The following is a 72089-nucleotide window of genomic DNA, read 5'->3' as shown; positions in this document are numbered from 1 at the left end:
CCCAATTCTCCCAGGGTCAGGCTGGTTGTTGTGGGAGGCATGGCCCCCCCTTTTTTTTTGGTGCCATTGCAACCTTGAGTGGTCCTTAAATGAATTTGAGGAGTGCCTGTAAGCAGTTTTCAGTCAGGAATTGTCGTGTCCCACTCCTCCGCTGACGGCCGGGTCAGGGAAATCCGAATCAGGTGTGCCTCTGCAGCTCTGCCCAAAGTCCTAGCAAAGTCCTCAGGGCAGGCAGGAGACCAGAAAGTGACTTCAGCAAGATATGTTTAGACTTTGCCTGACTCAGAGAATGCCAGAAAGCAGGTCCTTTATATAGGCCATGGGGTGTGGCTCCATGACTCAGCACTTATCCAGGCCTGCCCCTCCCTTCTTTCTGTTGCCTCCGCCTATCAAGTCTTCTGATGCGAGGGTCACTCCAGTCTGCAGCTGTTGGTAATTGACCTCCCTCAGGCTCACATGCTGTGGAGGAGGGGGAGGGGTCTAGTTGCTTCGTTTGCCTAGGCATGGAGCCAGAGCTGGGGGCTGGAGGTATTTCCTCCTCTTCAGCCTGTCTGGGCATGGAGCCAGGGCTGGGGCCGGGAGGCATACTAGGACATTCCTCCATGTTCGGAAGCAGATAAGAAGACCCCAGCTGTGGTGAGATCGGACGAGACACAACAGGAATGAGGCCTTCCTAACATTAGGAATACAATAGAACAGGTTAAGAGCCATGGTGGCGCAGTGGTTAGAGTGCAGAATTGCAAGCTAATTCTGCCGACTGTCAGCAGTTCGATGCTTACCGGCTGAAGGTTGTCTCAGCCTTCTCCACCTTGTAAGGTCGGTAAAATGAGGAGCCAGATTGTTGGGGGCAACATGCTGACTTTGTAAAGCGCTTAGAGGGTCTGTAAAGTACTGTGAAGTGGTATATAAGTCTAAGAGCTATTGCTATTTTCCTTCCTTCCTTCCTTCCTTCCTTCCTTCCTTCCTTGCTTGCTTGCTTGCTTGCTTGCTTGCTTGCTTGCTTGCTTGCTTGCTTGCTTGCCATGGTGGCATAGTGGTTAGAATGCAGTATTGCAGGCTGCTTCTGCTGACTGCCAAGAGTTCAATCCTGACCGGCTCAAGGTTGACTCGACCTTCCATCCTTCTGAGGTCAGTAAAATGAGGACCCAGATTATTGGGGGCAATATGCTGACTCTGTAAACTGCTTAGAGAGGGCTGCAAAGCATTTTGAAGTGGTATATAAGTCTAAGTGCTATTGTTATTGGTTCAAAAGGGATGAAGGCCCCTTAATTAGGGAATGTCCAGCTATTTAGGGTTTCTATAAGAGTAGATCTCCTCCCTCAATTGGGGTTTGGTGCAGATCAGTGTGGGACATGGTGACTCAGTGGCTAAGATGCTGAGCTTGTTGATCGAAAGGTCGGCAGTTCAGCGGTTCGAATCCTAGTGCTGTGTAATGGGGTGAGCTCCCGTTACTTGTCCCAGCTTCTGCCCACCTAGCAGTTCGAAAACACATAAATAATGCAAGTGGAAAAATAGGGGCCACCTTTGGTGGGAAGGATAACAGTGTTCCGTGTGCCTTTGGCATTGAGTCATGCCGGCCACATGGCCACGGAGACGTCTTCGGACAGCGCTGGCTCTTCGGCTTTGAAACAGAGATGAGCACCGCCCCCTATAGTAGGGAACGACTAGCACATATGTGCGGGGGGAACCTTTACCTTTACAGATCAGTGATGGCGAAACTTTTCAGTGCCGAGTGGTGAAAAGGGAACGTGTGCGTGTCTGGGCTGCAACCCAGAAGAGGAGCTGCCCAGGGTGCATGTGTGCCCCCGAAAATAAACTTCCGGTTTTAGCTACTGAATTCAGTTTCAGCCAGCTACTCTTCTGAGTTTCTGGCGTGCATGCGCACCCAATGATCAGCTGGCTGGCGCATATACTCACGCAGGAAAATGGAAGACCAGCTTCTAGTTTCTGGCACGGCTGCATGCAAAAACACCAGCTGATCGTCACGTGCACATGCACACCAGAAACCCTGAAAAGGAACAGGTGATGCCACGCGTGTCAGGCAACATGGCTCCGTGTGCCACTTCAGGGTATAGATCAGGGGTCTCCAACCTTGGCAACTTTAAGACTTGTGGACTTCAACTCCCAGAGTTCCTGAATTCGGGGAGTTGAAGTCCACAAGTCTTAAAGTTGCCAAGGTTGAAGACCCCTGGTATAGATGATCTTTGAGATCACTTTGAGTCTTGCAACTGTTTTTCATCACCTTATTTTTTTTCCAGGTATTTCATCTTCCCTGAAGTATGAAAGCGATATAAAGAAAACGGATGGATCCCCTATGGGCATCACCGCAAAACATAGACCATGAAAAATAAAGAAAAGAAAAAAAAACCACCGAGCGAATGTTCACACCGTTTGATAAAAATAGAACATTTTCCTACAATTCCCTATAGAGGCAGAATGGGATCATTAGCACGGTGAAAATCAGAGAGCGTTTGCCTTGAAGATTAAACTGGGGGAAAGTTCCAACTGAAAACTGGTGTATAATATGATGGGGTAGCACAGGCTTCTCCTGGCTGTGTGTTATGGGAGCTGTAGTGCCAGCCTGGTTGGGGAAAGGTGAGCTCATTTCTGTTCCCGTGTTGAAAGCAAACATGTCATTGAATGCTGAGTTTGAAATAAGAAAAAGTAAAATATCAGGAATTGAACTCCTGGTCCCAACTCTGAACTTAGTAGGAAAGCAACCCAGAGACCTCTGATCAGGTGGCTCATATAAGTAAGTCAAACTGCATTCTAACGAAGACATAAATTTGCAATGCAAATTAAGCAGCTCAATGCCTTCGTAAGCCCTATTCGTAAGGCCACTTCTGGAATACTGCATCCAGTTTTGGTCACCGCGTTACAAAAAAAAAGATGTTAAGACTTTGGAAAAAGTGCAGAGAAGAGCAACTAACATGATCAAAGGCCCGGAGACTAAAACATGTGAAGAACGGTTGCAGGATTTGGGTTTGGCTAGTCTAGAGAAAAGAAAGACTAGGTGGGGACATGATAGTCTGGTGGCTCAACAGACTAAGCAGTCTGTTATTAACATAGCTGCTTGCAATTACTGCAAGTTCAAGTCCCACCAGGCCCAAGGTTGACTCAGCCTTCCATCCTTTATAAGGTAGGTAAAATGTGGACCCAGATTGTTTGGGGCAATAAAAGTTGACTTTGTATATAATATACAAATGGATGAAGACTATTGCTTAACACAATGTAAGCCGACCTGAGTCTTCGGAGAAGGGCGGGATATAAATTCAAATTAAAAAAAAATAATGGTATTCCAGTATTTCAGAGGTTGCCATAAAGAGGACGGGGAGGGGGGGGGTGTCAACTTGTTTAAGAAAGCACCAGAGGGCAGGACAAGAAATAATGGATGGAAATTAATCAAGGAGAGAAACAACCTGAACTTAAGGAGAAATTGCCTAACCGTGAGGCCAATTAACCAGTGGAGTGACTTGCCTTCAGAAGTTCTGGATGTTTCATCACTGGTCTTTTTAAAGAAAAGACTGGACAATCATTTGTCTGAAATGGTATAGGGCCAAGATGGCGAACCTGTCGTGTCCCACTCCTCCGCTGACGGCCGGGTCAGGGAAATCCCAATCAGGTGTGCCTCTGCAGCTCTGCCAAAGTCCTAGCAAAGTCCTCAGGGCAGGCAGGAGACCAGAAAGTGACTTCAGCAAGATATGTTTAGACTTTGCCTGACTCAGAGAATGCCAGAAAGCAGGTCCTTTATATAGGCCATGGGGTGTGGCTCCATGACTCAGCACTTATCCAGGCCTGCCCCTCCCTTCCTTCTGTTGCCTCCGCCTATCAAGTCTTCTGACGCGAGGGTCACTCCAGTCTGCAGCTGTTGGCAATTGTCCTCCCTCAGGCTCACATGCTGTGGAGGAGGGGGAGGGGTCTAGTTGCTCTGTTTGCCTGGGCATGGAGCCGGAGCTGGGGGCTGGATATACTTCCTCCTCTTCAGCCTGTCTGGGCATGGAGCCAGGGCTGCGGCCGGGAGGCATACTAGGACATTCCTCTGTGTTCGGAAGCAGATAAGAAGGCCCCGGCTGTGGTGAGATTGGACGAGACACAACAGAACCTATGACACGTTTGCCACAGGTAGCACACAGAGCCCTCTCTGCGAGCATGCTAGCCGTTGCCCCAGCCTAGCTTCATCACGCATGCAAGCACGCCTCCCGCCAGCCAGCTGGTCTTTGGGTCTCTGCTGTACATGAGCAAGGGGCGGGGCACAGGCGGGGGACACACATGTGCATGCGTGGGAGCGGGGCACATCCACGGGGGGAGCAGGTTGTGCAGGAGGCTTTCCAGGCCTAAAATGGGGCATGGGGAGGCAGAGTACATGCACACGGGGGTGGGGCGCATACATGGGGCACTCGCATTTCATTTGGGGAGTGTCGTGTCCCACTCCCCCTCTGACGACCAGGTCTTGGAAGTCCATATCAAGTGTGGCAACGAAGCCTCTGCAGCTTGTCAAATTCCTTCGAGGCTTCTCAGGGCAGGCAGGAGTCCAAGTTGTGACTTCAGCGATAGCAGCAAACTAGATGAGACTTTGCTTGACTCAAGGTTGGAATGCCAAAAGCAGGTCCTTTATATAGGCTGTGGGGTGTGGCTCCATGACTCAGCATTTATCCAGGCCTGCCCCACCCTTCCTTCTGCTGGCGTCACCTCTCAGATCTCCGGAAGCAAGGATCCTCCCACTTTCAATTCTCTTCAGCTGGATCTGCTGTCAGTAATTCTAGCACGTGGCTGGCTTCCTGCTCACACGCTGTAGGAGTGAGGTTTATCAGGTTTGTTTGTTCATTCCTGGAATCCTCTCTGGGCATGGGGCCAGGGCTGGGGGCTGGAGGCACGACAGGCCATTCATCTTCATTATCAGACTCAGACTCTGATAATAGGCCCGGGTGTAGACGGGAGGGGCCGGCTGAGGAGAGGAGGGAGGTTTGGGCACTCGGTTTGGGCACTCGGCACCAAAAAGGTTAACCATCATTGGTTTAGGGTCTCCTGCTTGAGTAGCGGGTTGGACTAGAAGACCTCCAAGATCCCTTCCTGCTCTGATTTGATTGATTGATTGCCCAATCGATTGATTGATTGATCAATCGATGCTTCCAAATGGAAATAATGGCGAGTGACACAACATCAAAAAATAAACCCAAACAAACCAAGTCACAATTTGGTTCAAGGGTATTGTCCAGGGATACCTACATCCCTCAAGAAGATCCTGCTAGAATTTTTCACCAAATTAGTTAATATCCAAAGGCACATAATTGCAGTGGAAGAGGAAAAAAGACAAGCTGGCTTATTTAGAAATCAAAATATGTTACCATGATTTTAAAGCATGCCCATTCCTTTCGTTAGATGCCAGCTCCTTGAGCAGAATTCTGCAGAAGCCATAGGCCTTCAACGTCAGTGTATTTTATCTTCATTTTAATATTTTATCTCTCTCCCAAGTAGCAGATGTCTCTTTATTTCGTGGACATTTCTCACTACTGAACAGTATTTTCAACATCTCTCCTCTAAGCCCATTTATAAAAAATCCAAATTAATTCCACTACTTCAAACCATGACAGAGAATTTGAAAGTTTAACATGGACGACATCAAGCATGAAAAGGTATTTGTTTCTGTCAGTCCTGAATTAGTTTCCATGCCTGGTCAACCGTAGAACATGAGCAATTAACAAACCCTAGGATATCCACAATGGTTTCTTTGAATCTGTAATTAATTAAAAAAAAATCATTGAAAAATGTAAAAAAAAAGAAATCCCGAACTCTCGCAAGGTCACTAAATAGCATGAGTGTTCAAGAGCAAGACTGAAAAATGTTTGCAAGATTTGATGGTCTTGCGCATATTTATCCATTTTTTTTTTTAAAAAAATTATTTCTTTTAGTAGCTGAAGAATCACCATTTAGATTACAGATTAACAGAGCTGGAAGGGACCTTGTAAGTCATCTAGTCCAACCCGCCACCCAAGCAGGAGACCCTATACCATTTCTGACAGATGGCAGTCCAGTCTCTTCTTGAAAGGTTCCAGTGATGAAGCTCCCACAACTTCTGAAGGCAACTTCTGTTCCATTGATTGTTCTCACTGTCAGAAAATGTCTCCTTATTTCCAGGTTGAATCTCTCCTGGATCAGTTTCCATCCATTATTCCTTGTCTGGCCTTCAGATACTTTGGAAAATAGTTTGACACCCCCCCTCCTCTCTGGGGCAGCCCCTCAAATATTGGAAGACTGCTATCATGATCCTTCTCTTCACTAGACTAGCCATGATGCCCAGTTCCTGCAACTGTTCATCATTTGTTTTAGCCTCCAGTCCCCTCATCATCTTGGCTGCTCTTCTCTGCACTCTTTCTAGAGTCTCAACATCTTTTTAATAGTGTGGCGACCAAAACTAGATACAGCATTCTATGTGTGGTCTTACTAAGGCTTCGTAGAGTGGTATTAGTGCCTTTCTATAAGAGTCAACCCAAAGTTACACAGCAATGTTGCAGAACTGTTTCAAAAAGGAATAGAGTGAACTCTTGTTTTAAGCTAAAACAGCAGATGCTGGAAATGGGACATTCATTTGTTCTGATTTGAACTACGCAAGGCGTCCAATTCTGTTCCAAAAAGATGCTTAAGAAGTTGTAGGGGAAGTCACTGGTGCAAATGTAGTATTTTCCCATGATTCCTCAAAGCAGCCGTTCCTTTTTGAAGGAACATATAAGAGCTGAACACGGCAGCTCCATGAAGTCAGAAAAAGACACAGCTGCTTTAAAGAGTTCTAGTTCAATGGTCTGTTCAAAGCCTGTCTGCTTTCAGATAACATTTTTGAAGTATTTCTCTTGCACAGCCAGAGTAGATACTGTATGGAAAGAAAAGAACACAACGGAACGGAACGGAACGGAACGGAACGGAACGGAACGGAACGGAACGGAGTGGAGTGGAGTGGAGTGGAGTGGAGTGGAGTGGAGTGGAGTGGAATGGAATAGAACGGAACGGAACAGAATAGAAAATGGAATAGAATAGAATAGAATAGAATAGAATAGAATAGAATAGAATAGAATAGAATAGAATAGAATAGAATAGAATAGAATAGAATAGAAAATATGGAATGGAATGGAATAGAATAGAATAGAATAGAATAGAATAGAATAGAATAGAATAGAATAGAATAGAATAGAATAGAAAATATGGAATGGAATGGAATGGAATGGAATAGAATAGAATAGAATAGAATAGAATAGAATAGAATAGAATAGAATAGAATAGAAAATATGTAATGGAACAGAATGGAATAGCATGGAATGGCATGGCATGGCATAGAAAATACGGAATGGAATGGAAAAGAGAAGGGAAGGGAATGAATGGAGTGACAACTCATTCATATTTATAATGTTTGCAGTGTCCCAGAGTCACATGATCCCCTTTTGTTTTTTTTGTTTGTTTTTTTATTTACATTTATATCCCGCCCTTCTCCGAAGACTCAGGGCGGCTTACAGTGTATAAGGCAATAGTCTCATTCTATTTGTATATTTACAAAGTCAACTTATTGCCCCCCCCCCAACAATCTGGGTCCTCATTTTACCTACCTTATAAAGGATGGAAGGCTGAGTCAACCGTGGGCCGGCCTTGAACCTGCAGTAATTGCAGGCTGCTGTGTTTTAATAACAGGCTTCTTACAGCCTGAGCTACCATGGCCTTGTGACCTTCTGACAAGCCAAGTCAATGGGGAAGCTGAATTCATTTAAAAACAGGATTACTAACTTAACACCTTTGGCAAAAAAGGCATCAAATGGGGGAGAAAACTCACTTAACAAACATTTCATTCTGCTGTTCCAAAGGTGCTTTTTCAGGAGGCAACTAGACTTCCTTGGGGTTGTTGTTGTTTTCTTTTGAAGACATTTCGCTTCTCATCCAAGAAGCTTCTTCAGCTCGGACAGGATAATGGCTGACTATCCTGTCAGAACTGAAGAAGCTTCTTGGATGAGAACCGAAACCAGTGGTGGGATTCAGCCAGTTCGCACCACTTCGGGAGAACCGGTTGTTAACTTTCTGAGCAATTTGGTGAACTGTTTGTTGGAAGAAATAATTAGGGCAGAGAACCGGTTGTTATATTACATGAATCCCACCACTGAGAGAAACGTCTTCAAAAGAAAAAAAAAAAACCAAGGAAGTCCAGTTGCCTCCTGAAAAATGGATGACTGAGAATCTCTACTTTTAGTTTCCCTTTGCCACATACATTCTGGGCTCCGTTAGCGTCGTAAGTCAAGGGTTGCCTGTATTCACCGAGTAGAAACCTCAAAAGAGAATCACAGGAGATAAAAAAAAAACATTGTGACAGTCTACAGAGCGCTTTGCCTAAATGCAGAATGTTGCATATCCACGCATTGGTTAGGTTTTTTAAAAAAAATAGCTTTAAAAACACTAAGCACATCGTATATTTTCAGTGCGGGCCATTTGATGCCCGGGGTCTGTCATTTCGGCCCAGTCAAACATTCAGATGTGAGGAAACTGCAGATTAAACTCAGCCCATAAATAAGAGCTGAGGCCGTTCTGTTTAAAAAGTAAAGAACGCCATGTTTAATTTACAGCTGAAAAGTGAGATGCAATTAATCAAGATAAGGTGGGGGAAGAATACTGCAATCTCTCCCCCCACACACACACACAGCCCCGAAATAAATTTCAAAGCTTCTCCTTCATCCTTAATAATGGATGTTGCACTATTATGGTTATTAATACCCCGTAGGTTAATATTTATTTCTCTCCTAGTGTTTGATCAATGAAATCTCAGCCCACAGTTTTACATGAATTAGGTGGTTTTCTGGCAGGGAAATTCATCTTTATTTTTATGGTGTCAAGCAAACAGGGAGAATTACAACCCGAGCTGTCATTTCTGGGGGGGTGGGATGTCATCTGAAGCTAAAGAAAAGGTTCCTGATCCTTGGCAGAACTTGGTTTCAGGATCCTGAAGGGTCACCAGGGATGTTTTATGGTGAGGAAGCCAAGATTTAGCCTGTCTGAGGGCCACAAAACGGTCTCTGAATGACATTCCAGGAGCAGGGGTGAAATGCTACAGGTTTGGGCCATGTTCGCCCAGACTGGTAGTAGAAAATGCTACCAGTTCCCTGAACCGGTAGTAAAAAAAATGCTTTAAAAAGTAAAAAAAAAAAAGTTCCAATGATCACAGCTGGGCCATGCGATAGTAGTGTTCTGTCCCCCCTCACCTCCGTCCGAGCGATGGCTTAATTAGCCGGCACTATCAGCTCTGGCAGCAAACTAGCGAGAGTCTGCCAAGTGTCTCTGTTATCTCGCTTGATGCCGATGAGTCACCCAGGAACAAACAGTACTTCGGCTCTAGTTAAGCAGTTGATTTGCCTGCTACGAAGAGGCATAGCAGCCCTCGCTGGTTTTATATCCTGTGGGGTGTGGCTCCATGACTCAGCACTCTCTAGGCCTGCCCCACCCCTGCTTCTGTTGTTCCCTCCTCTCCTGCCTATGAAACCTAGGGTCCAGCCAGGCCTGATTGCCATCAGCCGGGTCTGGAGGCGTGGCCTGGGGGGGAAAGAGTCAGGGGACGGAGGCCTCGTTATCTCCACCTCTGCCTCTGGCTCCTGAAGCTGAGCCAGGGAAGCCGGTGCTCCCGAGGTAAATCCTGATGGTCCTTCCCCCTCACTTTCCAAGTCACTTTCTGGCAGGGGGCACAGACACAACAGATAGTCGGAACCTCTTTTTTTACTTTTTTAAAGCATTTTTTTACTACCAGTTCAGGCAAATAGGTAGTAAAAAATGCTTTAAAAAGAAAAAAAAGGTTGGCCACGCCCACCCAGTCACATGACCCCACCACCAAGCCAAGCCACACCCACCAAGCCACGCCCACAGAACCGGGAGGAAAAACATGTGCATTTCACCACTGCCAGGAGTTATACTTCACCAAATTTGAGTTAACACAAAGTAGCAGGCTAGGCCAAACTGAAGTCAGCTTTGATTTAATAAAAGCATATTGCCATGCAGTTAAAACGGTATTTTTTTTCCCCATCAGTCACCAACATCAGGTAGTCCTCAATTTACGGCCATCCTTGAGTTTAAAATTTCTGCTGCTAAGTGAGACGTTTGTTAAGTGAGCTTTGCCTCACTACAGCCGTCCTGCCACCGTTGATAAGTGAATCACTGCATTTGTTACGTTAATAATCCTGTTATTAAGTGAATCCGGCTTCTCCATTGACTTTGCTTGTCAGAAGGTCGTAAAAGGGGATCATGTGACCTCGGGACACTGCAACCGTCATAAATATGAGTCGGCTACCAAGTGTCTGAATTCTGATCACACAACCATGGGGATACTGTTAGTGTTGTAAGTGTGAGAAACGTCGTAAGTCACTCTTCCATCCAGTGCTGTTGTAACTTGGAACAGTCACTAAATGAATTGTTGTAAATCGAGGACTACCTGTATCAAGCTAAAGTGAAGTGTTAGTACCGTTGTACCGGTATAATGACTTGGTAAGGTCACACTTGAAAAAGCCAATGCAATCCTAAATTGCATTAACAGAAGGATACAATCAAGATCAAGCGAGGTACTAATACCGGGGGTGAAATGCTCCCAGTTTGGAGCGATGGGGGCGGGTAGTTTGGAGAACCGGTAGCAAAAATCCCTGCCCCCCCCCCCTTCCGACCACCCATGCCTCGCTTTTCCTCTTCTCTGTCCCTGAAGCTCTGGGTGGTGATATAGCTGCAAGCGGCCTTAAATGACTGCCGTGGCGCTTCAAAGGGCCGCACTCACAGCTGATCAGTGCTGTAGGCGGCTAGTAGACCGGTGCCTCTATTTTTAAAGAAGGTAGACCGGTGCCTCCAGAAAAAAGGCAATTAGTAGACCGGTGCCTCTATTTTTAAAGAAGGTAGGCCGGTGCATCCCAAAAAAAGGCAATTAGTAGACCGGTGCCTCTATTTTTAAAGAAGGTAGACCGGTGCATCCCAAAAAAAGGCAATTAGTAGACCGGTGCCTTTATTTTTAAAGAAGGTAGACCAGTGGCCTCGCACAAAAGGCAAGTGGACCAATATGGCTCTGCTAGACTAAAGCAAGCCTGATAGACCGGTATGTTTCCTGATTAGAAAAAAGAATTTTTTTGGTAAAAAAACTCACAGTGACTCTGAAAGAATTGAACAGAAATGGGCTGGAAGCTAGATTGGATGAGGTGCAGCTGCTTTTACATTGTGTGTGAGTCAGTTGTGTTGTGTTGTGTGTGCGTGTGTGTGTGTGTGTGTGTGTAAAGTGTGAAAGTTGGTTTTTGGTACCTCTTATTGTTTTGTATACTTTGTTTATTATTTTTATTATTTATAGTTATTGGCCACGCCCACCCAGTCACACCCACCAATTAAGCCACTCCCACAGAACCAGTAGGGAAAATTTTTAGATTTCACCCCTGACTAATACCACTCTACAAAAGCCTTAGTAAGACCACACCTAGAATCCTGCATCCAGTTTTGGTCGCCACAATGTAAAAATGATGTTGTGACTCGACTCCAGAGATGTGCAACGAAGATGATTGAAGGGCTGCAGGCTAAAACGTGTGAAGAATGCTTGCAGGAATTGGGTATGTCTAGTCTAGTGAAGAGAAGGACTAGTGGCGACCTGATAGCAGTCTTCCAATATTTGAGGGGCTACCACAAAAAAAGAGGGGGACAAGCTATTCTATAAAAGGCAGGATAAGAAGTAACAGATGGGAATGTATCAGAGAGCCACCTTAGAAATAAGGAGAAATTTCCTGACAGTGAGAACAAAATTAACCAGTGGAACATCCTGCCTTCAAAAGTTGTGGATGCTCCATCACTGGAGCCTTTTAAGAAGAGATTGGACAACGATTTGTCTGAAATGGTGTAAGGTTTTCTGCTTCAGCAGGGGGTTGGATTAGAACAGGGGTCTCCAACCTTGGTCCCTTTAAGACTTGTGGACTTCAATTCCCAAAGTCCCTCAGCCAGCAAAGCTGGCTGAGAAACTCTAGGACTTGAAGTCCACAAGTCTTAAAGGGACCAAGGTTGGAGACCCCTGGACTAGAAGACCTCTAAAGTCTCTTTCAACTCTGTGATTCTGTTCTGTTAATGTACTAGAGGGATATATATGTTCAGGGACAAACCCTTTCCTCTCCCAAATGCGTGACTTTGCCTTACACAACAATACAAAACGGTCAGTTAACAGTAAACATAGATCTTTGTTATTCTGAGTTGAACACATTTGAGTTCAGAAGGTGTCATCATTCTGTTTTCCCCAAGGAGCTGTTTTAGCCCTTAATCACTGGTATTGGCTTAGGTAGCACCATATTATCTAAAGATCTCTTCAGCTGAGTGGGAGGGAGGCGTTTCTCTCCTCTTGTTTCTCCCACTTTTGGATTACCACCTCCGAACTACATAAATAAGGGTTTAGATTAGCCAATTGATGATATCTGGCAGACCTGCCCCAGGTAGGGCAGAGACTCCCAAGAGGGAGTCAAGCTATTCTCCAAAGCACCTGAGGGCAGGAAAAAGGCTATCGATGGAAACTGATCAAGGAGAGACGCAACCTAGAAGGAAGGAGAAATTTCCAGACAGTTAGAACAATTAGTCAGTGGAACATTTGACGGCCGTCTCCAGGAGAGCTTTCCACCAGGTTCGCCTGGTGCGCCAGCTGCGCCCCTTTCTAGACCGGGATGCCTTATGCACGGTCACTCATGCCCTCGTGACGTCTCGTCTGGATTACTGCAATGCTCTCTACATGGGGCTCCCCTTGAGGGGCATCCGGAGGCTCCAGTTAGTCCAGAATGCGGCTGTGCGGGTGATAGAGGGAGCCCCTCGTGGCTCCCGCGTGACACCTATCCTGCGCAGACTGCACTGGCTACCTGTGGCCTTCCGGATGCGCTTCAAGGTGTTGGTGACAATCTTTAAAGCGCTCCATGGCATAGGGCCGGGCTATTTACGGGACCGCCTACTGCTACCGAACACCTCTCACCGACCCGTGCGCGCTCACAGAGAGGGACTCCTCAGGGTGCCGTCAGCTAGGCAGTGTCGTCTGGCGACACCCAGGGGAAGGGCCTTCTCTGTGGGGGCTCCCACCCTCTGGAACGAACTCCCCCCAGGACTTCGTCAACTTCCGGACCTCCGAACCTTTCGTCGCGAGCTTAAAACACACTTATTCATCTGCGCGGGACTGGATTAGGTTTTAAATTTACTGGTTTTAAATGGGTTTTTATTATTTATACTGTTTTTAATAATTCGGCTATAGAATAAGTTTTTTAATTGTCATTTTAGTTTGTATTTATATGTATTTTTAATTGCCTGTGAACCGCCCTGAGTCCCTAGGGAGATAGGGCGGTATATAAATATGAAAAAATAAATAAATAAATAAATAAATAAAATAATGATTTGTCTCCAGCAGTTGTAAATGCTCCAACACTGGAAGTTTTTAAGAAGAGGTCAGACAACCGTTTGTCTGAAATGGTTTAGGGCAGGGGTGTCCAAACTTGGTCCCTTTAAGACTTTTGGACTTCAACTCCCAGAGTTCCTCAGCCAGCTTTGCTGGCTGAGGGACTCTGGGAGTTGAAGTCCAAAAGTCTTAAAGGGACCAAGTTTGGACACCCCTGGTTTAGGGTTTCCTGCCTGAGCAGGGAGTCGGATTAGAAGATCTCCAAGGTCCCTTCCAACTCAGGGAGCTGCTGATCCAATTCTACAGAGGAATTATTGAGTCTGTCATCTGCACCTCCATAACTGTCTGGTTTGGTTCTGCAACCCAACAAGACAGACACGGACTTGAGAGGATCATTAGAACTGCAGAAAAAACAACGGCTACCAACAATGCCTGTACACCGCCCTGAGTCCTTCGGGAGAAGGGCGGTATAGAAATCAAATAAATAAATAAATAAATAAATAAACCTGCCTTCCACTGAGGACCTCTATACTGCACAAGTCAAAAAGAGGTCTGTGAAAATATCTGCATCCTGGACATAAACTGTTTCAACTCCTACCCTCAAAACAACGCTATAGAGCATTGCACACCAGAACAACTAGACACAAAAAGTTTTTTTCCCGAATGCCATCACTCTGCTAAACAAATAATTCCATCAACACTGTCAAACTATTGACTAAATCTGCACTACTATTAAACTTCTCGTCATTCCCATCACCCATCTCCTCCCACTTATGACTGTATGGCTGTAACTTTGTTGCTTGTATCCTTACGATTGATATTGATATTGATTGTTTCCTGATTTGTACCCTATGACTATAAGGTGCTGTAGCTTATGATTCTTGGTGAATGTATCTTTTTTATGTACACTGAGAGCATATGCACCAAGACAAATTCCTTGTGTGTTAAATCACACTTGGCCAATAAAAAAAATCTATTCTATTCTATTCTATTCTATTCTATTCTATTCTATTCTATTCTATTCTATTCTATTCTATTCTATTCTATTCTATTCCCTATCTCCTTGTCTTCTTATGACTATAACTTTGTTGTTTATGTCTTTATGATTTATATTTGTTGTGACAGTGAGGAGTTTGGGGAGGAACATGGGCCAGTCCTGAAGTCTGGGGAAGGCTCTGATGAGGGCTCTGCGTCGGAGGATGAGAGGGGACCAGAGCTGTATGCCAGTTATCAGCTGCCTTCGGAGTCAGACCTCAGTGAGGCAGACGAACAACTGGAACCTGTTCCCAATGTGTGCACGTGCAGAGTTGCCAGACGAAGGGGAACAACTAAAGAACAGAGGTCTACTTGGGAGTAAGGCAGACGTTGAATGGCCCCTCCCATAGGAAATAAAAGAGGAGCGAAAGGGATAGTAGAGTTTGCAGGAGACAATTAGTTCACTAATTGGTTCCCGACTCTCCGAGACTCCTGGCCAAGTTCTGCAGATATCAGCTTGTCAGCTCTCCAAGCCAGATAAGGTCTGTGAACTTAAATCCTCCCCTTTGCCGGTTGTGAATTAGCAGAATTCACAGGAAATTAGTAAAAGGGGGTTTTCTCGAGACAAGGCGTTTGTTTCATGCTCTTGGGACGCCTTGGTCAGAAAAAGCTTGTCTCTTGCTCAAACAAACCTCTGTTACGATGGAGCAGCTTCGTGCGGAGAATGCTCAGCTCACTCAACAGGTAGCTTTGCTTACAGCCCAGGTGGCTCAGCTCCAAGCTCACGCTGTTCCATCTCCCCAGAGGAAATGCCCAATGGCTATGCCTGATAAATTCAATGGCAACCGAGACATGTTTCCAGCTTTCTTGGTACAATGCAAGCTGTTTATCAGCATGAGAGCTGAAGACTTCCCCACTGACCGGGATAAAGTGGGGTTTATGATTAGCCTTCTCTCCGGCTCTGCGGCTCGCTGGGCCACGCCCCTGCTGCTCCAGGATAGTCCTTTGCTGGATGATTTCAGGGGGTTTTGCGACCAACTCAGGCTGATGTATGAGGACCCCTTCAAGACGCAGACTGCTGGCCAACGTCTGCTGACCCTGAAGCAGGGCCGGCGACCGCTGCAAGAATACATCAACGAGTTTCAGCTGCTTAGTCAGGATTCGGACTGGAACGAAGCTGCCCTTAGGTTCGCGTTCCAGAATGGGTTGTCAGAAGACGTGCAGGACGAACTGGTCCGGGTCAATATTCCTCCGACCCTCAATGCACGGTTGCAGAGACAAGGAAGTTGCCATACCTCCCAGGAGACCCAGGTGGTCCCGGTCGTGCGCAAGACCCCAGCTCGGCGGGAGGAGCCCATTGAATTAGGCGTAGGCAGACCCCATCTGTCGGTGGCCGAGAAAAACAGACGACACTCAAGAGGTCTGTGTTTCTATTGCGGTGAACCTGGGCATATGGCCGCCTCTTGCCCCAAGAAGCGACAAAGGGCATCGGCAACTGGGCCTGCCCCACAGCCACAGAAAACCCTGTTGGGAAACGCCCTGAGCCTGACCTAGGAAACACCCTGGGTCGGGCATGTACCAACACCAAGTCACACCCAGCAGACATGGATCCTGGACCCCCCCCAACCAGACTTGATCCTGGCGGCACAAGTATTCCTGTCTGGTGGTTCACAGGGGATTCCAGCACATGCCCTGGTTGACTCCGGAAGCACAACAAACTGTATGGACATTGCATTTGCAGCCAAATACGCAGTCCCTCATTGTCCGGTGGATTCTCCTATGCTCATAGAGACCATTGATAGCCGGGTGCTTCTGTCTTGGCCTATTAAGGCTGCCATGCAATCTTTGTACCTGACCACTGACTCTCATGAGGAAGCCATCCAGCCTGTATTTCTCTATGGTCTTGGGCATGGCTTGGCTCCAGACGCACGATCTGCAAACCTACTGGTCCCAGAACCTCATCACTTTCCCGAGCTTGGAATGCATTGACCACACCTGCCAAGTCTATTGAGGCCAGTTTCTGAGTCCACTCAGGGTGTCCTTGCCTTCCAACCTAGCGGACTTTGCTGATGTCTGTCAGCCCCGACTCGATGATACTCGAGGCTGTCATTCAGGCAGGGCCAGGTGACTCACATATAGGTCCAAAGCCGATTGTGGATTCGTCCAGGCCATGCCATCACTGGGGCTGCTGCTGAACACTCAACAGAGCCAAACCACGGAGGATTTGCCGAGTCTCGGCTTGTATAAGGAACTAAGCTGGCCAGCATGAATTAGAGTCGGCGTATTGGCTGTGTTATAGGCTGAAAGAGTATTGGGGTTATGGCTGAGAGGTGGAGTCACGGGTGGAACCAACCAGCCTGGATTAGGTGTCGGCGTATTGGCTGTGTTATAGGCTGAAAGCATGTTGGGGGTGCAGTTGGGGGGCGGAGTCACGGGTGGAGCACGAGAGACATTAAAAGGTGAAGGGGAGCACTGCGCGATAGCGCTATTTTTCTTTACTGTGATTGATTGTTGGAACCTGCCGAAGTGCCCGATAAAGATTGCTACACCCAAGAACCTGGTTTGTCTTTTTTCCAAGCGCCTGTCTGGAACCTGACAATGTCTTCAGCGAGCAGGAGGCAGATTAATTGCCCCCTCACCAGCCATACAACTGTCCCATTGATTTGATTCCAGATGCGCGGCTCCCAGTGGGGTACTTGTACTCGATGTTGGACCCTAAATTGGCTGCCGTCTTCCAACATTTTATGAACAACGCCTTCCAGGACCTCTTACAGACCTCTTAGGAATGGGGTGAGGTCAACAGTAGACAGTCTAAGGCAGTGGTTCTCAACCTTTATAGTGCTGCGACCCCTTTAATACAATTCCCCACGATGTGGCGACCCCTTTAATACAATTCCCCATGATGTGGCGACCCCCAACCATAAAATTATTTTCGTTTTGAATTTATCGCGCCTGAAGCCATATTGGCTAGCAATCTGAACTGCTTGCAATTGCCTTGAGGACGGAGGCATTAAAGCGGAGACTCCTCCCCTATTAAGTTTATCGTGCCTGAAGCCAGATTAGGCTAGAGATTGGGAGTGATTGCAGCTGGCTTGAGAGGGAGACATCAGAGCAAAGATTTCTCTCTTTTTTAATTGATCACACCTGAAGCCGAATTCGGCTAGTGATTTGAAGAGCCTGCAGCTGGCTTGTGAAGTCAACCATTGGAGCGTGATTCTTCAACTCGCAAGTATACTTCCCATATTTCCGATGGTCTTAGGCGACCCCTGGCAAATCGTCATTCGACCCCCAATGGGGTCCCGATCCACAGGTTAAGAACCACTGGTCTAAGGTTACAGTTTGGGGAAGTAACTTATTGTGTCTGCGCCCCCCCCCCGAGCCGGGCCCCCTGCCAGAAAGTGACTTGGAAAGTGAGGGGGAAGGGCCATCAAGACTTACCTCTGGAGCACCGGCTCCTCTGGCTCAGCTCCAGGAGCCAGAGGCAGGCCAAGTGGAGGAGATAACGAGGCCTCCATCCCCTGACTCTCCCCCCTCCAGGCCATGCCTCCAGACCCAGCTGATGGCAACCAGGCCTGGCTAGATCCCAGGTTTCGGAGATATGAGAGGCGGCTACAACAAAGGAAGGGGTGGGGCAGGCCTAGAGAGTGCTGAGTCACGGAGCCACACCCCACAGAGTATAAAAGCAGCCCTGGCTGCTCTTCTGCTCCGTGACGAGCAAAAATTGAGCTGAACTATTTGACTCGTGGAGCAGTGAGCTAAACTCTTTGACTCGTGGAGAATTGAGCTGAACATTCAGCCTGGATTGCTGACTTCCTGGTTGCCCGGCAACCCCAAGATGAGGGAGACTTTGGCAGGTAGCTGCAGATTCCCTGCCAGTACTGATAGCAGCCGTGAACTCAATTACTGGCTCATTTAGCCAACTTGCGTGGCTGAGGCCGGGAGGGGACAGAACATAACCACAGAGTCAGGTAGTGCATTCCAGGCATAGACCACTCTGTTGATGAAGTCATATTTTCTGGAATCGAGTTTGGAGCAGTTTACCTTAAGTTTGTATCTATTGTTTGCTCGTGTATTGTTGTGGTTGAAGCTGAAGTAGTCGTTGACAGGTAGGACATTGTAGCAGATAATTTTGTGTACTACGCTTAGGTCAGACCGAAGACGGCACAGTCTTAAATTGTCTAATCCCAAAATTTCAAGCCTGGTTGCATAAGGCAGTGGTCACCAACTGGTGGTCCATGGACCACTGGTGGTCCATGAGAAAATTTTGGTAGTCCCCAGAAAAATTATTTTCATTTTTTATATTGCACTAAATCAGAGGTCCTCAAACTACAGCCCCTGGGACAGATACATGCAATGAACGTTTGTGTTGCTGCAGAGAGTCTCGCCCTTCGGGGTCTTCTTGTGTGGGTCGGAGGGTGGCAGAAATTTGGACTTGGAGTCTGCTTCAGCCTCCTGGTGTGGGGCTTTGGGGGAAGGCTGGCGGGGGGAAGAGCCGCTGGTAGAGAAGAGCCAGAGGGCCTTTTTCCAGTGGGATTGCATCATGGCCTGGAACTGGTTGACCATCTCAGCCCACTGAGCCTCCAGGCTCTGGTACCTGGCCTTGCACTCCCACAGGTTTTCCCTCTGCTTGGAAAGCCTATGCTCCTAGTCCTCAGTGAGGTGCTAATGCTGAGCCTCCTTTTCAGTCAGATCCAATTTGAACTGAGCTGTTTTGCCAACTCTTTCTCGTGGTGGCTGTTTAGCTCCAGCAACTGCTTCCCATTGGGGCCCTAAGGAGCCCTGGAGGCAAGGGAGGAGCAGTGAGCAGAGGCTGGCAAGGTCCCTCTCGACGTGAGTGACATTGAGCTGGCCACGCCCACCATGTCACATGACCACCTTGCCACGCCCACCCAGCCGGTCATTAAGCAGATCGTATTAGTGGTTCACAGGATTTAAAATTATGAATTATATAAATTTGAACAATAAATAAATAAATAAATATATAAATATTCTGTTGTGAGCAACATAATCACACTTCCTTGTATGTCCAATCACACTTGGCCAAGAAAGAATTCCATATTCTATCCCCATTGTCACATGATCGAAATTCAGATGCTTGGGCAATTGCCATTTAGTAATCATGGTTGCAGAGTCCTGGGGTCATGTGATCACCTTGTGTGACCTTCTGACAAGCACAGTCAATGGGGAAGCCAGATTCCCTTAACAACCGTGACAAGACAGGTCATGTTGTTGTTGTTAGTTGCGAAGTTGTGTCCGACCCATCGCGACCCCATGGACAACACTCCTCCAGGCCTTCCTGTCCTCTACCATCCTCTGGAGTCCATTTAAACTCATGCCTACTGCTTCAGTGACTCCGTCCAGCCACCTTGTTCTCTGTCGTCCCCTTCTTCTTTTGCCCTCAATCTTTCCCAGCATTAGGTTCTTCTCCAGTGAGTTCTTCTTTCTCATTAGGTGGCCAAAGATTTTGAGTTTCATCTTCAGGATCTGGCCTTCTAAAGAGCAGTCAGGGTTGACCTCCTCTAGAACTGACTTGCTTGTTCGCCTTGCAGTCCAAAGGACTCGCAGGAGTCTTCTTCAGCACCAGAGTTCAAAGGCCTCAATTCTTTGGCGCTCAGCCTTTCTTATGGTCCAACCTTCACAGCCATACATTGCAACTGGGAAAATCATAGCTTTGACTATACGCACTTTTGTTGGCAGAGTGATGTCTCTGCTTTTTAGTACGCTGTCTAGATTTGTCATAGCTTTCCTCCCAGAAGCAAGCGTCTTTTAATTTCTTGGCTGCAGTCCCCATCTGCGGTGATCTTGGAGCCCAGGAAAATAAAATCTGTCGCTACCTCCATTTCTTCACCATCTATCTGCCAGGAATTGAGAGGGCCGGATGCCATGATTTTAGTTTTCTTAATGTTGAGTTTCAAGCCAACTTTTGCACTCTCCTCCTTCACCTGACAGATCATAAAATGAGACAAACCTCATTTAACAAATGTCTCGCTTAGCAAGAAAAATTTGGGGCTCAATTTTGGTTGTATGTCAAGGACTACCTGCACTTAGGTTGCTTATTCTGACTTTTGGTCTATGATTCAGGAGAAAGTCCTCCTGGCTAATGAGCCCTTGCGGGTTTCCTCATAGCTCAGATTTCCTGAACCTTCACTTGAAGCCCAACACGTATGGGAGAACGTGTTTTTCCACCCCTTCAATCATCTTTGTCACTCAGGAGTGACTTAATTTCCTGGCTCCTTTGCTAGCACTTCCTCTGGTCCAACCACTTCCTAAAACTTTCTGATTGCTGGCCGAGTTTCCTGTTTAAGCTTAACCTTCAGCTCAAAGCATAGCTTCCTGTCATCTAACCACCAACTCTAGGTTTTCGGTCTGTTCCCAGCAAGGTTTTCTCAAACCACGTTCTTCGTAAACAAGTCATCCAATCGACCGTCCCCTTACCAACCGATCTAACAGTCAATTTCCAGCTGATGTTTTCCAACTCTGAAAACTTGTTTTTGTTTTGTGATCAGGGCCTGTGTGGGTCTCTCGTCGCTTGTCTTTCTAGCTGTCGCTCAAGAAAGGAGGTTATATTTTATTATCTCCTGAGGTATCCAAAGAGGTGAACTACAACGATGGAGAAATGACGAAAGATGCATTAGGGAGATTTTGAGATAGGTTCTACCCTTTATACCAGGGGTTTCCAACCTTGGCAACTTTAAGACTTGTGGGACTTCAACTCTCAGCAAAGCTGGCTGAGGAATCCTGGGAGCTTGCGATGCCATCGTGACACAGGTAGAAGAAGGTGAACCTGCATCACAGCTTCACAACATCTGTAGCCTCTTGTTTCCCTTGTTGGAGGGGTCTGCAAAATATGGTTGAAAATTTCAAGATGGCAGCTGCTTGGGACAGATGTAAAAAGCAGAGAGAGTTTTTGTCGTACCCTGGTGACTACTATCTTAACTTTTTTCAGCATTAGAGCTAGTTTGATAGAGTGGGTAAGGCACCAGTCTAAAAACTAGGAGATGGTGAGTTCTAGTCCTGCCTTTGGCATGAAAGACAACTGGGTGACTTTGGGCCAATCCACCAGAAGACTGTGGGTTCTAATTCTGCCTTAGCGTAAAAGCCAGCTGGGTGACTTTGGTCCAATAACCAGGGGACAGTGAGATCTAGTTCCACCTTAGGCATGATAGCCAACAGAATGACTTCGGGCCAGTCTCTAGGACAGCAGTCTCCAACCTCGTCAACTTTAAGCCTGGTGGAAGTCCACCAAGCTTAAAGTTGCCAAGTTGGAGACCCCTGCTTTAGGAGACTTCCTTCCTTCCTCTCTCCCTCCCTCTTCTATCTTTCCTTCCTTCCTTTCTTCCTTCCTTTCTTCCTTCCTTCCTTCCTTCCTTCCTTCCTTCCTTCCTTCCTTCCTTCCTTCCTTCCTTCCTTCCCACTTGTACATATACATGGCTCTCCTTTTTATGTATGTATACATAAAAAGAAGGAGAGTACATATTGTTCTCTCCTTCTTTTTATGTACACTGTACATATACATGTCTCTTGTACATATACACGTCTCTCCTTTTTATGTACCAAGCATATGCACCAAGACAAATTCCTTGTGTGTCCAATCACACTTGGCCAATAAAAAATTCTATTCTATTCTATTCTATTCTATTCTATTCTATTCTATTCTATTCTATTCTATTCTCACTCCCTCTCCCTCTCCCTCTCCCTCTCCCTCTCCCTCTCCCTCTCCCTCTCCCTCTCTCTCCCTCCCTCCCTTTCTCTCCAGATATGCTCAGGCATCATTGCAAAGACTCAATGAAGAAGAGTGATAGACAGACGGTGCTCTATACTATCAAGTTTACAAAAGGACCTCGGAAATGACTAAGATTTTCTGATGCATTTGTCCCTCTAATTATATTTATTTGCCTTTTGCTGTCACATTTTACAATTTTCCAGGCAAAGGAATGTATGGAGTACAGAATGGAGAGAAACCCACAGGCACCTAATTCAAAGCTTTCACACTTCGTTTTAAAGAAATTACAATTTGAGATGCTTCCATAAAGATATTTCAGAAGTTTTATGTCATATACCAAAAAAAAAACCTCTCTCAAATTCAATTATTTGAATACAAGATTGCTGAGAAATACATGCTAGACAGAAAGAGTAGAATACCAAATAATAAGGTTGGAAGGGAACTTGGAGGTCATCTAGTCTAATCCCCTGTCAGGCAGGAAACCCAATACCATTCCAGACACATGGTTATCCAATATCTTCTTAAAAACTTCCAGTGTTGGAGCATTCACAACTTCTGGAGGCAAGTTGTTCCACTGATGAATTGTTCTCACTGTCAGGAAATTCCTCCTTAGTTCTAGGTTGCTTCTCTCCTTGATTAGTTTCCATCCGTTGCTTCTTGTCCTGCCCTCAGGTGCTCTGGAGAATAATCAATGGCCTCTTTCTTGTGACAGCTTCTCAGATCTGTCAAGAATGTTGTAGGGCAGTGATGGCTAACCTTTTTGCCATTGCGCGCCAGGAGGGCGGGGGCAGAGGGGGGTCTGGAACTTCCATGGAACCGGAAGTTGGCAAATGGGCCATTTTTGGCCTCCGGAGGACCTCCAGGGCAGTGGGGAAAGCCGTTTTCACCCTTCCCAGACTCTTAGAGAGGCCCTGGAGGCTGGGGATAGCAAAAAATGGGCCTTATGGTCCCACCGGAAGTTGGCAAATGGGCCATTTTTGGCCTCCGGAGGACCTCCAGGGCGGTGGGGAAGGCCGTTTTCACCCTCCCAGACTCTTGGAGAGGCCCTGGAGGCTGGGGATAGCAAAAAATGGGCCTTATGGTCCCACCGGAAGTTGGCAAATGGGCCATTTTTGGCCTCCAGAGGACCTCCAGGGGGGTGGGGAAAGCCGTTTTCACCCTCCCAGACTCTTAGAGAGGCCCTGGAGGCTGGGGATAGCAAAAAATGGGCCTTATGGTCCCACTGGAAGTTGGCAAATGGGCCATTTTTGGCCTCCGGAGGACCTCCAGGGCAGTCGGGAAAGCCGTTTTCACCCTTCCCAGACTCTTAGAGAGGCCCTGGAGGCTGGGGATAGCAAAAAATGGGCCTTATGGTCCCACCGGAAGTTGGCAAATGGGCCATTTTTGGCCTCCGGAGGACCTCCAGGGCAGTGGGGGAAGCCGTTTTCACCCTTCCCAGACTCTTAGAGAGGCCCTGGAGGCTGGGGATAGCAAAAAATGGGCCTTATGGTCCCACTGGAAGTTGGCAAATGGGCCATTTTTGGCCTCCAGAGGACCTCCGGGTGTGTGTGAGGAAGGCCGTTTTAGCCCTCCCCAGACTCCTAGAGAGGCTCTGAAGCCAGGTGACAGAGAAAAATGGGCCTTCGCCACCACCCGCCTGAGGCCCTCCGGAGGCAGGAAACAGCTTGTTTCCCTACTTCTGGTGGGCCCGGAAGTCTCGAAAAGGAGCTAAGCATGCCATAGGTTTGCCACCACGGGTGTACAGTCTGCTTGGGTGGGGGAGGTTGGACTATATGACCTACAACCATGATGGCGAACCTATAGCACATGCGCCAGAAGTGGCATGCAGAGCCATCTCTCTCGGAATGTGAGCTGTCACCTGTTGTTCTTCCGGGTTCCAGCGTGCCAGCTAGCTGGTCTTCACGCGCGCCGGAGCATCAGAAACCAGTAGATCATCTTCCTGGTGCGCTAATGTGCACTGTCCAGCTGGTCTTTGTGCCCGCATGCACGCCAGAAACTGGAAGACCAGGTGGCCGGTGCGCATGAGCATGCCGGAAACCAAAAGATCATCTTCCCGGCGCGTGCATGCGCACTGGGTGGCTGATATTCCAGTTTCCAGTGAGTACATACATGCACACACTCGTATGCATGTGCACACTCCCATTTCGGCACTCAGTGCCGAAAAGGTTCACCAACACTGGCTTACAAGGTCCCTTCCAACTGTTAATCTGTGTAAAGACATTGGAAGAGCGCTATCTGTTGTGACTCCAGCCCCTGAACCTGTCCCCATGCCCGAAAGTGACTCCGAGAGTGAGGGGGAAGGGCCGGTAAGTCTTACCTCAGGAGCACCGATTCCTTTGACCTGGCTCCAGCCATGTAATGAGGCCGTCATCCCCTGATTCCTCCCTTCCTCAGGCTACGCCTTCAGACCCAGCTGATACTAATAATAATCAAGCTTGGATTGACCCGCGCTTCAGAAGATTAGAGAGGCGGCATCATCAAAAGGAAGGGTGGGGCAGGAGTCCCACCCCACAGGATATATAAGGAGCTTTGGGACTGCTCTCATTCCACAGGAAGCAAAAATTAGCTGAACCGTTTCAAAAAGAGCTGAAAGTCTTACTCTGTGAGTCATTTGTTTGAACTTTGGCAGGCAGCTGCGATTTCTCTGCCAGGACTGATGAGAGCCGTGAATCCACTGGCTGAAGGCCAGCTCATTGCTCTGAAGTGGGAAAGGAGACAGAACACTATCCTATCATCATGGGTCCTTCTCTTTCTTAGGCTAGACATACCTCATTCTCTCAATTGTTCATTGTGTGCTTTAAAGGTAAAGGTAAAGGTTCACCTCACACATACATGCTAGTCGTTTCCGACTCTAGGGGGCGGTGCTCATCTCCGTTTCAAAGCCGAAGAGCCAGCGCTGTCCGAAGACGTCTCTGTGGTCACGTGGCCGGCATGACTCCATGCCAAAAATACACGGAACACTGTTCCCTTCTCACCAAAGGTGGTACCTATTTTTCTACTTGCATTTTTTACGTGCTTTCGAACTGCTATGCTGGCAGAAGCTGGGACAAGTAATGGGAGCTCACCCCATTACGCGGCACTATTATTATTATTATTATTGTTGTTGTTATTATTATTATTATTATTATTATTATTATTATTATTATTATTATTATTATTATTATTAGATTTTTATACCGCCCTTCTCCCGAAGGACTCAGGGCGGTTTACAGCCAAAGATAAGAACACAAGCAATATACAATTAAAACAAAATTAAAAAACTTATTAAATAATTGGCTGAAATTTAAAACATTTAAAATCTAAAAACCCCTTAAAATTCATCTAGAAATTTAAAATTTAAAAATTTAAAATTTAAAATTTAAGCCAGCCCCGCGCGAGTAAATAAATAGGTTTTCAGCTCGCGGCGAAAGGTCCGAAGATCAGGCACTTGGCGCAAGCCAGGGGGAAGTTCGTTCCAGAGGGTAGGACCCCCACAGAGAAGGATCTTCCCCTGCGGGCCGCCAGCCGACATTGCTTGGCGGACGGCACCCTGAGAAGTCCCTCTCTGTGTGAGCGTACGAGTCGGTGGGAGGCATGAGATAACAGTAGGCGGTCCCGTAAGTACCCAGGCCCCAAGCCATGGAGCGCTTTAAAGGTAGTAACCAAAACCTTAAAGTGCACCCGAAAGACCACAGGCAGCCAGTGCAGCCTGTGCAGGAGTGGTGTTACATGGGAGCCACGAACGGCTCCCTCTATCACCCGCGCAGCTGCATTCTGAATTAACTGAAGCCTCCGAGCGCACTTCAAGGGGAGCCCCATGTAGAGAGCATTGCAATAATCCAAGCGAGAGGTAACAAGAGCATGAGTGACCATGCATAAGGCATCCCGATCAAGGAAGGGGCGCAACTGGTGAACCAGGCGAACCTGGTGAAAACTCTCCTGAAGACGGCCGTCAAATGATCTTCAAACGACAGCCGTCCATCCAGGAGAACACCCAAGTTGCGCACCCTTTCCCTTGGGGCCAATGACTCGCCCCCAACAGTCAGCTGCGGCTGCAGCTGACTGTATCGGGTGCCAGCATCCACAGCCACTCCGTCTTGGAGGAATTGAGCTTGAGCCTGTTTCTCCCCAATCCAGACCCATTAGGGATTCGAACCGCTGAACTGCCAACCTTTCGATCGACAAGCTCAGCGTCTTACCCACTAAGCCACCACGTCCCTATATTGTGTGCTTTAGTCTCCCCTAATCATCTTTGTTGCTCTTGTCTGCACTCTTTCTAGAGTCTCAATATCTTTTTTGTATCCCATTCACCAGCACTGGACCCAATATTTCAAGCACTGTACGGTCTCACCAATGCCGTATAAATTTATACGGCTAGATGACCATCTACTTGAAGACAATCTACAGAAGGTGATTTCACACTTCCGGCTTCAGTGGCGACACTGTCAAGCTGTGGTTGCTATAGAAATCTTTTTCTACCCTTAATTGGAATCTGACTCCCTGAAAATTAAGATTTGTATTTCACCTCTTGCCCTCTTGAATGACAAGGGACAGGTTTTGACCTGTTCTGAGTGACACCTCTCATAAGAAGTAGGCCGTCGCCTCTGAAGGAACTGGGGCTTGGTGTCATTAATAAGGAAACAGAAATAGCCCACAAAACAGAGATAAAAAGGCAAAAAGGCTGTTGGCTCATCTGCTGAAAATTGCCACAGCAAAGTGGAAAGAAAAAAAAAGTAACAAAATCAAAGGAAAGTTGGCTCTGCTAGAACTGAAGAAGATGGAATAGGCAATTATTTTTATTTATTTTATTTTATTTTTATTTATTTATTTATTTTGTCACAACTGTTTATATAAGCATAAGCATGAAATAACTATACGACATATAAGCATATATGTAAGTATAAGCATGAAATAATAGAATAGAATAGAATAGAATTCTTTATTGGCCAAGTGTGATTGGACACACAAGGAATTTGTCTTGGTGCATATGCTCTCAGTGTACATAAAAGAAAAGATACCTTCATCAAGGTACAACACTTACAACACAATTGATGGTCAATATATCAATATAAATTATAAGGATTGCCAGCGACAAGTTATAGTCATACAGTCAATAATTAATAATTACAATTATTAAATTATAATTAATAATTATACGAGTTGGATACAATCAAGGGGAACATTAGGACAGGAACGGTAGGCACGCTGGTGCTCTTATGCACGCCCCTTACAGACCTCTTAGGAATGGGGTGAGGTCAATAGTAGATAGTCTATGGTTAAAGCTTTGGGAATTTTGGGAAGAGACCACAGAGTCAGGTAGTGCATTCCAGGCATTAACAACTGTGTTACTGCAATCAAGATTGGAGCGGTTCACATTAAGCTTAAATCTATTGTGTGCTCATGTATTGTTGTGATTGAAGCTGAAGTAGTCTTCAACTGGAAGGACATTGTAACAGATGATTCTATGAGTTAAACTCAGGTCATGCCAAAGGCGGTGGAGTTCTAAATTTTCTAAACCCAGGATTTCAAGTCTGGTGGCATAAGGTATTTTGTTGTATTCAGAGGGGTGGAGAACTCTTCTTGTAAAATATTTCTGGACACGCTCAATTGTATTAATGTCTGAAATGAGGTGCGGGTTCCAGACAGGTGAGCTGTATTCAAGAATTGGTCTTGCAAATGTTTTGTATGCTCTGGTTAGTAGTGTAATATTTCTGGAGAAGAAGCTACGCAAGATTAAGTTTACAACTCTTAGAGCCTTTTTTGCGATGTAGTTGCAGTGGGCTTTGGCACTTAAATCATTTGATATGAAAACTCCAAGGTACTGGAGTTTTTAAAAAAATACAGAAATCAGGGGAAATTGTTTTTTTTTTTAAAAAATGGGTGGAACAAAGGAAGGAAGACCAAATATGGAAGGAAGACCAAATATGCCAGGAAACAGTTGGGAGTCTCCAAACTTGGCAACTTTAAGACCTGTGGACTTCAATTCCCAGAATTCCTCAGCCATGCTGACTGGGGAATTCTGCCTGTTGAAGTCCATGCATCTTAAAGTTGCCAAGTCTGAGAAACGACTAAAGAACTAAGAGAAATAAGATGAAGAGAGGAGGCAAAACTTCACAGAATTGTGATTAAAAACTTCTCCAAACAAAAATGTAACCCCTTCATCAGAAGGAGGGGGCTGTCCCTCAGGACTTCGGAAACAGGTCGTAAGTTCTTTTGGGGAGTGGACCTTTGTAACTTTGAATGGTTGCTAAGCGACCAGTCGCAAGTCAAGGACTAGTCTTCCTCTCAATGAGACTTGTCCTTCAGATGTTCATTACCAGTTTGGCCTCAATCCCGAGGAGGCTTGTCCTTGCTGAGATTTGGTGGTGTTTCAGCCTTCCTGTCTCACTGATGTTCAGGAAGGGTGTCCAACAGAGGTGGGTTCCAGCAGGTTCCGACAAGTTCTGGAGAACCGGTAGCGAGAATTTTGAGTAGTTCAGAGAACCGATAAATACCACCTCTGGCTGGCCCCGCCCTCATCTATTCTCTGCCTCCTGAGTCCTAGCTGATCAGGAGGAAATGGGGATTTTGCAGTATCCTTCCCCTGGAGTGGGGAGGGAATGGAGATTTTAGAGTATCCTTTTACTGTAGTGGGGTGGGAATGGAGATTTTACAGTATCCTTCCCCTGGAGTGGGGAGGGAATGGAGATTTTACAGTATCCTTCCCCTGGAGTGGGGTGGGAATGGAGATTTTACTGTATCCTTCCCCTGGAGTGGGGAGGGAATGGAGATTTTAGAATATCTTTCCCCTGGAGTGGGGTGGGAATGGAGATTTTACAGTATCCTTCCCCTGGAGTGGGGTGGGAATGGAGATTTTACAGTATCCTTCCCCTGGAGTGGGGTGGGAATGGGAATTTTACAGTATCCTTCCCCTGGAGTGGGGTGGGAATGGAGATTTTAGAGTATCCTACCCCTGCAGTGGGGAGGAAATGGGGATTTTGCAGTATCCTTCCCCTGGAGTGGGGTGGGAATGGAGATTTTAGAGTATCCTTTTACTGGAGTGGGGAGGGAATGGAGATTTTACTGTATCCTTCCCCTGGAGTGGGGAGGGAATGGAGATTTTAGAGTATCTTTCCCCTGGAGTGGGGTGGGAATGGAGATTTTACAGTATCCTTCCCCTGGAGTGGGGTGGGAATGGAGATTTTACAGTATCCTTCTCCTGGAGTGGGGTGGGAATGGGGATTTTACAGTATCCTTCCCCTGGAGTGGGGTGGGAATGGAGATTTTACAGTATCCTACCCCTGCAGTGGGGAGGAAATGGGGATTTTGCAGTATCCTTCCCCTGGAGTGGGGTGGGAATGGAGATTTTAGAGTATCCTTTTACTGGAGTGGGGAAGGAATGGAGATTTTACAGTATCCTTCCCCTGGAGTGGGGTGGGAATGGAGATTTTACTGTATCCTTCCCCTGGAGTGGGGAGGGAATGGAGATTTTACAGTATCCTTCCCCTGGAGTGGGGAGGAAATGGAGATTTTGCAGTATCCTTTTCCTGGCGTGGGGAGGAAATGGAGATTTTGCAGTATCCTTTTCCTGGAGTGGGGTGGGAATGGAGATTTTACAGTATCCTTCCCCTGGAGTGGGGTGGGAATGGAGATTTTACTGTATCCTTCCCCTGGAGTGGGGAGGGAATGGAGATTTTACAGTATCCTTCCCCTGGAGTGGGGAGGGAATGGAGATTTTACAGTATCCTTCCCCTGGAGTGGGGAGGAAATGGGGATTTTGCAGTATCCTTCCCCTGGAGTGGGGTGGGAATGGGGATTTTGCAGTATCCTTTTCCTGCAGTGGGGTGGGAATGGAGATTTTAGAGTATCCTACCCCTGGAGTGGGGAGGAAATGGGGATTTTGCAGTATCCTTCCCCTGGAGTGAGGTAGGAATGGAGATTTTGCAGTATCCTTCCCCTGGAGTGGGGAGGGAATGGAGATTTTGCAGTATCCTTCCCCTGCCACGCCCATCAAGCCAAGCCACGCCCACAGAACCGGTAGTAAAAAAAAATTGAATCCCACCACTGGTATCCAACCTTGGGAACTTTAAGACTTGGGAACTTCAACTCCCAGAATTCCTTGGCCAGAAATCTAGACCTTGAAGTCCACCAGACTTAAAATTACCAAGGTTGGATATCCCCTGGTCTTCAGTTTCCTAAGCGTTCAGGCCTCGGTGCAGTGGGAAAATGTAAAATTTGTCCCTAGCGGTTCTGTGGGCGTGGCTTAGGGGGGGTAATGTGACTGGGTGGGCGTGGCCAATTTTTTTTTTTTTAAACTTTTAAAAAACATTTTTTTTACAACCTCTTCGGCCGAGGTGGTGGTGGGGGGAATGCAGGGATTTTTGCTACCGGTTCTCCGAACCACCTGCCACCATGAATACCGGATCAGGCGATCCGGTCTAAACCAGTTTAAACCGGGAGTATTTCACCCCTGCCTCGGTGTCTGTTACGCATCTAGGGATCCATTTTAATAGTCAGCTCACAGCTTCACCAAAGACAGCGAGACGTAGCTACATTTTCCCATCCTGCATAGCCTGGGGACATTTTTTTTTTTTGCCCCCTTACGGTTTTCCCATTGATTCCACATTTCCTAAATCACATATAGTTTTCCTCAAAAGCCAAAGTCTGCTGTCTCTCGACAACCTTCTTCAAAAAAAAAAGAAAGAAAGAAAGAAAGAAAATATTCTGCAGCTGTGGAAAATAAAATAAAATAAATCCCTTGAAATATTCTCCCCCAACATACACACACACACATACATTTGATTGAAAGCAGACTTTTCCCCAAAAAAAAAAAATCTCCAAGGGTTCGCTTTTATAAGGAATGTGGATTTAACGGAGGGGATGGGGGTGAATAAATCTTTCCCATTTCTTACAAAACGAGTTCCCGACTTTTTCAGTATCGCTTTGACAGGCGAGCACCAACAAGACTTGTCAGCATCGAAATTTTAATACAGGAGATACTCTCACCCGTCTCCCCCCCCAACTTCTCTTTCAATTTCTACGGAGGCTGCAACACATCCTCTTGTTTAGACGAGATCCAGATTGATTCCATTCTAAGAAAAGGCGGAGATAATAATAATAATAATAATAATAATAATAATAATAATAATAATAATAATAACAACAACAACAACAACAACAACAACAACAACAACAACAACAACAGAGTTGGAAGGGACCTTGGAGGTCTTCTAGTCCAACCCCCTGCCCAGGCAGGAAACCCTACCCCATCTCAGACAAATGGTTATCCAACATTTTCTTAAAAATGTCCACTGTTGGAGCATTCACAACTTCTGCAGGCAAGTTGTTCCACTGATTAATTGTTCTCACTGTCAAGAAATTTCTCCTTAGTTCTAAGCTGCTTCTCTCCTTGATCAGTTTCCACCCATTGCTTCTTGTTCTTGTTCAGGTGCTTTGGAGAACAGCCCGACTCCCTCTTCTTTGTGGCAACCTCTGAGATATTGGAACACTGCTATCATGTCTCCCCTAGTCCTTCTTTTCATCAAACTAGGCATACCGAGTTCTTGCAACTTCACTTCCGGACTCCAGTAGAAAGGTTGCAAATCTTCAGTTGCCCCTCAATCAGGGGTGAAATGATCCCAGTTTCGATTGGATCACCTGATACGGTAGCGATGGCAGCAGGTGGTTTGGAGAACCGGTAGCAAAAATCCCTGCCCCCCCCTCAGCCCCAGCTGAGCCGCATGATCATCAGAGGGTTTTTTTTACTTTTAAAAGAATTTTTTCTTCAGCTTTAAAATGCTTTTAAAAGTTAAAAAAAAAGCCTCTGATGATTGCGCGGCTCAGCTGGGATCGTCAGAACCCTTTAAAAGCATATTTTCTATAAGGTTCCTCTTGCAGTCCCAGCTGAATTGCCTGATTGCCAGAACCTTTTAAAAGCATTTTTACAACCTCTTCAGCCGAAGAGGTTGTAGAAAAAAATGCTTTTAAAAGGTTCTGACGACCAGGCAACTCAGCTGGGTTCGTCAGAACCCTTTAAAAGCTTTTTTTCCTCTGGCGATCCCAGCTAAGTTGCCTGATCATCACAGGCTTTTAAAAGCATTTTTTACAACCTCTTCGGCCAAAGAGGTTGTAGAAAAAAAATGCTTTTAAAAGGTTCTGGCGATCAGGCAACTCAGCTGGGATTGTCAAAACCCTTTAAAAGCTTTTTTCCCCCTCTGGTGATCCCAGCTGAGTTGCCTGATCATCACAGGCTTTTAAAAGCATTTTTTTTTACAACCTCTTCGGCCGAAAAGGAAAAAAAAAAGTTGGCCACGCCCACCCAGTCACATTACCCCCACCACCGCCAAGCCACACCCACAGAACCGGTAGTAACAAATTTTACATTTCACTCCTGCCCTCAAGACCAAGAGCTGGATTTTGAAAGGGAGTGGAAAGAACATTGGGCAGAAATTGGACAGGTGGTCGGATGAATGGAACCCTCAACCAATTCTGGACCTGGCGGTTTGGTGGTGATCTATTCTCAAGGATCATCCATTCTCTGAAGGCCGGAGTAAAATCTGAAGTAATTGTCTGCTCTAACAGAACAGAATAACAGAGTTGGAAGGGACCTTGGAGGTCTTCTAGGCCAACCCCCGCTCAAGCAGGAAACCCTACCCCATCTCAGACAAATGGTTATCCAACATTTTCTTAAAATGTCCACTGTTGGATCCTTCACAACTTCTGCAGGCAAGTTGTTCCACTGATTAATTGTTCTCACTGTCAGAAATTTCTCCTTAGTTCTAAGTTGCTTCTTTCCTTGATTAGTTTCCACCCATTGCTTCTTGTTCTTGTTCAGGTGCTTTGGAGAACAGCCCGACTCTCTCTTCTCCAGAGAGAAGACATTCAGGAGACATCTCTGAAACAGAGCTGGTTGGTTTTCAGGGAAGGAAGGAAGAAGAGCTGCCCAGGCACATGCCTACACCTGAAACTAATACTAATAATAATAATAATAATAATAATAATAATAATAATAATAATAATAATAATAATAATAATAATAATTTAATTTGTAAATTAAATTGTAAATTGTAAATTGATAAAATGAATTTCCGGATTCAGCTACTGAACTTCCGGTTTCAGCCAGCTACATTTCCGGGTTTCCAGTGCTCATGCACACGCGCATTTGACGATCAGCTGGCCAACGTCCATGCTCACGTGGGAAAAACGGAAGACCAGCTCTTCTTGTTTCCCGCAATGCCGCATGCAAAAAGGCCAGCTGATCATCATGCACGCATGCACGACTGGAAAACAGGTAGAGGAACGGGTGACGCCTCACATGCCAGGCGACGTGTGCCATTTCTGGCACGCATGCGATAGTTTCGCCATCCAGGCTGAGGACCTCCAGGCTGCCACTAATGGCCTTATGGGTCACCTTCCCCACTGGAGGCTCTCTCTTCTCCAGAGAGAAGACATTCAGGGAGACATCTCTGAAACAGAGCTGGTTGGTTCGTAGTACCCAATTTTCAGGGAAGGAAGGAAGGAAGGAAGGAAGGAAGAAGAGCTGCCCAGGCACATGCCTACACCTGAAAATAATAACAATAATAATTTAATTTGTAAATTAAATTGTAAATTGTAAATTGTAAAATGAACTTCCGGATTCAGCTACTGAACTTCCGGTTTCAGCCAGCTACATTTCCGGGTTTCCGGTGCTCATGCACATGCGCACTTGATGATCAGCTGGCCAACGTCCATGCTTACGCGGGAAAAACGGAAGACCAGCTCTTCTTGTTTCCCGCAATGCCGCATGCAAAAAGGCCAGCTGATCGTCATGCACGCATGCACGACTGGAAAACAGGTAGAGGAACGGTGATGCCTCACATGCCAGGCGGCGTGTGCCATTTCTGGCACGCATGCGATAGTTTCGCCATCCAGGCTGAGGACCTCCAGGCTGCCACTAATGGCCTTATGGGTCACCTTCCCACTGAGGCTCTCTTCTCCAGAGAGAAGACATTCAGGAGACATCTCTGAAACAGAGCTGGTTGGTTTTCAGGGAAGGAAGGAAGGAAGGAAGAAGGAAGGAAGGAAGGAAGGAAGGAAGGAAGGAAGGAAGGAAGGAAGGAAGGAAGGAAGGAAGGAAGGAAAAGAGAAAGAATAGATGTAAGAAAGAAAGAGAGGAGGAGGAGGGAAGGGAGGGTAGCATATTTGGTATTCAGTCGATTTGGACTGGTTCAAGCGAACCAGTAGTAGTGACCTGAGGCTGCCCGGCCGCAATCCCATCCTATATCGCTGTCTGTTTGACACCGCACGCATGCACGGACTATGCACATGAACAAATTCCCGTGTTGTTTGACAGTTCATGCATGCATGGATGGCACACACACACTCACATTTCCGGTGCTGGGTGAACCAGTGGTGACAGAATGTGAAGCCCACCTCTGGAAGGGAGGGTAGCATATTTGGTATTCAGTCGATTTGGACTGGTTCAAGCGAACCAGTAGTAGTGACCTGAGGCTGCCCGGCCGCAATCCCATCCTATATCGCTGTCTGTTTGACACCGCACGCATGCACGGACTATGCACATGAACAAATTCCCGTGTTGTTTGACAGTTCATGCATGCATGGATGGCACACACACACTCACATTTCCGGTGCTGGGTGAACCAGTGGTGACAGAATGTGAAGCCCACCTCTGGAAGGGAGGGGCAGGCCTGGATAAGTGCTGAGTCATGGAGCCACACCCCATGGCCTATATAAAGGATCTGCTTTCTGGCATTCTCTGAGTCAGGCAAAGTCTACCTTGGAATGCTGAAGTCACTTCCTGGTCTCCTGCCTGCCTTGAGAACTTTGCTAGGACTTTGGCAGAGCTGCAGAGGCTTTGTGGCCACGCTTAATACCGACTTCCCAGACCTGGCCGTCAGCGGAGGAATGGGACACGACAGGAACCCTCAACCAATTCTGGACCTGGCGGTTTGGTGGTGATCTATTCTCAAGGATTATCCATTCTCTGAAGGCCGGAGTAAAATCTGAAGTAATTGTCTGCTCTAACAGAACAGAATAACAGAGTTGGAAGGGACCTTGGAGGTCTTCTAGCCCAACCCCCTGCTCAAGCAGGAAACCCTATACCGGTAATGGCGAACCTTTTCGATACTTGGTATCGAAAATGGAGCAGGCGCACATGCGCAATTGTCGGGGCCGCAACCCGGAAGAAGAGCTGCCCAGGGCACATGCCTACACCTGAAAATAATAACAATAATAATTTAATTTGTAAATTAAATTGTAAATTGTAAATTGTAAAATGAACTTCCGGATTCAGCTACTGAACTTCCGGTTTCAGCCAGCTACATTTCCGGGTTTCCGGTGCTCATGCACATGCGCACTTGATGATCAGCTGGCCAACGTCCATGCTCACGCGGGAAAAACGGAAGACCAGCTCTTCTTGTTTCCCGCAATGCCGCATGCAAAAAGGCCAGCTGATCGTCATGCACGCATGCACGACTGGAAAACAGGTAGAGGAACGGGTGATGCCTCACATGCCAGGCGACGTGTGCCATTTCTGGCACGCATGCGATAGTTTCGCCATCCAGGCTGAGGACCTCCAGGCTGCCACTAATGGCCTTATGGGTCACCTTCCCCACTGGAGGCTCTCTCTTCTCCAGAGAGAAGACATTCAGGGAGACATCTCTGAAACAGAGCTGGTTGGTTTTCAGGGAAGGAAGGAAGGAAGGAAGGAAGGAAGAAGAGCTGCCCAGGGCACATGCCTACACCTGAAAATAATAACAATAATAATTTAATTTGTAAATTAAATTGTAAATTGTAAATTGTAAAATGAACTTCCGGATTCAGCTACTGAACTTCCGGTTTCAGCCAGCTACATTTCCGGGTTTCCGGTGCTCATGCACATGCGCACTTGATGATCAGCTGGCCAACGTCCATGCTCACGCGGGAAAAACGGAAGACCAGCTCTTCTTGTTTCCCGCAATGCCGCATGCAAAAAGGCCAGCTGATCGTCATGCACGCATGCACGACTGGAAAACAGGTAGAGGAACGGGTGATGCCTCACATGCCAGGCGACGTGTGCCATTTCTGGCACGCATGCGATAGTTTCGCCATCCAGGCTGAGGACCTCCAGGCTGCCACTAATGGCCTTATGGGTCACCTTCCCCACTGGAGGCTCTCTCTTCTCCAGAGAGAAGACATTCAGGGAGACATCTCTGAAACAGAGCTGGTTGGTTTTCAGGGAAGGAAGGAAGGAAGGAAGGAAGGAAGGAAGGAAGGAAGGAAGGAAGGAAGGAAGGAAGGAAGGAAGGAAGGAAGGAAGGAAGGAAGGAAAAGAGAAAGAATAGATGTAAGAAAGAAAGGAGAGAAAGAGGAGGGAGGGAGGGAAGGGGGAAGGAAAGAAGGAAGGAAGGAAAGAAAGAAAGAAAAGAGAAAGAATGGGTGTAAGAAAAAAAGGAGAGAAAGGAGGGAGGGAGGGAAGGGGGAGGGAGAGAAGGAAGGAAGGAAGGAAAGAAAGAAAGAAAGAAAGAATAGGTGTAAGAAAAGAAAGGAGAGAAAGAGGAGGAGGGAGGGAGGGAGGAGGAGGGAGGAGGGAGGAAGGAAGGAAGAAAGGAAAAGAAAAGAAAAGAGAAAGAATAGGTGCAAGAAAGAAAGGAGAGAAAGAGGAGGGAGGGAGGGAGAGAAGGAAGGAAGGAAAGAAAGAAAGAAAGAAAGAAAGAAAGAAAGAAAGAAAGAAAGAAAGAAAGAAAGAAAGAAAGAAAGAAAGAATAGGTGTAAGAAAGAAAGGAGAGAAAGAGGAGGGAGGGAGGGAGGGAAGGAAGGAAGGAAGGGGAAGGGAAGGGAAGGGAAGGGAAGAGATATGGAAGGGGAGGGTAGCATATTTGGTATTCAGTCGATTTGGACTGGTTCAAGCGAACCAGTAGTAGTGACCTGAGGCTGCCCGGCCGCAATCCCATCCTATATCGCTGTCTGTTTGACACCGCACACATGCACGGACTATGCACATGAACAAATTCCCGTGTTGTCTGACAGTTCATGCTTGCATGGATGGCGCACACACACTCAACATTTCCGGTGCTGGGTGAACCAGTGGTGACAGAATGTGAAGCCCACCTCTGGAAGGGAGGGGAGGGGAGGGGAGGGGAAGGAAGGAGAAACCGAAGACTAAACTGGGTGAATATTATCGTTCTTGATCCTTGTGGAACATTGACATTACAGCAGTTTCATTAATTGACCAGCTCTGAACACATTGGAATCCATTCAGACTCATTTCATTAAACCCACGTCCATCTTTTTAATCCATCAAGTCAACCTTCTGAGATTAAGTTCTCAAGTCATTTTGGAACTTTAAACTAGACCGATTTTCCTGAATCGATGTTGGAATCTAGCTGGATCCATTTTTGCAAAACAATATCAACCTTCAAACAGGATACCAATTGACCATCAGTTGACTAGATTTTGTGCAAAGGCAGGAGCCATACATCAGCTTAACTGGAACTTAATGGGTGGCCCTGATTCTTCACACCTTGACAGGAAGGCTACATTTTATTGTAAACCAGGGATGTCAAACCGAAGGCCCGCAGGCTGGATCCGGCCCACAGGGTCCTTAGATCTGGCCGACGGGGCTGCCCTGGAAACAGCGAAGGACCAGCCAAGGGTGCTTCTGCCAGCAAAAACGGAGCTTGTCGGGGGACATGCGCGCCCCTCCTGAGCTTCATTTTCACTGGCAGAGGGCTGCAGGACACAGTCACAGTCAAATATGAAGCCCGGGGGGGCTGCACGCACCACTCCTGAGCTCCATTTTTGCCGGCAGAGGGTTGCAGGAGACCGGAAATGGAGCTTGAGAGCCCATTTTTGCCGCAGAGCACTCGGGCCACCACAGGTGCTCCCTACATGAATAATGTAGAGCTGGCCACACCCACCCTGGCCACGCCCCTGTCCCATCCCCCATCCCCCCCCTGTCCCACGAGATCAAACCGAATCCTGATGCGGCCCTCAATGAAATCGAGTGTCAGCTTTGGAAGCCATACTAGGCCGAAGACTTCCACACGCTGCCACTTTCTCCTGTGTGGGAAAGTAGGAGAAAGTGAGGAGTTGGTACAAGGGGCCATTAGACATAATTTTTTTAAATTTTTATTTATTTATTTTATTTGTCATAACAGCATACATAAGCACAAGCTTGAAGTATCTATACAACATATAAGTATATATATGAGTATAAGCATGTAATAACTATATAAATTGTATATAATGAAAGGAAACAGTAGGACAGGAACGGTAGGCACGTTTGTGCTCTTATGCACGCCCCTAATAAACCTCTTAGGAAAGGGGTGAGGTCAATAGTAGACAGTTTTTGGTTAAAGCTTTGGGGACTTTGAGAAGAAACCACAGAGTCAGGTAGTGTATTCCAAGCATTAACAACTCTGTTACTGAAGTCATATTTTCTGCAATCAAGAATGGAGCGGTTCACATTAAGTTTAAATCTATTGTGTGCTCTTGTATTGTTGTGATTGATGCTGAAGTAGTTTTTAACAGGAAGGACATTGCAATAGATGATTCCATGAGTTAAACTCAGGTCATGTCGAAGGTGGAGGAGTTCTAAATTTTCTAAACCCAGGATTTCAAGTCTGGTGGCATAAGGTATTTTATTGTATTCAGAGGAGCAGAGAACTCTTCTTGTAAAATATTTCTGGACACGTTCAATTGTATTGATGTCTGAAATGTGGTGAGGGTTCCAGCTGCTTTCTTAATAATAATTAATAATAACGTTCTTCCTGCCGGTCAAGGTCAGGCCAAGACTGCATCTGGAGAAGGAGTGGTCGGAGTGATGCCTCGAGATGGGACGGCTGGTGATTGGAGCAAGTGATCGGCAGAGGAATCAAGTGGAGGTGGTCTGGAGTTTTGTACTACTGAGGAAAAACCCGGATCTCCAGATTCGGAGTTTATCCAGCAGTGCCAGTTTACCTATGCTAGTAAAAGAACTTAGAAAGATGGTTGCCTCGGAGTCTTTTCTGCAGGAGGGATTTTCTGGAATGCTGACATCGAGTTTGACAACCTGTTGTAGATTGTCCATGGTTGTCTCTACATGGACATGCTGGGATGTAGCATTTTTCTAGATAAGAGAGGCCGAACATGTCCTCAGCAAGCAGAAAATTACAGGTATCTCCAGATAATGAATTTTTCACTAGTAATTAGAGAAGGGAAGATCTGTATCCATTTTTTCACATGTTTCTTTCTAAGTCCATCATCTGTCAGATCTTTATCAGGTCGCATTTTTTTAAAAAAAAAATGATTATGCATGCATAAAATATAGCTCGCACGTATTTTATTTCAAAGTAGCTATGTTAGTCAAGAATTATATCACTGCTGGTAAAGAGTGGGAGAAAAGGGGGGAGAGGGAGAGGAAAAGGAGGAGGAGGAAGTGGTGATAGAGGAAGAAAAAGAGGAGGAGGAAGGGAAAGGAGAAAAGGAAGACGAGGAGCAAAAGCAGGAGAGGGAGAGGAAGAAGAAAAGGAGGAAGAAGAAGAGGAGGAGGAAGGAAGGAGAAAAGGAAGACGAGGAGCAAAAGCAGGAGAGGGAGAGGAAGAAGAAGAAGAAGATGAAGAAGTAGAAGAAGTAGAAGAAGAAGAAGAAGATCTCCAAATATTTGGAGGCAAAGAAAGAAGAGGAGGAGGAGGAGGAGGGGGAGGGGGAGAAGGAGAAGGAGAAGGAGAAGAAGGAAGAGGAGGAGGAGGAGGAGGAGGTTGTTAAATAAATAGTTTTTCCTATATATTTTGGAAAGGCCACATATTCTAAACAGGTTCATCTGAACTTCTCTTTTCCAAGCATGTTTCACACTCCATTCCTCCTTAACACATGACATTAAGCAGACCCTAAGGATATTTATGGATTTAGATCCAGATGTAATTCTGGCTTATCATAATGCCATATTTCTGAACGTTGGTCTGTCTGTACAACACGGATGGCTGAGTGATAAGTCACCTGTGGCCTTAGGGTGTGAAGAAGCCCAGATAATAGTCTTACATTTAGGGAGACAGCCATCAAGTATTTGAAGCCCTAAACCTCCTTAACATCAAGAGAAACCCCCCCACCTCCAAAACAAAACAAAATGAAAAGAGGAATTGTCATTATCATCGAGTATCCATCATTGTGACATCCCAGAGTTTGGATAATCGTGAAAATTATCTCCTTCGAGAGATTTGCAGGCTGGATCTTCCGGGGATCAAACAGCAAAGGGACGAGATCATGTCGCGTCACATCGTTCCATTTACATGACTGTAAAGAAGAAAGGATTTAAACCGGAATTGGAAAAGGATGATTCTAAACCAGGGGTCTCCAACCTTGGTCCCTTTAAGACTTGTGGACTTCAACTCCCAGACTCTGAGAGTTGAAGTCCACAAGTCTTAAAGGGACCAAGGTTGGAGACCCCTGTTCTAAAGGATGAAGTCACAGGGGCTGGGACTGCAAATCTTTGAACATTCCTGGTAAATGAACTTCTCCTTTCGGTTCACCCAACGCATGAAGGATCCTGGTGGAGGATGTTATGCAGAGGTGCATTTCATATAATTTTACCACTGGTTCGCCACGCACAGAAAATGTGCACACCCGCCTGACGCACACCCGCCCGGCCTTCTGCGCATGGGCTTTGCTCCTGCATGCAGCTTAGAAAACGTGGCTAAATAGGACGGCATAGCGCCGGTTTGCTCGAACCAGTCCAATCCGGTCCAGACCGGCTGAATATCACGATTAATGTTATGGGTAGACGAGAGTTGCAAAGCTAATGTATCATGCTTTGTCTTTCCATGTTTACCATAAAACGTATAGTTCCATAGGGCTGGAAGGGACCTCAGAGGTCTTCTACTACAAGACTCAGAACTTAGAATAACTTTATTGTCACTTTAGACTAATCGGCATGCATCAAAATGGAATTTTGCTGCGTATAGCTCTTAAAGGGCCACCACCTCCAATATACACTACATAAACATGACAAACTAACAAACAAACAAACAAACAAATAAATAAATATGCATATACCCACATGCCCACATGTATTATCTGACACATAGAAACTACACAATCTAGTTCGGATGCATACATGTACATGGCAAGAAAAGTGAATCTTATGAATTTACCACTCCTCAATATGTACCTTCTCCTTCTCCTCCTCTTCTTTCTCCACTTCATCTCCTTCCCCTTCCTCTTCTCAACATATACTTTCTCCTCTTCTCTTTCTCCTCTTCATCTCCTTCTCCTTCTCATTTCCCCTCTCACCATATACCTTCTTGTTCACCTCTTCATCTTCTTCTTCTTCCCCTTCTCAACATATACCTTTTCTTCCTTCTCTTCTCTTCTCTTCTCTTCTCGTCTCTTCTCTTCTCTTCATCTTCTTCTTCTTCCCCTTCTCAACATATACCTTTTCTTCCTTCTCTTCTCTTCTCTTCTCTTCTCGTCTCTTCTCTTCTCGTCTCTTCTCTTCATCTTCTTCTTCTTCCCCTTCTCAACATATACCTTCTCTTTCTCCTCTTCTCTTTCTCCTCTTCATCTCCCCCTCTCGCCATATATCTTCTTCTCTTCTTGTTCTTCTCTTCATCTCCTTCTCCTTCCCCTTCTCAACATATACCATTTCTACCTTCTCTTTTCCTCTTCATCTCCTTCTCCTTCCCTTCCTCTTCTCAACATATACCTTCCTCTCTTCTTGTTCATCTCCTTCCTTCTCAACATATACCTTTTCTTCCTTCTCTCCTCTTTATCTCCTTCTTCTTCCCTTCTCAACATATACCTTCTCCTCTTCTCTTTCTTCTCTTCCTCACCCCCTCTCACCATATACCTTCTTCTCTTTTTGTTCTCATCTTCATCTCCTTCTCATTCCCCCTCTCGCCGTGTACCTTCTTCTCTTCTTGTTCTCCTCTTCATCTCCTTCTCCTTCCCCTTCTCAACATATACCATTTCTTCCTTCTCTTTCCTCTTCATCTCCTTCTCCTTCTCATTCCCCCTCTCACCATATACCTTCCTCTCTTCTTGTTCATCTCCTTCTCCTTCTCAACATATACCTTTTCTTCCTTCTCTTCTCCTCTTTATCTCCTTCTTCTTCCCCTTCTCAACATATACCTTCTCCTTCTCCTCTTCTCTTTCTCCTCTTCCTCATCCCCTCTCACCATATACCTTCTTCTCTTCTTGTTCTCCTCTTCATCTCCTTCCCCTTCTCAACATACACCTTCTCCTCTCCCCCTCCTTTCTCTTTCTCCTCTCCCTTTCTTCTTTGTCTCCTTCTCCTTTTACAGTACTCCTTTTAGAAAGCCGAAGTCAGATGGATGGTGTCATTGACCATAACATGATGTTTGACATGACCTGAGTTTAACTCATAGAATCATCTATTACAATGTCCTTCCTGTTGAAGACTACTTCAGCTTCAGTTGCAACAATACACGAGCACACAATAGATTTAAGCTTAATATTAACCGCTCCAATCTTGATTGCAGAAAATATGACTTCAGTAACAGAGTTGTTAATGCCTAGAATGCACTACCTGACTCTGTAGTCTCTTCCCAAAATCCCCAAAGCTTTAACCAAAAACTGTCTACTATTGACCTCACCCCATTCCTAAGAGGTCTGTAAGGGGCGTGCATAAGAGCACAAGCGTGCCTACCGTTCCTGTCCTAATGTTCCCTTTGATTGTATCCAATTCGTATAGTTATTTCATGCTTATGCTTATATATATGCTTATATATTGTATAGTTATTTCATGCTTATGGTTATATATACTGTTGTGACAAATAAATAAATAAAAATAACTTTGCAAACGCCCCTCCGTAGAGACTTGAAATGCTGAGTTATCCACAAACGTGGCTAGATGGCAGTAGATCCCAAGCCTGCTAGAGTCCTGAAAGGCCGTTTTTAATCGAGACACACCGAAAACCACGGTGAGATCCTTTTGCAGGGTTAAAAACTCCAAGCACGCGTTCCCAGTCCCCATTTTGGAATTCCTTAGAGTGAGTAGATTAACTTAAAGGGAGGGTAGAAAGAGAGAGCTACCATATCATCACTGCTGGCAGCCACAGCCTATGACCTCAGCAGACAGAGATGCAGCTTGCCTCAATTTAATAAACTGGAACATTTAAATTAATTTGGCCAAACTGTGAATTTCTAAATGAGATAATTTGCTTTAAGCACCTGAACTTTTTCCCACACACAATGCTCCTTTCTCTCTAGACTTTTTCTCTCTCTCTTAATTGAGACAATATTCCAAGCTCCTTCAAATGTAATTTTGAACACAACACAACACGGTCTTGTTCTTTTCTTCAGCAGTGGCTTTTTTAAAATCTATTTTTCTTGCCTTTTTTTCCCTCCCTCCCTCCCTCCATCTCTCTCTCTCTCTCTCGCTAACCTTCCTGCCCACTGTTGCTGTGCCTATTGTTTTGTCCCATCACACGTTGAAAAGGTTAGTAAAGATTAAAATTTGTAGAAAAAACAGTGGCTACCAACCTGTCTTCCATTGAGGACCTGTATACTGCACGAGTCAGAAAGAGGGCTGTGAAAATATTTACAGACCCCTTACATCCTGGTCATAAGCTGTTTCAACTCCTACCCTCAAAACGACGCTATAGAGCACTGCGCACCAGAACAACTAGACACAAGAACAGTTTCTTCCCAAACGCCATCACCCTGCTAAACAAATAATTCCCTCAACACTGTCAAACTATTTACTAAATCTGCACTACTATTAATCATCTCATCGTTCGTATCACCCATCTCCTTCCATTTATGACTGTATGACTGTAACTTTGTTGCTTGTATCCTTATGATTTATATTGACTGTTTCCTAATATGATTTGATTGCTTATTTGTACCCTATGACTATCATTAAGTGTTGTACCTTATGATTCTTGATGAATGTATCTTTTCTTTTATGTATACTGAGAGCATATGCACCAAGACAATTTCCTTGTGTGTCCAATCACACTTGGCCAATAAAAAATTCTATTCTGTTCTGTTCTGTTCCGTTCCGTTCCGTTCCGTTCCGTTCCGTTCCATTCCATTCCATTCCATTCCATTCTATTCTATTCTATTCTATATGAAAATGACAGTATACAGATAGTCCTTGATTTAGGACAATTGTGCAGAGAATTTCCATTACTATGCAAGACAGTTAAGTAAATTTTGTCCCATTTTATGATCTTTCCTGCTGCAGTTTTTAAGTGATGCTCTCTCAGCTGGCTTGTTTTCTTGCAGATGTTTCATTAGCCAAACTAGACAATGTCAAAAGTGATGATGTTACCTAGTTTGGTTAATAAAACGTCTGCAAGAAAACAAGCAAAGCTCAGAGAGCACCAAGGACCTCTCATGTCAACCCTGAGCTACAAATATTCTCCTTTATTCATACAGGTTTTAAGTGAATCAGAGAATTGTTAAGTTAGTAACATGGCTGTTAAGTGAATCAATCAGAATAGAGCTGAAAGGAACCTTGGAGATCTTCTAGTCCACTGCTCAAGCAGGAGATCTTATACCATTTCAAACAAATGGTTGTCCAGTCTTTTTTTTTTTTTTTTGAAAACCTCTAGTAATGGAGTACCCACAACCTCAATCAATCAATTAGAATAGAGCTAGAAGGAACCTTGGAGGTCCTCTAGTCCAGGGGTGGTATTCACTTACTTTCGCTATCGGTTCGCAAATAATAATAATAATAATTGTTGTTGTTGTTGTTGTTGTTGTTATTGTTATTGTTATTGTTGTTATTGTTGTTGTTGTTATTATTATTATTATTATTATTATTATTATTATTATTATTATTATTATTATTATTATTATTATTATTATTATTTAATTTCTATACCGCCCTTCTCCCGAAGGACTCAGGGCGGTTTACAGCCAGATAAAAATAGCATTCATAAATACAATACAATAAAATCAGAATTAAAAACTTATTCAAATTGGCTGATAATTGAAATATAAAATACATAACAACATAAAAACCCCATTAAAATCCTAATAAAACCCATTTTATGCCAGCCCCGCGCGGAAGAATAGATACGTCTTCAGCTCGCGCAAATGGGAGTGTGCACATCTCCACGCATGTGCAGACCCTTCTGCACATGCTCAGAGGGTCAAAAATGGGATGTGATGACGTCCGGTTGGGTGGGCGGAGCCTTCCGCAGCTGCCGCTACCTGTTTGCCCGAACCGGATAGAACCGGCTGAATAACACCACTGATCTAGTCCAAACCTCTGCTCAAGCAGGAGACCCTATACCATTGATGGCGAACCTTTTTAGACACAGAGTGTCCAAACCGGAAGCACCAGAGCATCGGAAACCCAGTGACCAGCTAGCTGAACTGGAGCGACAGCGCATGTGCCCACAGAGAGAGCTATGTGTGCCACTGCTGGCATGCATGTCATAGGTTCATCATCACGGCTCTCTACGATTTCAGACAAATGGTTGTGTAATGTATCTTTAAATATTTTGGCGGGAAACAAGCACGTTGCTAATTGGTTGAAGCCGCCGGTTAGACTGTATATAAGGAGAGGTTTTTCCCCAGCCCGGTTGCTGGGTTCACCATATATTAAAGAGCTGTTGTCACTACCCTGGTCTCCAGCCTCGTTACTTCCCGAACTTAACACTGGCGACGAAGGTGGGATCTCGAGGCTAAGAGCACCAGGAACGAGCTGAACACGCGAAAGAACCGAACCCAGCAAACTCAGGGCAGAAACGCAGCGATGGCCAGCTACACTCCGCCCGCGCCGTTTGACCCATCCAGGGAGAAATGGGGAACGTACATGACCCGTTTCGAGAGTTTCCTCGAGGCAAACGAACTGCAAGGAGTTCCAGACAACCGCAAAAGGGCGTATTTCCTGAGCCACTGCGGTCCCGAGGTCATCGACATCGCGGAAGCCTGGCAGAGCCAACGCCGTACAATCGGTATCGTGGCAAACTCTGCAAAATCTATTGAAGAACCATTTCGCGCCAACACCGTCCAAATATGTACGGCGTTTTGAATTTGGAGAGCGCAGACAGCAAGAGGGCGAATCCATCAGCGATTACATGGCCGCCCTGAGAAAAGCCTCCAAGGATTGTGGGTACCGAGACTTGGATGAGGAGCTGTTAGAGCAACTCATCCGTGGGGTCAGAGACATTCGTTTGCGGAGGCGGCTGCTATCAAAAAGCAATCTAACGCTGGCAAACGCTCTGGACGAAGCCAGAGCTCATGAGATGTCCACCCAAGCGGCGGAAACCCTACAAAAGCCACTCACGCCAACAGCGAGCGCGAAATCAACCCCGGTCCACAACGAAGAAATCCAGACCGAATCAGACGGCGAGGATGAGGAAGGAGTTTGCCTCACCGGGAGAAGGGGCAAAGAAGACCGGGATGAATGCGGAAGTTGCGGAGGGCAACACCAGCGTCAACGATGCAAGTTCAAGGACGCTACATGTCGGCGGTGCGAGAAGAAGGGGCACCTGGCTCAAGTCTGTCGAGCACCCCAACCTTCCCGCCGAAAATTCAAACCAACCAATCAGAGCGCGGGATCGGCTAGGCGACCCGTGATTGGTCAAAACAAAAAGGGCGCGAATTCAAATCGAATGACCGTGATCATAGGCCGTGCAGCAACCCGCGTCGAGAAGAAAATCTTCACAAAACCGAAAATCGAAGGAGTGCCGTGCCGACTAGAAGTGGACACAGGGTCAGCGATCACAATCATGTCCTGGGACACTTTTGCGAAAGCTTTGCCGAAAATCGCCAAACGCAAACTGCAAACACAGCGGCTAAGAGTTCACGACTACCAAGGGAATCGCATCCCTGTTCGAGGGACCACCTCCGTCCGCGTCGCGTACGGACCACACAAGAAGACCCTGCCCATCACGATAGTCGAAGGGACCCTGCCAAGTTTGTTGGGACTAGACTGGTTCCGTGCATTGGGCATGGGAGTGACTGGCATCTACAGAAGTGACTTTAACCTAAAAGACACACTCATGGACGAATTCGAAGATGTGTTCAAGGACTGCCTGGGCAAGTACAAGGGGACCCCTATTTCCTTCAATTTAGACCCCCAGGTAGCCCCCATACGGTTAAAAGCAAGGAGGGTCCCTTTTGCCCTTAAACCCAAGATTGACAGGGAGATAGACAAGCTCATCAGTCAGGGGATACTGGTGCCAGTCGATCATGCAAAGTGGGAGACGCCAATCGTCACCCCAGTGAAACCAGATGGGTCAGTTAGAATCTGCGCTGATTACAAGGCAACGTTAAACAAAGCCTTGCAAAAAAGCGCTTACCCGGTCCCCGTGGTGCAACACTTGCTGCACTCGCTGGGGCAAGGGCACGTTTTTGCCAAATTAGATTTGGCCCAAGCCTATCAACAACTGCCCGTAGACGCCAACACAGCCGAAGCCCAGACAATTGTGACTCACAGAGGTGCTTTCAAGTGTACCCGGTTACAGTTTGGGGTGAGTGTGGCTCCTGGTCTATTTCAAAATTTAATGGAGCGACTTCTGCAAGGGCTCCCGGGGGTAGTCCCCTATTTCGATGATGTATTGGTATCAGCCGAAAATTTAGAAGAATTGGGGGAGCGTTTGAGAAAAGTTCTGGGCATTTTCCGGTCAGCCGGTCTAAAGGTTAAAGTGAACAAATGCCAAATAGGGGTAGAATCCGTAGAGTTCTTGGGCTACAGAATAGACAAGAAAGGAATTCACCCCACTGAGAGCAAGGTCAAGGCAATAAGAAAGGCTCCAGCGCCCAAAAACAAAACAGAGCTACAGGCATTCCTGGGTCTAGTGAACTTTTACGCGGTCTTTTTGAAAAATAAGGCAACCGTTGCCGAGCCGCTACATAAGTTACTGGGAAAGAATACTGCTTGGTCTTGGGGAAAGACGGAAGCTAGGGCTTTCGAAGCAGTAAAGAACCTACTCTCGAGCGATAGCTTACTGATTCAGTATCATAGCACAATGACATTGGTATTAGTTTGCGATGCTTCCCCTTACGGAGTGGGGGCTGTGCTCAGCCACAGGCTTCCAAATGGCACAGAAGCCCCAATAGCCTTCTACTCCAGAACGATGTCCTCGACAGAGAGGAACTATAGTCAGTTAGATAAGGAAGCTCTAGCTATAGTGTCAGGGGTAAAAAAGTTTCACGAATACGTTTTTGGTAGAGACTTTGAAATTGTTACAGACCATAGACCACTGTTAGGGTTACTGGCTGGCGATCACCAACGCCTGTGGCACTTTCGCCGATTGACCCGATGGACTATCTTTTGGTCGCCTACTCCTACAAACTGCGGCATCGACCAGGAAAAGAGTTGGGGCATGCGGACGATTAAGCAGATGCCCACTACCAGGGGCGATCGAGACCCCACTCCGGGACGCCCATACTGTTAATTGACTCTCTGGACTCTGGCCCAGTCACGTCTAAGGAGGTGGCTCGGGCGTCATACCGACATTATCTTGAGAACTGTACTTGGTTGGGTACAAGAGGGTGGCCGCTGCGCCGGGCGGCGTTTTAAAGAGTTTGTAAAGAAACGTGGGGAACTTTCGGCTCAAGGGGTGCCTGCTATGGGGGATCAGTGGTGATCCCAGAGAAATTGAGGAAAAGGGTATTGGATCTCCTCCACGAGGTCACCCAGGGATCGTAAGGATGAAGGGTCTAGCGAGAAGCTATGTGTGGTGGCCCTTAATGGACTCGGAAATTGCTGAAAGGGTAGGGAAATGCCAGGCCTGCCAAGAGTCCAGACCGCTACCCCAACGGCCCCGGTTCGAATGGGAGAGACCCCAAGGGCCCTGGTCTAGAATCCACATTGATTTTGCCGGCCCCTTCCACGGCCAAACCTTCCTGGTAGTAGTCGATGCCTACTCCAAATGGCTGGAAATCATTCTCATGAGATCCATGACAGCCGAGGCCGTGATCTCAGTCCTACGGCACCTATTTGTAACCCATGGGTTGCCCGACACACTAGTTTCCGATAACGGCCCGCAATTCACGGCAACCCAGTTTGAGGAGTACTTGGCAGAAGAGGGCATCCGACATGCCCTCTCGGCGCCTTTCCACCCTGCGACGAATGGCCTTGCAGAGCGTTTCGTCCGAAGCGCAAAAGAGGCATTGTCCAGAATCAAGCCAGGCGACTGGCAAACAAAAATCGATGTTTTCCTGGCTGTCCAACATAGAACCCCCTGTGTCACAACCGGCAGAAGCCCAGCAGAATTATTAATGGGCCGAAAGCTCAGGTGCCCCCTAGACCGTTTAAATCCAAACTATACACCGGAGGGTTACAAGGGGGGACTTGAAAAAACAAGAGGGATGGAAATAGGTGACCAAGTGTGGGCACACAACTATGGTGAAGGCCCAATCTGGGTAGCAGGACAAATCCTAAACATAACAGGTCCAAAATCATACTTGGTGGAGTTAAAAGACGGCCGAGTATGGAGGCGCCACATAGACCAAATACGAAAACGCATAGCCGAACAATCCGAATTAGACGAAACAGGCCCTGACTATACAATGTTTGAATCCACAGCTGACTCAAACCCGGGAAAATCGCAGGACTTATCTGAGTTCCCGGAGGTCCAGCAACGCCAACAGGTTCCATTAGAAAACAGCAGGGATGACTCTGCAAATAATCCAGGGCCGGATGGCCTAGAGGAGGAGCTGAGAGGAGCAAACAGCCCCTCCGGTCAGCTCAACCCACTCCCAGGGAATGAACTGCGCAGGTCCGAAAGAGTCAGGAGACGCCCAGTCTATTTGCGTGATTACGTTGAAAAATAATATGTAAATATCATGTAAATAGGGGTAAAGTGTTTTCTGGGAGGGAAGGAGTGTAATGTATCTTTAAATATTTTGGCGGGAAACAAGCACGTTGCTGATTGGTTGAAGCCGCCGGTTAGACTGTATATAAGGAGAGGTTTTTCCCCAGCCCGGTTGCTGGGTTCACCATATATTAAAGAGCTGTTGTCACTACCCTGGTCTCCAGCCTCGTTACTTCCCGAACTTAACAGTTGTCCAGTCTCTTTTTAAAAAACCTCCAGTGATGGAGCACCCACAACTTACTTACTTACTTACTTACTTATTTATTTTATTTTATTTTATTTTATTTTATTTTATTTATTTTGTCACACAGTATATATAAGCATAAGCATGAAAATAACTATATAATATATAAGCATATATATAAGCATAACCAGAAAATAACTATACAATATATAAGCATATAGAATAGAATATAATTTTTTATTGGCCAAGTGTGATTGGACACACAAGGAATTTGTCTTGGTGCATCTGCTCTCAGTGTACATAAAAGAAAAGATACCTTCATCAAGGTACAACATTTACAACACAATTGATGGTCAATATATCAACAAAAATCATAAGGATTGCCAGCAACAAGTTATAGTCATACAGTCATAAGTGGAAAGAGATTGGTGATGGGAACTATGAGAAGATTAATAGTAGTGCAGATTCAGTAAATAGTTTGACAGTGTTGAGGGAATTAATTGTTTAGCAGAGTGATGGCCTTTGGGAAAAAACTGTTCTTGTGTCTAGTTGTTCTGGTGTGCAGTGCTCAATAGCGTCGTTTTGAGGGTAGGAGTTGAAAAAGTTTATGTCCAGGATGCGAGGAGTCTGTAAATATTTTTACGGCCCTCTTCTTGATTCGTGCAGTATACAGGTCCTCAATGGAAGGCAGGTTGGTAGCAATTATTTTTTTTGCAGTTCTAATTATCCTCTGAAGTCTGTGTTTTTCTTGTTGGGTTGCAGAACCGAACCAGACAGTTACAGAGGTGCAAATGACAGATTCAATAATTCCTCTGTAGAACTGAATCAGCAGCTCCTTGGGCAGTTTGAGCTTACTGAGTTGGTGCAGATATATAAGCATAAGTATGTAATAACTATATTAATTGGATATAACGAAAGGAAACAATAGGACAGGAACGTTAGGCACGCTGGTGCTCTTATGCACGCCCCTTACAGACCTCTTAGGAATGGGGTGAGGTCAATAGTAGACAGTTTTTGGTTAAAGCTTTGGGGATTTTGGGAAGAGACCACAGAGTCAGGTAGTTTATTCCAAGCATTAACAACTCTTGTTACTGAAGTCATATTTTCTGCAATCAAGATTGGAGCGGTTCACATTAAGCTTAAATGTATTGTGTGCTGGTGTATTGTTGCGATCGAAGCTGAAGTAGTCTTCGACAGGAAGGACATTGTAGCAGATGATTCTATGAGTTAAACTCAGGTCATGTCGAAGGCGGCGTAGTTCTAAATGTTCTAAACCCAGGATTACAAGTCTGATGGCATAAGGTATTTTGTTGGCAACAAAATACCTATGGAGGCAAGTCGTCCCACTGATGAATTGTTCTCACTGTTAAGCAATTTCTCCTTCGTTCCAGGTTGCTTCTCTCCTTGATTAGTTTCCAAGCATCGTTTCTTGTCCTGCCTTCTGGTGCTTTGGAAAATAAGTTGACAAGTTGCCAAGGGGGAACCTGGCTTCGCCATTGACTTTGTTTGTCAGAAGTTTGCAAAAGGCGATCCCAAGAGGCCGCCACACTTCAACCGTCGTAAATATGAGTCAGTTGTCAAGCATCCAAATTTTGATTATGTGACCATGGGTCCACTACCGTGGGTCCACCACCAGGGCCGTGGTGGCTCAGGCTGTAAGAAGCCTGTTATTAAAACACAGCAGCCTGCAATTACTGCAGGTTCAAGCCCCACCAGGCCCAAGGTTGACTCAGCCTTCCATCCTTTATAAGGTAGGTAAAATGAGGACCCAGATTGTTGGGGGGGCAATAAGTTGACTTTGTAAATATATACAAATAGAATGAGACTATTGCCTTACACACTGTAAGCCGCCCTGAGTCTTCGGAGAAGGGCGGGATATAAATGTAAATAAATTTTAAAAAAACCTACAATGGTGTGTGAAAAACGGCCATCAGTCAGTGCCATTGTGACTTTGAACTGTTATTAAATGAATCATTTAACCAGGTGTGAAATCCAGCAGGTTATGACAGGTTCTGGAGAACCAGTAGCGGTAATTTTGAGTAGTTTGGAGAAACAGCAAATACCACCTCTGGCTGGCCCCAGATTGTGATGGGAATGGGGAATTTGCCGTATCCTTCCCCTGGAGTGGGGTGGGAATGGAGATTTTGCAGTATCCTTCCCCTGGAGTGGGGTGGGAATGGAGATTTTGCAGTATCCTTCCCTTGGAGAGGGGTGGGAATGGAGATTTTGCAGTATCCTTCCCCTGCCATGCCCACCAAGCCATGCCATGCCCACCAAACACTGCCACGCCCACCAAGCCCCGCCCCACCCACAGAACCAGTAGTAAAAAATTTAATTCAAGGTCTACCTATATAGTTTCTCTTTCTCTTTTGCCCCAAAGGTGCTTTTTTCAAGAGGCAACTGGATTTTCTGATTTTTCTTTAACGGGAGGGCCTCCTCAGGGTGCCATCGGCCAAACAATGTCGGCTGGCGACCCCCAGGGGGAGGGCCTTCTCTGTGGAGGCTCCGGCCCTCTGGAATGAGCTGCCTCCAGGGCTTCATCAAATTCCCGACCTCCGGACCTTCTGCCGTGAGCTGAAGACGCTTTTGTTTTATCGTGCAGGGCTAGCTTAAATGTAGTTTTAAATGGGGTTTTTATTCTTATTTTAGGTTTTTTTTTTGCCATATATTGAATAAATTTTTTATACTGTTCTTAATCTGTATTATATATAATTTTATTGGCTGTGAAACGCCCTGAGTCCTTCAGGAGAAGGGCAGTATACAAATCGAATAAATAATAAATAAATAAATAAATAAATAAATAAATAAATAAATAAATAAAATTGATTATTATTATCATTGTTGTTGTTGTTGGTTATATGTTAGTTAGTTAGTTAGTTAGTTAAATATCTTTTTATTTTCAAAATATTTTTATTTTTTATTAACCTTGGGAAAAAAGTCATTGTGAACAAATTATTGGTCAGGTACATCTTAAAACATATTAAATTTCACCCAAATTATAATCTAATACAATGTATTAGTTAGTTAGTTAAATCTCTATGCGGATTCTCAGTCATCCATATTATGGTTGCCCCAAAGGTGTTTTTTCAAGAGGCAAATGGACTTTTTTTAGTTTTTGCTGGAAGACATTTTGCTGCTCACTCAAGAAGCTTCTTCAGTTCTTACTGAACGGTGCAGAACTATTTATTTAGTTTAGTTTTAATTTTAGAAACATGATTAAAGAAAAGTTTAGCATTTTAAAAATGGTGGGGGGGAAGAGTGTTTTTTTTCCCCTGTAAGGTCAAAGAATCTGAAAGAATATAGTGAACTTTGTTATTAATAAAAATGGCGATAGTTCACAAAGATTATTAGGTGCAAATAGAAACACATACTATTTCCATAGCAAGGAAGATAAAGCAGGAATTGTTAAATTTATTCTTTTATTCAAAGAGGAGAATATATTTAAGTATGTTTTTCATTTGAATATCAATTCTGAATTTTGTGATGAAAAAAAAAATTAAACGACTTCGGTTTTGTCAATTAGATTTGTGGTTACAGAAACGGCTAGTTATACATGGCTAGTTATGTGTAAAAGCAAAAAGTTGAGGCTGGAGTATTTTTATTTTGTACTGTGCTAAAAACAGTCGGAAGTCAACACCTCTTTTTTTGTTTTTCGCCTTGTACCTCACTTTCTTTTCCCTTCCCCTAATTTCCTATTTCTATTTTTCTTTGTATTTTATATAGTAAATATTTTTTTTTAAAAAAAGGGAACTATTTATTTAGTTCTTTCCAAACTGCGCCTTATGTAAAGTAGCTATTGACTATAATGCCTTTCCCAATTTGGTTACCCTCCCAATAAGTTGTGGTTCGACACTGGCTAATAATCTTCAGGCATTTGCAAAGTTGTCATGCAACCACAATTAGAAAACGAAGCTATCATTACCTCAGCTTTGGTTACTAGCACACTGAAGTCATTGGAGAAGTACTTTGCCCTTTCCTCTCCATTCTTGGAAGATATTCGCGGTCACAATTGTCACTTCTGAACATTAATCAAAGCTCCACCTAAATTCTGGGGGAAGTTGTCCGTGACTCATCCCATTCCTGACTAACAATTTTTCCAAATCCCACAAGTGTAAGGAAAATAATTTTATTTATTTTTACTTATTTATTTCGTCAAGCATGTATTTTATGACAGATACAATTCATAGTCAGAATTCCCATTTCCTTCTTTCAATGCAGTTTGTGAGTCTGGTCTGGAATCCATCTCAAAAAAAGAAGAAAACCATTGCAAGAGAATAGAATGGGATGGGATGGATGGGATGGGATGGAATATGGAAAATGGAAAATGGAAAATGGAAAATAATGGAAAATGGAATAGAGTAGAGTAGAGTAGAGTAGAATAGAATAGAATAGAATGGGATGGGATGGGATGGGATGGGATGGGATGGGATGGGATGGGGTGAAATATGGAATATGGAATATGGAATAGAATAGAATAGAATAGAATAGAATAGAATAGAATAGAATAGAATAGAATAGAATAGAATAGAATAGAATAGAATAGAATAGAATAGAGTTCTTTATTGACCAAGTGTGATTGGACACACAAGGAATTTGTCTTTGGTGCATAAGCTCTCAGTGTACATAAAAGCTATAAGTAATAAATCATGATCGTAGATATCATAAAAATACATTCATCATAAATCATAAGATACAACACTTAGTGATAGCCATAAGATACTAAATAAGCAATTAACATAAATGATACTAGGAAACTAAATAAAGCAATATAAATTGTAAAGATACAAGCAACAAAGTTATAGTCATAAGATGGCAAGGACCTCACCAGATGTTGGAAATTTGAAAATCACCATCTGATCTTTCTAAATCGATTAAGCATCCCCTGATGCATCATTCTTACCTCATAACTGGAGCCAGGAAAATAATTTTTGTACACCTGTACGCAAAATCCATTCTCTTTTGCCTACAATTAGAAGACAGCAAAGTTTACATTTTCCATGCATCTGAAGTATGTACACAGATGCTAAAATTCTCCCTCCATTAATGCCTCAGGTGGTGAATTTAGCTGTTGCGAGTGGGGGAAAAATTGAATCTGATAAAAAAATTTCTTGGCACGTATTTATGTTAAACAAACTATCACTTTCCATTGAGAAAGCAACACTTTAAAGGCAATACAACCTAGGTCTTTTGATCCAAAGGTGGCATAAAAACACTCACCTAATTTTGGCAGAAGAATAACAGAAGAACAGAGTTGAAAGGGACCTTGGAGCTCTTCTAGTCAACCCCCTGTTCAAGAGACCCTCTGCCATTTCAGACAAATGGTTATCCAATCTCTTCTTAAAAACCTCCAGTCAAGTTGGAGCATTCACAATTTCTGGAGGCAAGTTGTTCCACTGATCACATCAAATACCTGTTCAATTAGCACAGGGGGCCCCCAAGGTTGTGTGCTCTCCCCACTTCTCTTCTCTCTGTATGTCAATGACTGCATCTCCAATGATCCATCTGTCAAGCTACTGAAGTTCGCAGATGACACAACAGTGATTGGTCTCATTCGAGACAATGACGAATCCGCATATAGACGAGAGGTCGAACGACTAGCCTTGTGGTGCAACCAAAACAATCTGGAACTGAACACACTCAAAACCGTAGAAATGGTGGTAGACTTTAGGAGAAACCCTTCCATACTTCCACCTCTCACAATACTAGACAACACAATATCAACAGTAGAAACCTTTAAATTTCTAGGTTCTATCATATCACAAGATCTCAAATGGACAGCTAACATCAAAAACATCATCAAAAAAGGACAACAAAGAATGTTCTTTCTGCGCCAACTCAGTAAGCTCAAACTGCCCAAGGAGCTGCTGATTCAGTTCTACAGAGGAATTATTGAGTCTTTCATTTGCACCTCTATAACTGTCTGGTTCGGTTCTGCAACCCAACAAGAAAGACACAGACTTCAGAGGATAATTAGAATTGCAGAAAAAATAATTACTACCAACCTGCCTTCCATTGAGGACCTGTATACTGCACGAATCAAGAAGAGGGCCGTGAAAATATTTACAGATCCCTCAAATCCAGGACATAAGCTGTTTCAACTCCTACCCTCAAAACGATGCTATAGAGCACTGCACACCAGAACAACTAGACACAAGAACAGTTTTTTTCCCGAAGGCCATCACTCTGCTAAACAATTAATTCCCTCAACACTGTCAAACTATTTACTAAATCTGCACTACTATTAATCTTCTCATTGTTCCCATCACCAATCTCTTTCCACTTATGACTCTATGACTGTAACTTTGTTGCTGGCAGTCCTTATGATTTATATTGATATATTGACCATCATTTGTGTTGTAAATGTTGTACCTTGATGAACGTATCTTTTCTTTTATATACACTGAGAGCATATGCACCAAGACAAATTCCTTGTGTGTCCAATCACGGTTGGCCAATAAAAAATCCTATTCTATTCTATTCTAGTTGTTCTCACTGTCAGGAAATTTCTTCTTACTTCTAGGTTGCTTCTCTTCTTGATTAGTTTCCATCCATTGCTTCTTCTCCTGCCTTTGGGTGCTTTGGAGCAGGGGTCCAAAGGTGCTGCCACAAAGAAGAGAAGGTTAACCATTCTCGAAAGCAGGGGTCTCCAACCTTGGCAATTTTAAGCCCTGTGACCTTCAACTCCCAGAGTTGAAGTCCACGAGGCTTCAAATTTCCAAGGTTGGAGACCCCTGCTTTCGAGAATGGTTAACCTTCTCTTCTTTGTGGCAGCACTTCAGATATTGGAATACTGGTTTCATGTCACCCTTAATCCTTCTTTTCACTAGAGTAGACACACCCAACCTGCAACTGTTCATGTGTTTTGGCCTCCAGTCCCTTAATCATCTTGGTTGCTCTTCTAGAGTCTCATACTTTTGCATGGGCATCCTTCAGTCTCAAAAGACTATGGTATCGTGCTTTGAAAAGAGATCCTAAAACAGCATCTAGTGTGGCTAAAAAGGCCAATTCGAGAGTGGCGATCCCTTCCACACTGAGGGCAGATACATTCTGCCCCCTGCCCAGCCCCCAGATTTCACTGGTTCCGAGACTGCCTCTTTGCCTCAGCCTGCTGAACAAATGTCTCTTCGAATTGGAGAAGGCCATGCTGTGTCTTTAGCCTCCAAGCTGAACAATCGGAGGTCAAGGTTTCCCAGTTGTTAATGTCCATTCCCAGGGCCTTTAGGTCCCTCTTGCAGATATCCTTATATCACAGCTGTGGTCTCCCTCTGAGGCGCTTTCCCTGCGCTAATTCTCCGTACAGGAGATCTTTCGGAATCCGACCATCAGCCATTCTCACGACATGCCCAAGCCAGCATAGACGTTGCTGTTTCCGTAGTGTATACATGCTAGAAATTCCAACACGTTCCAAGACTGTGCTATTTGGAACTGTGTCCTGCCAGGTGATGCCAAAAATACGACGGAGACAGTGCGTATGAAAGGTGTTCAACTTTCTCTCCTGCCATGCTTAAAGGGTCCAAGACTCACTGCAGTACAAGAGTGTGCTCAGGACGCAAGTTCTATAGATCTGGATCTTTAGAGTCTCAACATGTTTTTATATTGTGATGACCAAAACTAGATGCAATATTCCAAGTGGATACAATCAAAGGGAACATTAGGACAGGAACGGTAGGCACTCTGGTGCTCTTATGCACGCCCTTACAGACCTCTTAGGAATGGGGTGAGGTCAATAGTAGATAGTTTTTGGTTGAAGCTTTGGGGATTTTGGGATGAGATCACGGAGTCAGGTGGTGCATTCCAGGCATTAACAACTCTGTTACTCAAGTCATATTTTCTGCAATCAAGATTGGAGAGGTTCACATTAAGTTTAAATCTATTGTGTGCTTGTGTATTGTTGCGATTGAAGCTGAAATAGTCTTCAACAGGAAGGATGTTGTAAAAGATGTTTCTATGAGTTAAACTCAGGTCATGTCGAAGGCGGCGGAGTTCTAAATTTTCTAAACCCAGGATTTCAAGTCTGGTGGCATAAGTTATTTTGTTGTGATCAGAGGAGTGGAGAACTCTACTTGTAAAATATTTCTGGACACGCTCAATTGTATTAATGTCCGAAATGAGGCTTTTAAAGAAAACTGAAATAATCAAGTTCTCCATAAATGATTTTGACACCTCTGCTAGAAGATAAAAATCATAAAAGCGTTGTTTTGCAACATTTTTGAATTGATTTTCTAATAAACGTGTCTGATTTAAGGTAGCGTTTTTCCCATCACCAAAGGGGATTTTTAACTAACGGAATGGATATTTCTTTGGTATTTTTCACAGCAACTGTGATGGACGCCATCGTTTACCATGGATTTGCAATTTCCCCCAAATGTTTCCGTATGTCAAACGTTTCCTTTTTTTTTTTTTTTTTTTTTGAGTTGGGTATGAATGGCCTTTTCAGAGTTTCCCACCAAATCTCTCGGAAGACAAAATTGGGTAGATGATTTGCTTCAGGGGAAGGAAACATGGCTTAAGGGAAGAGGTCCTGTAAGGAATTAAGGATGAAATGTAAAATTTGTTACTAGCGGTTCTGTGGGTGTGGCTTGGTGGGGTGGGTAATGTGACTGGGTGGGCATGGCCAACTTTTTTTTTTTTACTTTTAAAAGCAAAACCTCTGCCGGAGAGGTTGTAAAAAAATGCTTTTAAAAGCCTGTGATGATCAGGCAAACCGGCTGGGATCGCCAAAGGAAAAAAAGCTTTTAAAGGGGTCTGACGATCTCAGCTGAGCTGCGCGATCATCGGAGGCTCTTTTTTTTTTACTCTTAAAAGCTTTTGTTCAGGAGAAGGAAAAAATGCTTTTAAAAGTAAAAAAAAAACCCAACCTCTGATGATCGTGCGGCTCAGCTGGGCATGGGGGCGGGGGCAGGGATTTTTGCTACCGGTTCTCCAAACCATCCGCTGCCATTGCTACCGGATCAGGCGATCCGGTTCGAACCAGGAACATTTCACCCCTGGATTATAGCAATACCTCTATTGGGGGTTGGAGAAATCTCATGTATGGAGCTTTTACCTGGAAACACTAAATTTTGGGATTTATGGAAAGCATGGAAGGCTTAAGTTGTATGAAAAAAAATGATTGTGCAATACACATATAAATATATATAATTCTCTCTCTCTCTCTCTCTCTCTCTCTCTCTCTCTCTATATATATATATATATATATATATATATATATATATATATATATATATATATATATATATATATATATATATATATATATATATATATATATTCTGAGGTTTTCACGGGTGTTTGTATGTAGATCTTTGGTTATTCGGGTTTTCTCCCGCGTAAAATTGGAAGTGTCTTGGCGACGTTTCGACGAAGTCTCATTCGTCATCTTCAGGCTTCAGCTTCGTGCTTCTGGGAGCAATGTGTGATCACAGCTGTTTCTTCCTTTTAACTGCTAGTGGGGGTTTGAACTGATTGAGTGGGAGCTTGGCTGTGCTCTGATTGGATGGGGGGTTGTTTTGTGCTCTGATTGGCACAAAATCTGATTGTGCTCTGATTACCATATTACCATGATACTATATATGATTACCATATATACAGTATATATGGTGCTCTGATTACCATATATACAGTATATATGGTATAAAGTGGTTTGTCGTGAATGCGACTGCTTGAGGGCTCCTGGATTGGAGCTGAAAAGCGAAAGAAAAGCACACACACACACACACATATATATATCAGTCGTGGCTTTCAAATTTTTTTACTACTGGTTCTGTGGGTGTGGCTTAGTGGGTGTGGCAGGGGAAAGATACTGTAAAATCTCCATTCCCACCCCACTCCAGGGGAAGGTTACTGCAAAATCCCCATTTCCTCCCGTTCAGCTGGGATTTGGGAGGGAGAGAATCAGGAGTGAAATGTTCCCGGTTCAGACCGGATCATCTCATCCAGTAGCGATGGCGGCGGGTGGTTCAGAGAAAATCCCTGCCCACCCCCCCAACCCAGCTGAGCCACGCGATCATCCGAGTTGGTTTTTTTTTTACTTTTAAAAGCATTTTTTCTTCGGCTGAAAAAATGCTTTTAAAAGTAAAAAAAAAAGCCTCTGATGATCGTGCAGCTCAGCTGGGATCATCAGAACCTTTTAAAAGCTTTTTTTTAAACAACCTCTTCGGCCGAAGAGGTTGTAAAAAAAAAAGCTTTTAAAAGGCTCTTCTGGTGATCCCAGCTGAGTTGCCTGATCACCAGAACCTTTTTAAAGCATTTTTTTACAACCTCTTTGGCCAAAGAGATTGTTAAAAAAAAGCTTTTAAAGGGTTCTGGCGATCAGGCAACTTCAAATGGGGGCGGGGCCAGTCAGAATTTTTACTACGGGTTCTCTGAACTACTCAACATTTCCACTACCGGTTCTCCAGAACTGGTGAGAACCTGCTGAAACCCACCTCTGATATATAGAAATATATGATATATGATATATAACTCTAGAGTGCAGAGAAGAGCAACAAAAATGATTAGGGGACTGGAGGCTAAAACATATGAAGAACGGTTGCAGTAACTGGGTATGTCTAGTTTAATGAAAAGAAGGACCAGGGGAGACAGGATAGCAGTCTTCCAATATCTCAGGGGTTGCCACAAAGAAGAGGGAGTCGGGCTGTTCTCCAAAGCACCTGAGGGTAGAACAAGAAGCAATGGGTGGAAAGTGATCAAAGAAAGAAGCAACTTAGAACTAAGGAGAAATTTCCTGACAGTTAGAACAATTAATGAGTGGAACGACTTGCCTGCAGAAGTTGTGAATGGTCCAACACTGGAAATTTTTAAGAAAATGTTGGATAACCATTTGTCTGAAATGGTGTAGGGTTTCCTGCCTGGGCAGGGGGTTGGCCTAGAAGGCCTCCAAGGTCCCTTCCAACTCTGTTGTTATTATTATTATTATTATTAATATATAAAGGTAAAGGTTCCCCTCACACATATGTACTAGTCATTCCCGACTCTAGGGGGCGGTGCACATCTCCGTTTCAAAGCCGAAGAGCCAGCGCTGTCCAAAGACATCTCTGTGGTCATGTGGCCGACATGACTCAATGCCAAAGGCACACGCAACTCTATTACCTTCCCATCAATGGTAGTTCCTATTTTTCTACTTGCATTTTTTACGTGCTTTCAAACTGCTAGGTTGGCAGAAGCTGGGACAAGTGACGGGAGCTCACTCTGTTACGCAGCACTAGGGATTCGAACCACTGAATTGCTGACCTTTCGATCAACAAGATCAGCGTCTTAGCCACTGAGCCACTGCATATACATAAATACATACATACATACATACATACATACATACATACATATATGTTACAACGGCGCTGAAAGTTAGTGACTTAGGACCGTTGCAGTTTCCCCTTGGTTACATGATCTAAAATTCAGGTGCTTGGCCACTTCCTCATATTTGTGACGGTTGCAGTGTCCTGAGGGGGTCACGTGATCCCCTTCTGCAACCTTCTGACAAGCTAAATCAATGGGGAAACCAGGCTCAGTTAACAACCGGGTGACTAACTTAAGCATTGCATCTTTTAGCTATTGTATTTTTGTAGTAACAGAATAACAGAGGTGGAAGGGACCTTGGAGGTTTTCTAATCCAGCCCCCTATTCAGGCAGGAAACCCTATATCATTTCAGACAAATGGTTGTCCCATTTCTTCTCAAAAACTTCCAGTGTTGGATCATTCATAACTTCTGGAGGCAAGTTGTTCCACTGGTTAATTGTTCTCACTGTCAGGAAATTTCTGACAGGTTCTTAGTTCTAGGTTGCTTCTCTCCTTGATTAATTTCCACCCGTTGCTTCTTGTCCTGCCCTCGGGTGCTTTGGAGCAGCGGTCACCAACTGGTGGTCCATGGACCACTGGTGGTCCACGAGAAAATTTTGGTGGTCCCCAGAAAAATTATATGCATTTTTTTATATTGCACTAAATCAGGGGTCCTTAAACTATGATCCCTGGACTGGATACATGCAATGAACGCTTGTGTTGCTGCAGAGAGTCTCCCCCTTCAAGGTCTTTTTGTGTGGGTTGGGGTCTGCTTCAGCCTCCTGGTGCAGGGCTTTGGGCAAAGGTTGGAGGGAAGTGCTGCTGGTGGCGAAGAGCCGGAGGGCCTTGTTCCAGTGGGACTGCATCACGGCCTGGAACTGGCTGACCATCTCAGCCCACTGAGCCTCCAGGCGTCGGTACCTGGCCTTGCACTCCTGCAGGTCTTCCCTCTGCTTGAAAAGCCTATGCTCCTAGTCCTCAGTGAGATGCTTCTGCTGAGCCTCCTTCTTGGTCAGATCCAATTTGAACTGAGCTGTTTCGCCACCTCTGTCTCATGGTGGGTGCTTTGCTCCAACAACGGCTTCCTGTTGGGGCCCTAAGGAGCTTGGCCGGGCAGGCGAGGAGTGGCTGGGAGTGGAGGGGTGAGTAGAAGTCAGTCAGGCACCCTTCGACGCAAGTGACATTGAGTTGGCCATGCCCACTCAGTCACATGACCACCTAGCCACACTCACCCAGCTCGTCATTAGGCAAATCATATAAGTGGTTCGCGGGATTTAAAATTATGAATTTAGTGGTCCCTGAGGTCTGAAAGGTTGGGGACCCCTGGTTTGGAGAATAGCTTGACTCCCTCTTCTTTGTGGCAGCTCCTGAGATATTGGAACACTGCTATCATGTCACCCCTACTCCTTCCTTTCGTTAAACTAGTAGACATACCTACTTCCTGCCACTGTGGTTCATATGTTTTAGCCTCCAGTCCCCTAATCAACTTTGTAGTTTCTCCAGTCTGAGGACATCTAGGGGGAACCCACAAATGTTCTCCAAGGTTTCATTTGTCACCTAATTTGGATAGGCCCACTTTCACTTCCAGAAAAAAAATTACGAGACTCTTTCTTATCGACTTTTCTCCCGCAGCAATATATCCGCAAGGGTACTGCCAGATTTTCCACAAGATGCATTTCTAATCCCCTGGTTTCACTGAGTTTTAATGCCTCCCTCTTTAAGTATTTTTTTTTTTTACGATTGACCCGAATAGATCTTATTTTGATTTTTTTTTTTATTCTTCCCAAGGCAAAGCCCTTTCAAGTTGTGCCAATATTATTATTTCTCCGAACGAGTTTCATCTTGATCCCTAAAGCAACTCAATGCCAAGAAGCAGCTTGCTTGATAGATAATACATTTTTCCCCCCCTCTTTTGCAATGGCCCATCAACAATTCCATTTGAGCAATGGCAGGAATTAAACAGCTTATCGGGGTTTGCTTTTTTCTCTTTTTGCTTTTTTTCATATATTTTTTTTCATTTTTTAATTTAAGCATTCCATCTTCCATTAAACAGTGTGTCGCCTGGGTATAAATATCTCTGTGCAATAATAATCAAAATTTACAACAGGATTCTTTACGTTGATATTGATTCTCTAGTCTTACAATAATAATAATGAGCATAATGCATCTATTCATTTCTCCCTCTCAACATATCTTCTAATTTTGGATTTTTGGATTTTGGATTTATTTTTTTTATTGGCCAAGTGTGATTGGACACACAAGAAATTTGTCTTGGTGCATATGCTCTCAGTGTACATAAAAGAAAAGATACGTTCATCAAGGTACAACATTTACAACACAATTGATGATCAATATATCAATATAAATCATAAGGATTGTCAGCAACAAGTTATAGTCATACAGTCATAAGTGGAAAGAGATTGGTGATGGGAACGATGAGAAGATTAATAGTAGTGCAGATTCAGTAAATAGTCTGAAAGTGTTGATGGAATTATTTGTTTAGCAGAGTGATGGCCTTCGGGAAAAAACTGTTCTTGTGTCTAGTTGTTCTGGTGTGCAGTGCTCTATAGCGTCGTTTTGAGGGTAGGAGTTGAAACAGTTTATGTCCAGGATGCGAGGGGTCTGTAAATATTTTCACGGCCCTCTTCTTGATTCGTGCAGTATACAGGTCCTCAATGGAAGGCAGGTTGGTAGCAATTATTTTTTCTGCAGTTCTAATTATCCTCTGAAGTCTGTGTTTTTCTTGTTGGGTTGCAGAACCGAACCAGATAGTTATAGAGGTGCAAATGACAGACTCAATAATTCCTCTGTAGAATTGGATCAGCAGCTCCTTGGGCAGTTTGAGCTTACTGAGTTGGCGCAGAAAGAACATTCTTTGCTGTCCTTTTTTAATGATGTTTTTGATGTTAGCTGTCCATTTGAGATCTTGCGATATGATAGAACCCAGAAATTTGAAGGTTTCTACTGTTGATACTGTGTTGTCAAGTATTGTGAGAGGTGGAAGTATGGAAGAGTTTTTCCTAAAGTCTACCACCATTTCTACAGTTTTGAGTGTGTTCAGTTCCAGATTGTTTTGGTTGCACCACAAAGCTAGTCGAATATAATAATATTAAATATAATAATCTTAATAGTCATATTAGTAAGAATCAACGTATTGTTCTCTTGTCTATCTTAACATGTTTTCCATATTTCACTGATCTCCATTTATTTCTAACTTCTATTTTTATTTTCCAACCAGTCGTAAAAATAACTCCCATGTCATATAATATTCAGTTTGTCCTTTCTCTTTTATAGCAAGCGTTAATCTATTCATTTCTCCACATTCTAATATTTGCTTTTTTCTCTTTTTTCAAGAGGCCCTTCTAATGCAGGTAGTCCTCGACTTACGACCACAATGGAGCCCAAAATTTACGTCGCAAAATGATACATTTGTTAACTGAGTTTTGCTCCATTTTACAACCTTTCTTGCAACCGTTGCTAAGCGAACCACTGCGGTTGTTCAATTACTAAAGGTAGTCCTCCAGTTATACCGGTTCATTTAATGACTGTTGAAAGTTATAACAGCACTGAGAAAAGCGACTTATGACCGTTTTTCACAGTTGTGACCTTTGCTCAAAATTCAGGCACTTGGCAACTGTCTCATATTTATGACGGTTGCAGTGTCCCGGTTGCAGTGACCTGCTTTTGCGAACTTCTGACCAGCAAAGTCAATGGGGAAGCTGGATTCGCTTAATGATTGTGTGACTAAATGATCAACTGCAGTGATTCACTTAACAACCGAGGCAAGAAAGGTCATACAACGGGGCAAAAGCTCACTTAACAAATGCCTCAAAGAAATTTGGAACCTGCCAAAATAGTAGGTTTTAATTCCACAGGAGGGGAAAAGCTTTAGAGATATGACAGGATACAAAGAATCCTTGACTTACAAGCGTTCGTTTAGGAACTGGTCAAAGTTACAACGGCGCTAAAAAAAAATGACTCGCACTTATGACCATCACAGTATCTCCACAGCCACATGATCAACATTTGGGTGCTTGACAACCTGTGTGTATTTACAATGGACTCCTGTAATTGCCATTTGCAACCTTCTCCCAGGCAGATTGCAACAAAGAAAGTCAACGGGGGGAACCCTGCATAATTCACTTAGTGTCGTGTCCCACTCCCACTCCGACACACGAGTCGAGGAAGTCCGTAACAGACTTGGCAACGAAGCCTTTGCAGCTTGCCAAGTTCCTTCGAGGTTTATCAGGGCAGGCAGGAGTCCAAATTGTGACTTCAGCGATAGAGTCCGATATCAGCAAATTAGCTAAGACTTTGCTTGACTCAAGGTTGGAATGCCAAAAGCAGGTCCTTTATATAGACTGTGGGGTGTGGCTCCATGACTCAGCATTTATCCAGGCCTGCCCCACCCCTCCTTCTGCTGGCGTCACCTCTCAGATCTCCGGAAGCGAGGGTCCTCCCACTCTAAATTGTCTTCAGCTGGATCTGCTGTCACTATTTCCAGCACCTGGCTGGCTTTCTGCTCACATGCTGTAGGAGTGAAGTTTATCGGGCTTGTCCGTTCACTCCTGGAATCCTCTCCGGGCATGGGGCCAGGGCCGGGGGCTGGAGGCATGACAGGCCGTTCATCTTCATTATCAGTCTTGGAGTCTGATAACAGGCCCGGTTGGAGACGGGAGGGGCCTGGCTGAGGAGAGGAGGGAGGACGAGTCACAACACTTAGTAACCTCATGATTCGCTTAACAACCTCATGATTTGCTTAACAACTGCGGCAAAAAAAAGGTCATAAAATTGGGCACAATTCACTTAACAACCTCCTTGCTTAGCAATGGACATTCCGGTCCCTAGTTGTTCATAAATTGAGAACTATCTAATTGGCATACAGGTAGTCCTTGACTTTCAAGGGTTTATTTAGCGGCCGTTCGAAGTTACCACGGCGCTGAAAAAAGGTTCCCATGACTATTTTTCACATGACCCTTGCAGCATCCCCGTGGTTTCAGATGCCTGGCAGCTGACTCACATTTATGACGGTTGCAGTGCCCTGGGGTCACGTGATCCACCTCTTGCGACCTTCTGACAAGTGAAGTCAACGGGGGAACCAGATTCACTTAACAACCATGCTGCTAACTTAATACTTTGCAGTGATTCTCTTAACAACTCTGGCAAGAAAGTCGTAAAATGGGGCAAAGTTCACATAACAACTCTCTTGCTTAGCCACCTAAATTCTGGGCACAATTGTGGTCGTAAATTGAGGACTACCTGTCTTAAGCACAAAGATATTTCAAGATGGGTAACAATGCTGAGATGATTTGGGAGACTGACAGATTTTCCTATCTAAATGACAGATCTGGAATCCCCAGATCTTTCGGGTCACATACCCCGTACTGACCCAAAGCTGTTCCACTTTAGCTCCCGAGATCAACCAAGGTCACCTAGGCACTGCGTCTCTAATTAAACACAATGTACATAAATGGAATGTAATTGCTCTTCTAGTTCCACCCAATTCTCTCTGGCTTCTAGCCTGGGCATGAGATTTGAAGACTCAAGTCTTGCATCTTGAGAACTCGAGGGTGGATCCCAACGTTTAGCCTTTCTACAGGGTACAAGGCAATCCTCAGGTTCCTATGGGGACGTAGAGACCGAAGAACTTCAGAAGAAGGGTGTCAACCCTGAAGTGAAAATGGCTGAGGCCATCTTGAAGGCTTCAGGGTTTGCCACACACTAGAGCAGAGGTCGGCAACCTGTGGCTCTGGAGCTGTATGTGGCTCTTTCATCTTTCTGCTGCGGCTCCCTGTCGCCAGTCATCTCCACAATTGATAGGGCTTTCAGTTAGGATAAGTAGAGGAAAAGGGATGCCACGCTAGGAGGAGACACTAGGGTGGGGAGAAGCGGACTTCCGGTTGGCTGCAGATTTGAACGGGCCCATTTCTGGCCTCTGGACGGCCTCTGGTGCCTGGGAGAGGCCGTTTTTGCCCTCCTGGAGGCTTGAGGAAAGCCTCTGGAGCCTGGGGAGGGCAACAAATGGGCCTACTGGAAGTACTGGAAGTTCGGAAACGAGCCCATTTCTCGCCTCTGGACGGCCTCCGGTGCCTGTGGGAGGCCGTTTTTGCCCTCCTGGAGGCTTGAGGAAAGCCTCCGGAGCCTGGGGAGGGCAACAAATGGGCCGTTTTTGCCCTCCTGGAGGCTTGAGGAAAGCCTCCGGAGCCTGGGGAGCGTGAAAACACACACACACCCCGCCATGGTGCAGAAGGCCCCATGGTCACGCCCACCCAGCAACTGGGCAGCGAACTGGTTGCTAAAATTTTTGAATCTCCCCCGTCTATTCTGATTGATTTTTTTTTTAAAGAATGGCAGAGCAACTGCCAATGTTGTCATCAAAACCGGCCTTTTGTTAAACGAAAAGCATCCGTATTTGTCCGGCTACGCTTCTTCCTTATTAAAATAATGCTCTTCTTTCATTTCAAAACGAAGATCATAACAATCCACCTGAGGTCATTCTGTTTTCTGTGTTTAGTTTCAGAAATATCTCTGAAAGGGATGACCCCAGCGGGTCACGGCTTGTCTAGTTATCTTTTCAAAATAAACCAATAATAAAGGGAAGAATCCTGAAAATGAGCCAAGGATGCTAATCAGGTTTTGTTCAAGATGTACATTATGCCAAATAATGCAAATTAAGCAAATTCTATCCCTGCTTTGTAATCAGTTTGTAATCAGTCCTACAATTTATTTTTATTTATTTATTTTGTCACAACAGTATATATAAGCATAAGCATGAAAGTAACTATATAATATATAAGTAAGTAATATATATAATATATATATATATTCTGAGGTTTTCGCGGGTGTTTGTATGTAGGTCTTTGGTTATTCGGGTTTTCTCCCGCGTAAAATTGGAAGTGTCCAATAATTTAAAAACACAATCTCCAACAAGTTAAAACAAGATAAAATTAATATAACTTATTTTATTTATTTATTTTGATTTGATTTGATTTTTATACCGCCCTTCTCCCGAAGGACTCAGGGCGGTGTACAGGCATAATAAAACCGACAATACAATATACAAGTTTAAAATACGATTTAAAAAACTTATTTTAAATTAGCCCAATGATTAAAATTTACCATACTAAAAAACCCCGTTTAAAATTAATAAATTTAAACATTAAAATCCCAATTTAAGCCAGCCCCGCGCGGATAAAAAGATGAGTCTTGAGTTCGCGACGAAATGTCCGAAGGTCGGGTATTTGGCGTAAACCCGGGGGAAGCTCGTTCCAGAGTGTGGGAGCCCCCACAGAGAAGGCCCTTCCCCTGGGGGCCGCCAGCCGACATTGCTTGGCGGACAGCACCCTGAGAAGTCCCTCTCTATGGGAGCGTACAGGTCGGTGGGAGGCGTGTGGTAACAGCAGGCGGTCCCGTAAGTACCCAGGTCCTAAGCCATGGAGCGATTTAAAGGTCATAACCAACACCTTAAAGTGCACCCAGAAGGCCACAGGCAGCCACTTATGGCTGAACTTATGGCTGAATTATCTAAAAACTAAACAGTAAACAATCTAAAACTCCATTAAAACAGCATTTTTAGGCTAGCCCTGCTCGATGGAATAAAAGAGTCTTCAGCTCGCGGCGGAAGGTCTGGAGGTCGGGGAGTTTGCGAAGCCCCGGAGGCAACTCATTCCAGAGGGCAGGAGCCCCCACAGAAAAGGCCCTCCCCCTGGGGACCGCCAGTCCACATTGTCTAACCGATGGTACCCCGAGGAGGCCCTCCCTGTGAGAGCACACAGGTCGATGGGAGGCTGTTGGTGGCAGCCAACATAAGCATAAGCATGCAATAACTATATTAATTGGATATAATGAAAGAAAACAATAGGACAGGAATGGTAGGCACGTTTGTGCTCTTATGCACGCCCCTTACGGACCTCTTAGGAATGGGGTGAGGTCAATAATAGACAGTTTTTGGTTAAAGCTTTGGGGATTTTGAGTAGATACCACAGAGTCAGGTAGTGTGTTCCAAGCATTAACAACTCTGTTACAAAAGTCATATTTTCTGCAATCAAGATTGAGCGGTTCACATTAAGTTTAAATCTATTGTTTGCTCTTGTATTGTTGTGATTGAAGCTGAAGTAGTCTCTAACAGGAAGGACATTGCAATAGATGATTCTATGAGCTAAACACAGGTCCTGTCGAAGGCGGCGGAGTTCTAAGTTTTCTAATCCCAAGATTTCGAGTCTGGTGGCATATGGTATTTTGCTGTATTCAGAGGAGTGGAGAACTCTTTTTGTAAAATATTTCTGGACACGTTCAATTGTATTGATGTCTGAAATGTGGTATGGGTTCCAGACAGGCGAGCTGTATTCAAGAATTGGTCTAGCAAATGTTTTTTAAGCTCTGGTCAGTAGTGTAGTGTTTCTGGAGAAGAAGCTACGTAAGATTAAGTTTACAACTCTTAAAGTCTTTTTTGCGATGTAGTTGCAGTTGGCTTTGGCACTTAGATCATTTTATCAGGCTCCTGTAAGAGGAGGACATGAAAATCTGCTAGGAAAGAGGCTCAGCGTTTGGTATTAACTCTTTTCAGGCCAACTAGCTCCAGATTTCACAACCAATTGTGGCAGCTTAGCAAACCACACTGGAACGTACCCGACTTAGTTCAGCAAACTTCTCAGAAACATTTCGCATAAATTCGCACACGGAGCCAGTTTGGTGTAGCGGTTAAGGTCCCAGGTTAGGAACTAGGAGACTGTGAGTTCTAGTCCTCTTCTTAGGCATGAAAGCCAATAGGGTGACAATCACCAGGAGACACTGAGTTCTAATCCTATCTATCCCATGGGACACGGTGGCTCAGTGGCTAAGATGCTAGAGCTTGTCGATCGAAAGGTCGGCAGTTCAGCGGTTCAAATCCCTAGTGCCGCGTAACGGTGAGCTCCCGTTACTTGTCCCAGCTTCTGTCAACCTAGCAGTTCGAAAGCACATAAAAAATGAAAGTAGAAAAATAGGGATCACCTTTGGTGAGAAGGTAACAGCGTTCCGTGCGCCTTTTGGTGTTGAGTCATGCCGGCCACATGACCACGGAGACGTCTTCGGACAGCGCTGGGCTCTTCGGCTTTGAAACGGAGATGAGCACCGCCCCCTAGAGTTGGGAACGACTAGCACATATGTGCGAGGGGAACCTTTACCTTACCTTTAATCCTATCTTAAGCACAAAGGTTAGCTGGATAACTTTGGGCCAAATACCAGGAGACAGTGAATTCTAGTTCTGCCTTAGGCCTGAAAGCTGGCTGGGTGAGTTTGGGCCAATGACCAGGCGCCTCTGAGTTCTTGTCCCATCTTAAGCTTGAAACTAAAGGCCAAGGAACAAGAAGCTATGACTTTGGGCCAAGGAGGCTGTGAGTTGTAGTTCCCCTTTAGGCATGAAAACCAGCGCAGTAACTCTCACTGAGCTCACCTCACAGGGTTGTTGTTGTGGGGAATATAGGAGAGAAGAATACTGTGGGTGTTCCCCATCTTGAGTTATTCGTAAACATAATAAAGGCGGAATATTAATAAATAAAACATAATCCAAGCTATCATTTTTCTCTTTTAAATTCCATCCTGTTCTTTTGAACCCAGAGCTCAAGCCTCTCTAGAATTTTCCCCAAAAATCTTTTACCTTTCATTTCAAGCATTAGCCACAACTCACCATTGTGCCATCTGCAAACTGTAAGTACCCTCATCCGTTTTCCTGGTTAAAAAAAATATAAAACAGCAGAGAGACCAGAAGGACTTCACACCATGCATTCCTCCACAACGAAGTCATCAATAAACTTTTTTTTTTGAGGGGGAGGGTGCACTAGTTCAATCATTAGATTAGACTAACAGAGTTGGAAGGGACCTTGTAGGTCATCTAGTCCAACCCCCTGCTCAAGCAGGAGACTCTACAACATTTCCGACAAATGGCAGTCCAGTCTTTCTTGAACGCCTCCAGTGTTGAAGCTCCCACAACTTCCGAAGGCAACTTCTGTTCCGTTGGTTGATTGTTCAGTCAGAAAATTCCTCCTTATGTCTAGGTTAAATCTCTCCTTGATCAGTTTCCATGCATTATTCCTTGTCTGGCCTTCAGGTGCCTTGGAAAATACCTTGACCCCTTCCTTTCTGGGACAGCCTCTCAAATATTGGAAGACTGCTATCATGTCTCCCCTGGTCCTTCTCTTCACTAGACTAGCCATACCCAGTTCCTGTAACCTCCAGTCCCCTCATCATCTTGGTTGCTCTTCTCTGCACTCTTTCTAGAGTCTCAACATCTTTTTATAGTGTGGTGACCAAACTGGATGCAGTACTCTAGGTGTGGTCTTACTAGGGCTTTATAGAGTGGTATTAGTACCTCAATTGATCTTGACTGTATCCCTCTGTCAACTAGTCTTATTTAATTAGGATCAACTTACCCGTATTTTAACACTCTCTAAAGGAGGAATTTCAAGAGCCACTTCATCAAAGACTGGATTGAAGTCAAGGCAGTGGTGGGATTCAGCCAGTTCGCACCACTTCAGGAGAACCGGTTGTTAACTTTCTGAGCAGTTTGGTGAACTGGTTGTTGGAAGAAATCATTAGGGCAGAGAACCGGTTGTTAAATTATTTGAATCCCACCACTGAGTCAAGGTATAATACGTCCTTGGCGTTCCCCCGATCTACTAAGCTAGCGACTTTCTCCAAGGGGATAAGGTTCGCCTGGTGGAATTTATTTCTAAAATATCCCTTGCTGGTTCCTGTTGATTGTAGCCTACCTATCCATGCAATCACAAACACTCTGCTTGATAAATCTGTTTGAAGACTTTGATACCTGTTTAACTGGAAAGGTAAAG

Source organism: Ahaetulla prasina, chromosome 2 (genome assembly GCF_028640845.1).
Source record: "Ahaetulla prasina isolate Xishuangbanna chromosome 2, ASM2864084v1, whole genome shotgun sequence".
NCBI classification, from domain to species: Eukaryota; Metazoa; Chordata; class Lepidosauria; order Squamata; family Colubridae; genus Ahaetulla; species Ahaetulla prasina.
The sequence above is the reverse complement of the archived record's forward strand: the minus strand, read 5'-3'. Positions refer to the sequence as shown.